The sequence below is a fragment of the Choloepus didactylus genome, chromosome X (assembly GCF_015220235.1).
Source record: "Choloepus didactylus isolate mChoDid1 chromosome X, mChoDid1.pri, whole genome shotgun sequence".
NCBI classification, from domain to species: domain Eukaryota; kingdom Metazoa; phylum Chordata; class Mammalia; order Pilosa; family Megalonychidae; genus Choloepus; species Choloepus didactylus.
In genome coordinates this window covers 53,677,721-53,749,809 of record NC_051334.1, presented here as the reverse complement: position 1 = coordinate 53,749,809, position 72,089 = coordinate 53,677,721, and the positions used below count along the sequence as shown (strand labels likewise).

At 39.3% G+C, this 72,089-nt stretch overlaps 1 protein-coding gene across 2 annotated transcripts; it reads right to left on the bottom strand.

The window, feature by feature from the left end:
• Positions 1-50,489: 50,489 nt before the first annotated feature.
• Positions 50,490-57,232, bottom strand: MAGED1 (MAGE family member D1). 2 transcript variants are annotated; one of them, XM_037822142.1, is made up of 13 exons: positions 57,039-57,232; positions 56,431-56,504; positions 55,026-55,748; positions 53,728-54,396; positions 53,553-53,616; positions 53,249-53,328; positions 52,988-53,079; positions 52,687-52,766; positions 52,551-52,593; positions 52,206-52,268; positions 51,508-51,622; positions 50,884-51,268; positions 50,490-50,698 (listed from the first exon to the last, which is right to left on the bottom strand). In XM_037822142.1, the coding sequence occupies exons 2-12, from the start codon at positions 56,473-56,475 to the stop codon at positions 50,891-50,893; spliced, it is 2,352 nt and encodes a 783-aa protein (XP_037678070.1). In that variant the 5' UTR covers positions 56,476-56,504; positions 57,039-57,232; the 3' UTR covers positions 50,490-50,698; positions 50,884-50,890. The 2 variants fall into 2 exon arrangements, with proteins under 2 accessions (XP_037678070.1, XP_037678072.1); XM_037822144.1 differs by having other exon boundaries at positions 55,581-55,748; positions 57,039-57,169.
• Between the last annotated feature and the right edge of the window lie 14,857 nt (positions 57,233-72,089).

The window sequence follows — 72,089 nt, the reverse complement described above, 5'->3', positions numbered from 1 at the left end:
ACAATGACATGGATGAAACTTGAGGACATTATGTTGAGTGAAATAAGCCAGAAACAAAAGGACATACTGTATGTTCTCACTAACATGAACTAACTATAATGAGCAAACTCTGGGAGTTAAATTTGAGAACATAGGTTATCAGGTGATAGAGGATAGAGAGTGGACAATTGATGCTTAAGAATTACAGAATATTTAATAAGTTTGATTCTAAAGGTTTGGAAATGAATAGCACAATATTGTGTGATCATAATCACAATACTGTAAAGGTAAGTAACAAGGCTGAGTGTGAGTATAGTTGAAAGAGGAAGGCTAGGGTCATGTATGTTACCAGAAGGAAAGCTAGAGGATAAAAACTGTGACTGTATAGTTCAGCGAAACCTAGAGTGGATGATGATGGTGGTTAATTGTACAAATATAAGAAGCTTCTTACATGAACTAACACAAATGTATGTCACTATTACAAGGTGTTAATAATTGGGTGACATATGGGAAAAATACAATTAATGCAAATTGGGGGCTCTAGTTAATGTAACATTGTAATATTCTTTCATTTATTGTAACAAAGGCATTATACCAAAACTAAATGTCAGTAATAGGGGGATATAAGGGGTATGGGATTTTTGTTTGTTTTTGTTTGGCTTTTTTTTCAGAAGAAATGGGAATGTTCTCATATTGACTGTGGTAGTGAATGCATAACTATGTGATTATATCAAGAAGCATTGATTGTACACTTAGGATGGATTGTACGGTGTGGGAAAAAAAGTGTTTAAATTAAAAATTATGCTAAGTGAAAGAAATCAGACTCAAGTACTATACATTACATTATTCCATTTATATAAAATATAAATAGATTTATAGAGACAGAATTAGATTATTGGTTATGTAGGGCCAAGAAAGGACAGAGGGATTGTTCGGTGACTGCTAAATGGTGTGGGGCTATTCTTTTTGGAGTAATGAAAATGTTCTAAGATTGATTATGGTGATAAATGCACAACTCTGTGACTATCCTAAAAGCCATTAATTGTACACTTTGGATGAATTGTATGGTATGTTACTAAATATCAATAAAACTGCTTTAAATTATTCCAACAAAAATAGCCAAGACAATCTTGGAAAAAAAGAATAAAGTTGGAGAGCTCAGACTTCTTGATTTTAAAACTTTCTGCAAAGCTAAAATAATCAAGACTGTGTAGTACTGGTATAAGGATAGACATATAGATCAATGCAATAGAATTGAGAATCCAGAAATAAAACTTCTTATTCATGTTCAGTTGATTTTTGACAAGGAAGCAAGACCATTTGATTGGGAAAAATCTTTTCAACAAAAGTTGCTGTGACAACTGGATAGCCACAAACAAAAGAATGAAATTGTACCCTTTCCTTATACCATACATAAAAATTTATTCAAAATGGATCAAAGACCTAATTGTAAGGGAAAAAACATAAAAGTCTTAGAAGAAAACATAAGGGTAATTCTTCATGAACTTAGGTTGCACTATGGTTTCTAGGATATGACACCAAAATTACAACAAACAAGAACAAAAGATAAATTTTAATGAAAATGAAAGGCTTTTACGCATCAAAAGGACACTATGGAGCAGGTGAAATCCAATCTACAGAACTGGAGAAAATATTTTCAAACCATCTATCCAATAAGGGACTAGTATCCAGAATAAATGAATAACAAAAAGATAATCCAATAACAACAAAAAGATAACCCAATTACAAAATAGGCCAATATTTTTTAATAGACATATCTCCTTAGATGATGGATGAATTGCCAATAAGCATATGAAATACACTTAATATCATTAGTCATTAGGGAAAAACAAAACAAAACCACAATGAGATGCCATTGCATACCCACTAGTAAGGCTATAATAAAAAATATGGACAATAACAAAATGTTGGTTGGGAGGTGGAGAAAATCGAATCCTCATTCATTGCAGGTGGAAATGTAAAATGATGCAGCTGCTTTGGAAAACAGGCAGTTTCTCAAAAATTAAACATAACTATATAACCTAGCAATTCCACTCCTAGGTAATTTATCCACATAAAAACATGTACCCAAATATTAATAGCAATATTATTCATAATAACCAATAAGTAGAAACAACCTAAATGTCCATCAAATGGTGAATGGATTAACAAAATGTGGTTCATCCACACAATGGAATATTATTTGGCCATCAAAAGGAATGGAGTACTGATACATGCTACAACATGGATGAACTTTGAAAACATTCTTCAATGTGAATGAGCTCAGTCAAGAAACAGCACATATTATATGATTCCACTTATATGCAATGTACAGGATAGGGAACTGCATAGAACATAAACTAGATTAGTGATTGCCAGGGTCTGAGGGAAGTGGGGAATGGGAAATAACTGCTAATGAGCATGAGGTTTCTTTCTGGCATGAAGAAAATGTTCTGAAATAGATAGTGGTGATGGTTAGACAGCTCTGTGGATATTTCAAAAACCACTGATTTGAACACTTAAAAAAAGGGTGAGAATTATGTTATGTGAATTATAACAGCCAAAATATCAAAGCCCATATTACCATATGACTCAACAATTGTACTCTTCAGCATTTATCCTAGGGAATTGGAAATTTACGTTCACACAAAAACCTGTACATGGTTGTTCATAGCATCTTGATTCATATTAGCTAAAAACCGGACATGATCCAGAAAATCTTCAACAGGTAGATGGATTAAAAAACTGGTACAACCAACAATAAAAAGAATTATTAATAAGCAACATATGGATGAATCTTAAAGGCTTTATGGTGAGTAAAAAGTCAATCTCTAAAGCTTACATACTGTGTAAGAATCTACAATTACCTCAGATTTAAAAGTTTGATTAAAAAATCCATGAACACGTCTTTGTATTCACTTGCAAAAAGGATAAATTAGTATGTGGATAGCTGAAAAGAAACATAGCTTGACAGAAATTAAGTTCACAACAATCAGCTTATGACATACATGTGATTCTTAATCAATGGTATTTAATTAAATTTATTAGACTATGATAAAATAAAGGGAAGTGAAACAAGAAAGAGGATATATTTGTGTAGGTATTTCTTTAAAATGGGAAATATTCATTCTTGGAAGAATCCTCTAAGTTAAAAAGAAAGAAACATTACTGGTTTGGACCCATTGTATAAGTATTTGTATGCTAGTGCTCAATGTTTCTTAAACTTACTTTGCACACAAATTCTGAACTTGGGCTGTAGAATCTTGTGAATATTTACACAGAATTTTTGCCCCTCTGATCATTAATTTATATATTTAGGCCAGCCTTGATAAACTTGTACCTCCTTCATCTTTGGATACAAACCAGGTGGTGTGAGTTTTTTCATTTTATTTTGTAAATTTTCATACTCTTTATAGTAGGATTTCTTGACCTTGACACTATTGAAATTTTGGGCTGGATAATCCTTTGTTGTAGGAGGCTGTCCTGTACAGCATAGGATGCTTAGAATCATCCCTAACCTCTGCCCACTAGATGACAGTAGTATCTCCCCTCCAGTTGTGACTGCCAAAATTACCTCCAGTCATTGTGAATTTTTCCTTAGATGGGTGGGAGATGCAAAATCTCTCTCACTTGAGAACCACTTCTTTATAGACCCACACTCCCCCCAGCCCAAATTCAAACAATCATCACTGTGTTCAACATCACTACACCATGTATTTTTTAGAATGTCATATAAATAGAATCATACATTATGTAACACTTTGATACTGGCATCTTTGCTTCAGTATAATGTTTTTGACATTCATCCAAGTTCATGGCCTATATCAGTAGTTCTTTTACTTTTACTGATGAAGAATATTCAATTGTATCACTGTATCCAAGATTTTAAAAATTTTTTATTGTAGTAACATATACATATAAATCAAAATATCCATTTTAACCAATTTCAAATGTACAATTCTGTTATGTTGATTACATTTGCAATATTGTACTACTATCAACAGTACCCATTTCTCCAACATTTTAATCACCTCAAACAGAAACTATGCACCCATTAAGCAATAACCACCACTCCTGCCCCCAGACCCTGGTAAACTATAATCCACTCTGTCTCTATGAAATTTGCTTGTTCTAGGTATTTCATATAAGTGAAATCACGAAATATTTGTATTTTTTGTCTGGCTTATTTCACACAAAATGATGCCTTAAAGGTTCATCCATGTTTTAGCATGCATAAAAACTTCATTCCTTTTTATGGCTGAGTAATATTCAACTGCATGTGTATACCATGTTTTGTTTATTCATTCATCTATTGATGGTTACTTGGGTTGCTTCCTCCTTTTGGCTATTGTGAATACTGCTGCTATAAATATTCTGTACAAATATCTGCCTGAGCACAAGCTTTTAATTCTTTTAGGTATATGCCAAGAAGTGGCATTGTGGATCATAAGGTAATTCAAGAACTTTCCAAGGAACCATCAAACTGATTTCACAGTGGCTGCACCATTTTACAATGCCATCAGTAATGTATAAGATTCATATTTTTCTGCACCCTTGTCAACACTTACTAATTTCTATTTTTAAATAATAGTCATCCCAGTAGGTGTGAAGTGGAATGTCATTGTTGTTTTGATTTGCATTTCCCTGATGACTAGTGATGTTGAGCATCTTTTCATGTGCTAATGGTATTTGAATATCTCCTTTGGGGAAATGTTTACAAGGGTCTTTTGCCCAAATTTTAATTGGTTTGTCTTTTTGTTGGTGATTTCTAGAAGTCTTTTATATATTCTGTATATTAAACCCTTATTAGATATTTGGTTAGCAATTATTTTCTGCCATTCTGTAGGTTATCACTTTATTTATTTAATTAGAGAAGTTGTAGATTTACAGAAAAATCATGCAGAAAGTGCAGGGTTCCCATATACTCCCCTCACACAAGCAATTTTCCTTACAATTAACAACTTGCATTAGGATGGTACCATTGTTACAATTGATTAAAATATTATTATAATTATACTGTTAACTAATACTGTATAGTTTACATTAAGGTTCACTCTTTGTATTGTATGGGTCTATGACTTAAAATTTTTTATTCTGATAACATATATACAACATTAAATTTCCATTATTGTCATATTCAAATATGCAATTCATTGGTATTAATTATGTTCACAAAGTTGTGCTACCACCACCACAATATTTTCATCACCAAAACAGAAAATCTGTACAAATTAGGCATTAATTCCCCACTCCCTACCTCACTCTCTCCTCTGGTAACCTGTATCCTAGTTTCTGACTATGAATTTTCATATTCTAATTATTTAATATGTGAGATCATAACAATACTTGTTTTGTGTCTTCCTTATTTCATTCAACATGATGTTTTCAAGATTCACACATGTCACATGTATCAGGGATTCATTCTTTTATATGCCTGAATGATATTCCATTGTATGTATATACCACATGTTGTTTATCAATTTTTCCATTGATGGACACTTGAGTTTCTTCCATCTTTTGTCAATTGTGAATAATGCCACTATAAACATCAGTGTACAAATATCTGAATGAGTCCCAGCTTTCAATTCTTTTGGGAATATAGCTAGAAGTAGTATTACTGGGTCACATGGTAATTCTGTACTTAGTTTTCATAGGAACAACAACTTTTCCACAGGAGCTTCACTATTTTACATTCCCACCAACAAAGAACATTCCCATTTCTCCACACCCTCTCCAGAACTTGTTGTTTAGAATTTTTTATTTTTTCTTTATTAAAGAAATTATGAGTTTACACAAGTCATGCATAAAATACAAGATTTCCATATACCACCCCACCACCAACATCATGCATTGGTGTGGAACATTTGTTACAATTGATGAAAGTACATTTTTATACTTGTATTATTAACTATAGTGCAAGATTTGCCTTAGTGTTCACTCTTTGTGAACTGTGTTTCCATGGATTTAAAAAAAGCTATTCTGTTACCATATATACAATCTAACATTTCCCCTTTTAGTCACATCGAGACATATATTTCAGTGCCAATCACATTCACATTGTGCTGCCATCACCATCATCCAGAACTAAAATATTTCCATCATTCCAAATTGGAGCCCTGTATATTTTAAGTCTCAACTTCTTTTTCCCCATTCCCACCCTGCCCCCAGGTAACCTATATTCTAGATTTTGACTCTATGAATTAGGTTTTTCTAATAGTCTCAAACCAGTGAGATAATACAATATTTATCCTTTTGTGTTTGGCTTATTTCACTCCATGTGATGTCTTCAAGATTCACCCATGTTGTTGCATATATCAGGATGTCATTCCTTTTTACAGCTAAATAATATTCCATCATATGTATATACCACATTTTATTTATCCATGAATTTATCCATGAATTGGTTGATGGACACTTGGGTTGCTCCCATTTTTTGGAAATTGTGAATAATGCTGCTATGAACATTGGTGTACAAATATCTATTCTAGCTCCTGCTTTCCATTCTTTGGGGTATATACCAAGAAGCAGGATTGCTGGGTCATATGGTTCTATACTTAGCTTTCTGAGGAAACACCAAACTGTCTTCCACAGCAGCTACACCATTTTAGGTTGCCATAAACTATGAACAAGGGTTCCTATTACTCAGCATCCTCTCCAACACTTGTTATTTTGTATTTTTTAAATAGCCATTCTAATGTGTGTGAAATGGTACATCATTGTGGTTTTGGTTTGCATTTATTTGCCTTGTGGCTAGTGATGTTGTACATCTTTTCATATGCTTTGTGGCCATTTGTACATATTCTTCAGAGAGATGTCTGTAAAAGACTTTAACCCATTTTTAAACTGGGTTTTTTTTATCTTTTTGTTGTTACATTGAAGGATTTCTTTATATATTCTGGATATTAAAACTTTATTGGATATGTAGTTTCCACATATTTTCTCCCATTGTCTAGGTTGTCATTTTCCTTTAAGATAAAGTCCCAAGGGGAATAAAGGTTTTTAATTTTGATGAGGTTGCATTTATCTATTTTTTCTTTTGTTGCATGGCTTTGGTGTAAAGTCTAAGAAACCATTGCATAACACAAGTTCATGAAGAGGCTCTCCATTTTCTTCTAGGAGTTTGATAGTTCTGGTTCTTAAATTTAGGTCTTTGATCCATTTTGAGTTCATTTTCATGTTTTGTGTGAAATTGGGATCCTCCTTACTTTGGCAAATGCAGATCCAGTTTTTCCAGTACCACTTGTTGAAGGGATTATTCTTTCCCCATTGAGTATTCTTTGCCCTCTTGTGAAAAATCAGTCACCACTGTTATTCAACATTGTCCTAGGAGTTCTATCTAGAGCAATTAGGGAAGGAAAAGAAATAAAAGGAATCCAAATAAGAAAGGAAGAAGTAAAACTGTCACTTATTTACAGATGATATGATCCTATATTTAGAAAATCCAGGAAAAACTGACAGCAAAGCTACCTGAGGTAACAAGTGAGTTGGGCAAAGTGGCAGGATAAAAGATCAACATGCAAAAGACAATGGTATTTCCTTACACTAGTAATGAGCTATCTGATGAGGTAATCAATAAAAAATTCCATTTCCAATAGCACCTAAAAGAATCAAATATCTGGGAGTAAACCTAATCAAGGATGCAAAAGAATTGTACACAGAAAACTACAAAACATTGCTAAAAGAAATCAAGGAGGACCCAAATAAATGGAAAGACATTCTATGTTCATGGATTGGAAGGCTAAATGTTAAGATGTCAATTCTACCCAACTTGATCTACAGATTCAGTAAAATACCAATCAAAATTCCAATAGACTACTTTGCAGAAATAGAAAAGCTAATTATCAGTTTTATTTGGAAGGGTAAGTGTCCTTGAATAGCCAAAAATATCTTGAAAAAGAAGAATGAAGTTGGAGGTATCATGCTTCCTGACTTTAAAATATATTATAAAGCTGCAGTGGTCAAAACAGCATGATAATGGCATAAAGATAGACATATTGATCAATGGAATTGAATGGACAGCCAGAAATAGAACCTCAGATATGTGGTCAATTGATTTCAGCAATCCCAAATCCACTCAAATAGGACAGAACAGTCTCTTCAATAAATGGTGCTGGGAGAACTGGATATCCATAACCAAAAGAATGAAAGAGGACCCTTATTTCACACCCTATTCAAAAATTAACTCAAAATGGATCAAAGATGTAAATATAAGAACCAGTACCATACAATTCCTGGAAGAAAATATAGGGAAACATCTTCAAGACCTAGTGATAGTTGGTAGTTTCTTAGACTTTACACCCAAAGCACAACCAATGAAAGAAAAAAATAGGTAGATGGGAACTCCTCAAAATCAAATACTTCAGTGCTTCAAAGGACTTTATCAAAAGGATGAAAAGGCAACTGTCTCAATGGGAGACAATATTTGGAAATCACATATCTGATAAGGGTTTGATAGCCAGTATATATAAAGAAATCCTACATTTCAACAATAAAAGACAAACAACCCAATTAATAAATGGGAAAAATACATGAATAGACATTTTTTCAAATAGGAAATACAGGTGGCTAAAAAGCACCTGAAAAGATGATCAGCTTCACTAGCCATTAGGGAAACAAAAATCAAAACTACAATGAGATATCATCTCACACCTACTAGAATGGCCACTACTAAACAAACAGGAAATTACAAATGTAGGAGAGGATGTGGAGAAATTGGAACATTTATTCACTGCTGGTGGGAATGTAAAATGGTACAGCCACTGTGGAGGATGGTTTGGCAGTACCTCAGGAAGCTAAGTACAGAGTTGCCTTACAACACAGCAATCCCACTACTCGGGATATACTCAGAAGATCTGAAAGGAGGGATGCAAACAGACATTTGCACACCAATGCTCATAGTGGCATTATTCACAATTGTCAAAAGTTGGAAACAACTCTATTGTGCTGGTTTGAATGTATTATGTCCCCCAGAAAAAGCCATATCCTTTGATGCAATCTTGTGGGGCAGACGTTTTAGTGCTGATTGGATTGGAATCCTTTGGGTGTTTCCATAGAAATGCACCCCACCCAACTGTAGGTGATAACTCTGATGAGATAATTTCCATGGAGGCATGACCCCACCCATTCAGGGTGGGCCTTGATCAGTGGAGCCATATAAATGAGCTGATGGGCAGAAGGAACTCAGTACAGCTGTGAGTGACATTTTGAAGAGGAACTACAGCCAAGAGGGACACTTTGAAGAAAGCACAGGAGCTGCAGATGAGAGACAGTCTGAAGACAGCCATTGAAAGCAGACTCTTGCTCTGGAGAAACTGAGAGAAGACAAATACCCCAAGTGCAACTAAGAGTGACATTTTTGAGGAACTGCAGCCTAGAGAGGAACATCCTCAGAGAAAGCCATTTTGAAACCAGAACTTTGAGCAGATGCCAGCCATGTGCCTTCCCAGCTAACAGAGGTTTTCTGGACACCATTGGCCATCCTCCAGTGAAGGTACCTGATTGTTGATGCCTTACCTTGGACACTTTATGGCCTTAAGACTGTAACTGTGTAACTAAATAAACCCCCTTTTATAAAAGCCAATCCATCTCTGGTGTTTTGCATTCCAGCAGCATTAGAAAACTAGATCACCTATGTTCATCAACAGGTGAATGGATAAAAAATATGTGACATATACGTACGATGGAATATTATTCAGCAGTAAGAAGGAATGAAGTCCTGAAGCACGTGGCAATACAGATAAACTTTGAGGACAATGTTAAGTGAAATATCAGGCACAAAAGGACAAATATCATATGATCTTACTTATATGAATTAATATAATATTTCTTAGACATAAAATATAGAATCAAGGTGAGCAGGATATGGAATGAGGCTAAAGAATGTGGAGAAGTTGATTAATATGTGCAGAATGTTTAAGTAGGTTGAACTTAAGTGTTTGGAAATGGGCAGATGTGATGGTAGCATGTTATTGTGAGAATAATTAACAGTTCCAAATGGTGTGTAAGTGTGGTGGAAGGGGAAAGTTTAGAGCCATGTTTACTACCAGAAGGAAAATTGAAGGTTAAAACATGGTTATGTATAACACAGTGAGTCTTGCTGTGGACAATTTCCATGATTAATTGTACAAATATAAAAAAAATTCTTTCATGAACTACAGCAAATATACAACACTTTTACAAGGAGTTAATACTAGAGGGGTATACGGGGAAAGTGTACCTATTACAAACCATGGACTACAGTTAACAGTAGTATTTTAATGCTCTTTTTCATCAACAGTAACAAATGTACCACACCAATATTATGGGTCAAATAATTGGAGGGGATAAAGGGTGGGACAATTTGTTTTTTTTTTAATTTCTATTTCTTTCCTAGAGTAATGAAACTGTTCTAAGTTTGATCATGGGGATATATGCACAATTATGTGATGATACTGTGAGCCAGTTATTATATACTTCAGACAGTTTCTGTGTATGTGAATATATCTCAATAAAATTGCAATTAAAATCAGATGGCCATAAATGTGAGAGTTGATTTCTGAGCTCTCAATTTGATTCCAATGTTCTATATGTCTGTCCTTGTACCAGTACCATACTGGTTTGATTACTGTGGCTTTGTAATAACATAAGATTGGAAACTGTGAGTCTTCCAATTTCATTCTTCTTTTTCAAGATGGCTTTAGCTATTTGGGGCCCTTATGCTTTGTATTAGAGTTCTCTAGGGAAACAATCAGCAAGAGATATCTATAAATATAAGATTTTATAAACATGTCTCACATAACTATGGATATGCATGAGTCCAAATTCAGAAGGGCAGACATCAAACTGGCAACTCCAATGAAGATGTTCAATGAACACCTCAGGAATGAACTGACAACTTTGATGGACTTCTCAGGAAATGCTTCACTGGTTAGCCAAAGAAGAAGTGAAGGTCCTCTATCTGCCTCACTTAAAAGTCTTCAACTGACTGGATTAAATCCAGCTGATTGCATTCTCTTGTTGTGGAAGACACACCCTTCATTGAATGTAATCAGTCACAGCTGCAGCCAATTGACTGCTTTAATAAACCAGCCGCAAATGTCCTTGCAGTAACAGTTAGGCCAGTGCATGCTTGACAGACACCTGGGCACCATCACATGGCCAAGTTGACACATGAACCTAATCATCACAGTCCACCCCTTGTCAACTTGGCAGTTATACATATCACCTTGAAACATATTTTATCTCTAAGTGGAGAACAATAATAGATCTATGTTTCACCTAACAATACTCCACTGTACTGTGTACATCTGGCAACACACCAAATCTCTCCAGAATAGGGTGTAAGTCCTTGGGTGACATTAATTCTTAAAATTGATTTCCTTTAACAGCCCAAATGTCCATCAAAGGACGAGTGGATAAACAAACTGTGGTATATACACATGATGGAATATTATGCAGCTGTAAGACAGAACAACGACATGGATCATGTAATAATGTGGATGAACCTTGAGGACACTATGGTGAGTGAAGTTAGCCAGAAACAAAAGGACAGATTCTGTATGGTCTCACTAATATGAACAGACATTAATGAACAAACTTTGGGAGTTAAAAGCTGACAACACAGGTGACTAGGAGATAGAAAGAGGGCAGAGACCAGCCATTTGATGCTGAAGGACTACAGAATGTTTAAGATTGATTGCATAGATCCAGAAATAGAGAGCATAATACTGTGTGATGGTAGCACAGTATTGTAAGTACACTGAACAAAGATGTCTGTGAGTAAAGCTGAAAGAGGTGGGATAGGAGAATGTATGACACCAGAGGTAAAGATAGATGATAAAGACTGGGACTGTATAACTTGGCAAAAACTGGAGTGGCCAATGACTGTTACTAAATATACAAATATAAAAATCTTTTTGCATGTGTGAAAGCAAATGAATGTCAACCATGTAGAGAGTTGAAAAAGGGATGGTATTCAGGAAAAAACATAATCAAAGCAAACTGGATTCTATGGTCAACAGTAACATTGTAATATACCTCCATTAAATGTAACAAAGGCAATATGCCAATGCTAAATGTATATGAGAGGGGGATATAGGGGAGGAATATGGGATTCTTGGTAGTGGTGTTATTTGCTGTCCTTACTATTGTATTGTATTGTATGACATTATTTTTCGTTTTATCATTTTTTTTCTTATTGCTAAAAAAAACACAATTTTTCTTGTAGTAATCAATATGTTCAAGTGCTGATGGTGGTGATAAATGTACAACTTTATGATGATACCATGAACAACTGATTGTACACTGTGGATAAATGTATGGTATGTGAATATAACTCTATAAAATTGTAGGAAAATATATATATAGGAGTAAAAGTGTTGGAGAAAACATGGTGAGAGGGATGATGACTCACCAATATGGACTAACTACAATGTGTAAACTCAGAATTGAATTATAGAACATAGCCTAATGTGGACATAATAATTGTAATAGTCCCTAGATTGTAAGCTCTTACAGCCATTAACTCTATCCCTGAATTGTAATGCCTGTCTCTAAACTTTGAGATGCTGATCCCTTAGCGTATAACCTGATTGGTCTCTGGAACAATGCATATCTCTGAGACACCTGAAACTCAGAGCTAGAGCTCGGCAGATATGAATGTCAGTATTAGTGCATACAGCCACTGTTAAAAAAAAAAAAAAGCTGAAAAAGAGCCCAGACTTCACTTAGTGATATGAATGAAGCAGGTCTGGTTAAGACCAGGGCAAGCCAGGCCAAAGGGTAAAGGTTGAAACTGACTGTGTTCTAAAACTTCAACTTCCATATGAGACCAAGGGAAGAGATATCTATTTGGTACAGGATCTAAATTTTCTAAACAGTGCAACTCTACAGTCGTTTTGTTGAAACACCACAATTGCATGGAACTTTGAATAGGAAGTGAGATACGGTAGGTTAGTATAGGCTGGAGTGAAATAGTGACAGATCCCAGAGTAATTTGGGAAGACAATAAAAAATATATTTACAGCCTCCCCCTCCCCAGCTCTGAGGATCTGGGGGAAGGTGCGGATGTGTTGGACTTCCTCACCTGGACTAGTGTTGATGTTGTCACAAACATTGGGACTGGCAGTTTGATGTGCTGAGCCCTCAATCATGGGACATGCCCTTATGAAGCCTGTTACAGCAAAGGAGAGGCTAAACTTGCATATAATTGTGCCTAAGAGTCTCCCACTGAGTACCTCTTTGTTGCTCAGATGTGGCCCTCTCTCTCTCTAACTGAGCCATCTCGACAGGTGAACTCGCTGCCCTCCCCCCTACGTGGGACCCGACTCCCAGGGTTGTAAATCTCCCTGGCAATGCAGAATATGACTCCAGGGGATGAATGTGGACCCGGCATCATGGGACTGAGAGTATCTTCTTGACCAAAAGGGGGATGCAAAATGAGATGAAATAGTTTCAGTGGCTGAGAGATTTCAAATGGAGTCGAGAGGTCAATCTGGTGGACATTCTTATGCACTATATAGATAACACCTCTTAGGTTTTAATGTATTGGAATAGCTAGAAGTAAATACCTGAAACTACCAAACTCCAACCCAGCAGTCTGGACTCCTGAAGACAATTATATAATAATGTAGATTACAAGGGGTGACAGTGTGATTGTGAAGACCTTATGGATCACACTCCCTTTATCTAGTGCATGGATGAGTAGAAAAAATGTGGATAAAAACTAAAGGACAAATGGGGTGGGATGGGGGGATGATTTGGGTGTTCTTTTTTCACTTTTATTTTTTATTTTTGTTCTGGTTCTTTCTGATGTAAAGAAAATGTTCAGAGATAGATTGTGGTGATGAACGCATAACTATGTTATCATACTGTGGGCAGTGGATTGTATACCATGGATGATTGTATGGTGTGTGAATGTATTTCAGTAAAACTGAATTTAATTTAAAAAATTGATTTCAACTTAAATACTGTGAAATGAACAATACAGCTTATGTCATATGATAAGGGGATAAGATAGAGAAGAAAACAAAGATATTTGCTTTACAGACAAATACAAACATACTCATAACAAAACAAGGAGGAAATATTCATGCCATCATAGTCCTCATTTCTGTAACTGGTCATGTGGTCTTAGTTCATATTTATCACTACCTTCTCCCACTACCCATTCCATGTTCTCTTTACTCTCAGCAAGCACTTCAGCTTTCTGTGGTTCTTTGCACAGTTGGGTGACCCAAACCTTCATTCCTGGAGTTTCTTGGCCTGCCTGGATTGGGATGTTGCAGTTTTCCAATGACTTTAATCACAGGGCATGGTAGTACTGAGATGTCTTAGGGGATCTCCTGTATTCCAGGAAAACTCTTCTTTACCTCCATTGAGTAGTTGCAAGCTATTTCCCATTGATAGTCAGGATCAACAACCCCAGTCAGTACAGTAATCCCCTTCCTTGCCTGTTGATTCAGAGGCATAAGAAGACCAAAGTAACCAGGCGGCAGTCTTAACTTCCAGTTCATTGGAATTATTGTTGTATTTCCTGGTGGAAGCACTCCTCCTTTTGGAACTAAGAGCTGTAAACCAGGATAACTTAAGCTTGCAGGGACAGGAAGCAAAAATTTTCCTAGTGGGTCACTAGGAGTGATAGTGAGTGGTGCCCCTCATGTTCCCACTCCTTGATTCCTGGACTTGTGAATCTTGGCTATGGGAGAAACAGCACCATAGAGTGGACGCTGATTCAGAGCATACACAGCTCCTGGAGTACACTGCCCCAGCCCTGCAAGATATTGCCACCTAGTTTGCCATAATTGAGTCTTTAACAGGCCATTTCCCTGTTCTATCAACCCAGCTGCCTCTGGATGATGGGAAACATGGTAAGACCGGAGAATTCCATGAGCATGTGCTCATTCCCTCACTTCATTTGCTGTGCAGCGGGTTCCTTGGTCAGAAGCAATGCTGTGTGGAATACCATGACAGTGGATAAGGCATTCTGTAAGTCCATGGATTGTAGTTTGGGCAGAAGCATTTTGTGCAGGGAAGGCAAACCCATATCCAGAGTATGTGTCTATTCCAGTAAAAACAAATTGCTGCCCCTTCCATGATAAATCCACTATAACATTTCAATCTCTCTAAGCCTTTGAATCCCCTCCTCTACAGTATGCCAGGGCAGTTCTGGCATTTCAACCTTAAGTAATATCAGCCACCTTTTGATCCATGTTTCAGCCAACCACACAAACAAACTGTTAACACCCTTTCTAACCCCTCAAGCTACAACACTGAATGCAGAATCTCTGCTTAGTGGGCCCATATCAGTAAATTCAGCCTGATCCAACTTTATATTCCTTCCACCATTATCCCACACCCTTAATATCCATTCCCACACATATTCCCCTGATTTCTGTCTGTATAAGTTGGAAAACTCATACAGTTCTTTTGGAGTATAGTGTACTTCCTCATGGCTCACACTTTGTACCTCATGCTTCAGGGCCTCTAGGGAGTTTAGTCTAGTTATAGGTCTTGAAGCAAATACTGGTGGTTGAAGCAAAGACTGGTGGTGGTGGTGGGTCATGAAAAGAATTAGAAGCATCTCTCAAGCCATTTACCTCAGGACATTCTGTTGCAGTTTCATCTCTTAAAACAGAATTAATCTCTCCAGACAGAGGAGTGAGGGCTGCTTCCTCAGGGGAGGTGATTACATGTTTAGTAGGCACAGAAGGGTTAATCTCTTTAGGTGAAGTTTGGATGGTAGGCTCCTCAGGGCAGACTGGAGGTGGGGGTGGGCTGTTTTCTCAGGACAAATCACTACAGGTATATCTAACAAAGACGCAGCAGAATCCAGGGTTCCAATGTCCTCACTGCTATTATCAGTCCATATGTCCCCATCCCAAGTTTCAGGATCCCATTCTTTTCCAATCAATGCCTTTACTTTAACAGCAGACTCACTGTGAGGTTGAGATTTCAGTTTACACTGTAAATCTGCTACTTGCATAATGCAACACTGGGTCTGATTTTCAGAAATCTCAAGTCTGCGCCACAGGAAATAAGATTTTCTTTCAGAGCACACATAGAAATTTTTACTTCTGTCATACAGCACTTAAGTTTCAAATTTGAAAGCTTTTGCTTGTCCCTTTCTCTTATAACTTTATCCAGAGTATCTAAAAGCAAATAGCCAACATCATTATACCTCTTAACTGCAAAACTCTGTTAAGGTATCAAAGAAACTGTCACCCAGAGCCTTGCTTCATACAAGAGTATGATTGGGAGAATCGAATGGTGATATTTTGCATATCTCCATTGCTAACTCATGCCATGGACTGTCAGTGCCATCTTGGTTATTGGAAATGGAGTCATTAGTGCCTTTGAATCTAATCAGAGTAGAAAACCAATTGTAAAAGCCCATTTTAAGATTCTGTTTCTCAAGAACCACTCCTGGTACAAAGTTATATTAGTTAGGGTTCTCTAGGGAAACAGAATCAACAAGAGATATCTATAAATATAAGATTTTATAAAAGTGTCTCATAGCTGTGGATATGCATGAGTCCAAATTCTGTAGGGCAGGCAGCAAATTGGCAACTCCAATGAAAATGTTCAATGAACTCCTCAGGAACGAACAGGCAACTTTGATAAACTGCTTAGGAAATGCTTCACCGGTTAACTGAAGAAGTGAAGGTCCTGTATCTCTCTTGCTTAAAAGTGTTCAACTGATTGCATTAAATCCAGCTGATTGCATTCTCTTGTTGTGGAAGACACACCCTTCATTGAGTGTAATCAGTCACAGCTGCAACCAATTGACTGATGATTTAATACACCAGACTTCCGGTTTATTAACCAACCACAAATGTCCTTGCAGTAATGGTTAGGCCAGTGCATGCTTGACAGACACCTGGGCACCATCACATGGCCAAGTTGACACACGAACCTAACCATCACAACCTTCCATATAAATTTGATAATTGGCTCTCCTATTTCTGCCAAGATGGTTGTTGGAATTTGAATGGGAATTGCATTGAATCTATAAATTGCTTTGAGTATTGTTGGCATCGGAATGATATTTAGTCTCGCAATCCATGAACACAGAATATTCTTCTGTTTATTTAGGTCTTCTTTGATTCATTTTAGCAATATTTTGTGGTTTTCTGTGTACATGTACTTTACATCCTTGTTTAGAATTATTCCTAGATATTTGATTCCATTACTTGCTATTGTGAATAGAATTCTTTTCTTGATTACTTCCAATTGTTTCTTGCTTGTGTTTACAGACACTACTGATTTTTTCATGTTGATCTTGTACTCTTCCACTTTGCTGAATTTTTTTATTAGCCATAGATTTGTGGATTTTTCAAGATTTTCTGTATATAGGATCTTATCATCTGCAAATAGGGAAAGTTTAACTTCTTTCTTTCCAATTTAGATGCCTTTTATTTCTTTTCCTTGCCTAACTGCTCTGACAGTTTTATTGACCTTTTCATAGAATCAACTTTTGATTTTTGTTGATACTCTATTGTTCTTATGGTCTCTATTTCATTTAGCTCCACTCTATTCTTCATTTCCTTTCCTTTGCTTTCTTTAGGTTCATTTGCTCATCTTTTTCTAATTCTTCAAATTTTGAAGTTAGATGTCTTAAGTCTTTCTTATTGCATAATGTAAACATTTAGATCTTTAAATTTCCCTCTCAGCACTTCCTCCACTGCATCCCATAAGTTTTGTTATGTTGCATTTTCATTTTCATTCCCCTAAAGATGTTTCCTAATTTTGCTTTTTATTTCCTATTTAATTTACTGGTTTTTTAAAAGTATTTTCTTTAATTTCCACTTATATGAATTTTCCATTTTTTCCTCTGTTATTGATTTCTACCTTCATTCCATTGTGGTTTGAGAATATAAATTGCATGATTTTAATAGTTTTTAATTTATTTGGGCTTGTTTTGTGACATAACACATGGTCTATCCTGGACAATATCCATGTGCACATCAGAAAAAATGTGTATTCTGTTTTTGTTGGATGAAGTGTTCTTTATATGTCTATTAGATCTGGTTGGTCTATAGAATCATTCAAGTCTTGTGTTTCAATATTGATCTTCTGACAAGATGTTCTACCCATTATCAAGAGTGTGTATTAAAATTTTCCACTATTAATATAGAGCTGTCAATTTCTCCATTCATATCTGTCAGTATTTGCTGCATATATTTTGGGGCTCTGCTGTTAGGTGCATATATATTTGCAGTTGTTACATCTTGTTGAACTCCCCTTTCAGCAGTATATAATGACCTTTGTCCCTTGTAACTGTTTGTAACTTAAAGTCTATTTTACCTGATATTAGCATAACTACCTTCACTCTCTTTTGGTTCCTATTTGGTATATACATATTTTTATCATTCTTTTACTTCCCCCCACTTGTATCTTTGAAATTATGTTGAGTCTTTTTCAGACTGCATATAGTTGGGTCAAGCTTTTATACCATATTGCCAATCTGTGCTTTATAACTAGAGAGTTCAATCTATTTATATTTAAAGTCACTACTGATAACACAGTACTTTTTGTGTCATTTTGCTATTTAGCCTTTGTATATGTCACATATTTTTTGTCCTTCAATTCCAATAATGACTACTTTTATATTTACTTAATTCTATTGTACCCCAATTGAGTGACTTTTCATTTCTATCTCAATATATTTCATCTATTTTCCCTATGGATATCAAGGAGTTAAAATTTAACATACTAAATATATAACAGTCATTTTTGGTTTTATAACAGCTTTACATTAATAGCATGCACATCTGTTTTCCCGATACATTTATGTCTCCCCACATCTTTTGTACTTGTCACCACTTATATCTTTGTGCATTGTATGTCCAAAAACATAGTGTTCCAGTTTGCTAATGCTGTCATTATTCAAAATACCAGAAATGAATTGACTTTCATAAAGGGGGTTTATTTGGTTACAAATTTACAGTCTGAAGGCCATGATAATGTCCAAATAAAGGCATCAGCATGAGTATACCTTCACTGAAGGAAGGCCAATGACATCCAGAAAACCTCTGTTCACTGGAAAGGCACATGGCTGGTGTCTGCTTATCCCAGGTTATGTTCCAGTTCCACTCTCAGCTCTGGTGCATTCTTCAAAATGTTGCTCTTGGAGCATTTGTCCTCTCTTACCTTCTCTGGAGCACAGTGTCAGCAAAAGTCTGTTTTCAAAAGCTGTCTCCAAAATATCTCTTTAAGCTGCTGCAACACTGAGCTCCTTCCATCTGAGCTCTTTTCTAGAACTCCAGTGAATTAATCAAGACCCATGCTGAATGGGTGGGACCACACCTCCATGGAAACAATCCAATCAAAGTTATTATCCACACACAGCATTTTGGGGGACATAAGACATCCAAACTGGCACACATAGATTTATCACTTTCTATGCATTTGCATTTTAGCACCTGGAGGATGTAAGTAGAGTTACATACCAAACAATGCACCTAACAGCAGAGCCCCAAAATACATGCAGCAAATACTGACAGATATGAATGGAGAAATTGACAGTTCTATATTAATAGCAGAAAATTTTAATACACCACTCTTGATAATGGGTAGAGCATCTTGTCAGAAGATCAATATTGAAATACAAGACTTGAATGATTCTATAGACCAACCAGATCTAATAGACATATAAAGAACACTTCATCCAACAAAAACAGAATACACATTTTTTTCTGATGTGCACATGGATATTGTCCAGGATAGACCATGTGTTATGTCACAAAACAAGTCCAAATTGATTCCAACCTAATCAACACTGACACATTTTCCCCCACAAGATTGCATCAAAGAACATGGCATTTTTTGGGAACATAATACATCCAAACTGGCACACATAGATTTATCATTTTTTATGCATTTGCATTTTAGCATCTGGAGGAAGTAAGTAGAGTTACATACCAAACAATGCACTACAATAATACTGGCATTTAAAATTATCCAAAGGTTACCTTTACCACAGGTCTTTATTTTTTTTATGCCACTTTGATCCACTGTCTAATGTCCTTTCCTTTCAGTCTGAAAAGCTCCCTTTAGCATTGCTTATAGGACAGGTCTAGTGGTGATGAGTTCCCTCAGCTTTTGTTTAACTGAGAATGTCTTAATCTCCCCCTCATTTTTGAAAGCAAATCTCACCATATATAAAATTCTTGGCTGGCAGTTGATTTCTTTAAGCATTTTACATATTTCTACCAAGTGCCTTATTGCATTCATGGCTTCTCATGAGAAATCTGCACTCAATCTATTTGGGACTCCCTTGTATGTAACACACTGTTTTTCTCTTGCAGTTTTCAGAACTCTCTCCTTGTCCTTTGCATTCAATATTGTGATCAACATATGACAGGTGTACTTTTCTTACTGTTTATTCTGTTAGTGTTCTCTGGACATCTTGTACATGTATATTCAGTTCTTTTTCTAAATTTGGGAAGTTTTATGTCAGTGTTTATTTGAATATTCCTTCTGCTTTTTTCCCTTTTACTTCTATTTCTGGGAATTCCTTAATGGGTATATTGGTATGCTTGATGGTGTCCCTGAGGTGTCTTAGGCTATTTTTGCTTTCAATAATTCTTTTTTCTTTCTGTTCCTCAGCCTGGCTCATTTAAAGTGTGTTATCTTCAAGTTCACTGATTTTTTCTTCTGCCAGCTCCAATCTGCTCTTAATGCCCTCCTGGATATTTTTCATTTCAGTTATTGTGGTCCTCACTTGCAGTAGTTCTGCTTGATTCCTTTTATATTTTTCTATTTTCTTAGATTCTCATATTTCTCATTCATTGTTTTCTTGATATCATTTAGTTCTTTCTCTGTAGTTTCCTTCCTGTCCTTGAGCATTTTTGAGATCTTTTCTCTAAAGACTTTGTTCAGTATGTCCATATTCTCATTTCTGGATTTTTCTGGATTTTTATCCTCTACCTTTGGATGGGTGAACATTTCCTGTTTCTTTGCTTGTCTTGTATTCTCATGTCACACACTGGATATTTCTTAATACCTTTTTTATTGTGAAATTTGACATATATACAGAACAGTGATAACTTCCAAAGTACAATTTAACAAGTGGGTAGGTAATTTCAAAGAATGTTATGGGTTACATTTCCACAGTTTCAGTTATTTCCTTATTGTGAAATATAAGATATATACAGAAAGGTGATAACTTTCAAAGTGCAATTTAATGAGTAGCTGTAGAGCACATTTCAAAGAATATTATGGGTTACTGTTCCATCATTTCAATTATTTCCCTCTAGCTATTCTAATACCCTAAGCATCTAAATATATATATATATAAATTTATATTTATATAAAGATTCAGTATTTGTAATCATTTGTTAAATCCTATCTTGTCTGTTGCTACCTCTTCCTCTCATTTAATCATTTTCTCGATCTTCAGGGGTGTCTAGGCATTGACCATCCTAACTTTTTCATATTGAAAAGGTGTGTCAACATTACAGGGAAGAGGGCTGCATTAGGTTGATGTTCTTAAAGAGGCTTTTGCCTCTGGGTTTTAGGTTTAGGACTTGACTGACATAGGAAAACTCTGGTGGATTTAAGTTTCTGAAAAATGTACTTAGTGAGTGAATCTTTTGTAGAGTCTCAGATAGGGGCTTAGGTATTTTGGGACTACTGTTGGTTAGGGCTTGGCATACTGTGGCCATTTGGGATATCTGGATGGAGCTTGCATAACAGTAGCCTCCAGGATAACCTTTGACTTTATTTGAACTCTCTTAGTCACTGAAACCTTGTTTTGTTACTTTTCTTTTCCCTGTTTTGGCCAAGAAGGCATTTTCAATCCCTTAATACCAAGACAAAGCTTATTCCTGGGAGTTGTGGCCCATGTTGCCAGGGAGATTCACTCCCCTGGGAGTCATGTCCCACATAAGGGAGAGGGTAATGAATTTATTAGCCAGATTGGGCTTAGAGAAAGAAAGGCCACATATGAGCAACATAAGAGGTCCTCTGGAGGTGCCTCTTAGGCATAATTATAGGAAGACGTAGCCTCCCTTTTAAAGCCTTAAGTTTCACAAGAGCAAGCTTCAAGATCCAGGGCTTAATTTATTAAGTAGGGGTTCCTAATTTCACATAGCATATATTCTGTCCAAAATAAACAATCTGTATTTCCTATTATTTTAACTTAGTTTTACAATCATCATCACTCTCAATTTTAAACAATTATCATAACACATAATATCCCAAATCTCTTATAAGCCCCTATTTATTCATACAGTGTGCATTTTAATATTTGAAAATGTTTACTTTTGGATTTATTCCCTGAGATGTCAGTTTCTTGATTTTTAAGTGGGTGGTGATAAAACAGAGCTTTTCTTGGGCTTCAGCCCTCTTATCAGGAAGGTCTGCCCAAGACAACTGAAGTGTGCAGAATTTTCCCTATCTTTCTGGGCCTGTTTCTCCTGGGATTTTGCTTCTTAGTTATTTTGGCATTCCCCTGTTTGCAGGATTTTGGTTGTCTCTTCTGTTTCTCAGGAGACAAACTTTCCTCTCCTGGGTATTTCAAGCTGGCAGGCCTTTGTCCCAGACTGTCTGCCTCTATAATGTTATACTCTTCATTGTCTCTAGCTACTTTTACCTGGATGGCAAATTCTGGGAGAAAGGTAACCCTGGAGAGGACTTTTCCAAGTCAGTCTTTCCCAGACAAAACAGGGCCAGAGACTCACGGAGTGGGCACAGACCAACTCCAAAATGCCTTATGAGAGGATCTGGAAGGGAGCCAAAATGTTCTCTGATGGCTTCCCAAAGTTGAACTTTCCAGGTCTGCCCAGCAAATGTAGCCCTTCAGCTAACTGTTCCTTGATACCCTGAGGAAGCACTGCAATTTTAAATCTCTACTGCATCTGCCCCTGTCTGGGAAGCATTGAAGCAATGGCTGCTGCTACCTTTGTCTGGGGTGTGGTTGAGAAAATGGTTGCTTCCATCTTTGTCCAGAGCATGTTGAAACAATAACTGCCCTCAGAGTCAGGCCCCCAGTGATTGAAATTAACTAAACAAAAGTCATGATCAGTGATTGGCTGTGCCTACTCCTGTTCTTAGGGAAGATGATTTTTTATATCTCCTTGTCAACATCAGCTAGCTAGGGACTAGACCCTAAGGCAGGCTGCCATAAGAATGGGGGATGGGCATGCAAAGAGAACAATTTACTCTTCTTTACCATAGTTTATCAGCCTTTTCCTACTGCTCTTCCCTGGAGGCTGTACAGTGTTCTTCTTCCTTCCAGAGTTTCAAAATAGTTGTTTCAGACTGTTCCTGCCTATTTAATAGTTGTTTTGGTGGAAGGACTGAGTCCTGAAGCTCCCTCCTCCACCATGTTCCCTGGAAGTCTTCTATATTTTATTCTCAACAGTAATATGCATATAATTATATATTTTAATGTGTCCTTTATTACATATGCTAAGTTGATGGAGGTTTAATATCTTATTTAACCAACTCATTACAGAATATTAATATAGCATTTGTGTTGAACTAGAGAAAGAAAGGTTGCCATTCAACAACCTTGAACTTGGATTTGGGTGCTATGATTGATAAGACTACAAGTTTGTCTGCCTTTGGGTACCAGTGAATGCATTTTTGTTTGTATGAAGAATAATTACATGCCATTTTTTTAAAGCGTGTAATGGCAAAAATTGCATGTAAATGTTGGGCAAATGGACTGTAGTGAATATCCATCTTGTTGCTATATATTCACCTTTGCTAATGCCACCCCAGTTCCTTTTAGGATAAAATAATTCCCCCTTTGTGATATATATACTTCTTGGATGACTCTCATAATCCCCACTCCCTGGTGTACACACACCTTCTCTCAGTTATTCAAGCAAACATCAATCTAGGTACTGTTGTCATGGGATTTTGCACATGTAATTAAGTCTCCAAAACAGATGACCTTAAAATAGGGTGATTATTCTTGTGAATCTGTGAATTGGGTGAATTGGGTGAGTCCTTACAAGAGATTGTGCTCTTCCTGGCGAGATGGATTTGAAGCATGAGAGGGGCATGATGCATGGAGATTCTCCGTTACTGGATTATAAGATAGAGTGTTCTAAGTGACTAATAATGTAGGCATCCTCAAGGAACTAAAATGAGGTCTCAAGCCAATAGCCAGCAAAGAAACAGGACCTCCTACATCTACAAAGACCTGAGTTCTGCCAATGATGAATGTTCTTGGAAGCATATTCTTCCCTGGAGGTTTCAGAAAGTAATACAGCCCTGCCAACACCTTGATTTAGGTCTTGCCTGAGCAGAAAACCCAGCCAAGCCATACCTGGACATCTGACCAACAGTAATTATGAGATAATAAATGGGTGTTGCTTTAGACACTCACTTTGTCATGTTTTGTAATGCAGTAATAGAAAAGTAATACATGGTCTTTCTTGGGTGATGTATATAAATGCTTGCCTCTCCCTATTGGGACAGAATAAGCCAGATTCTTTCTCTTTCTGCCCTGGTATTGCCAGGGGGCAAGCATGCAACCTACACTTAGTAGGCAAGTATGACACCAGAAGGAAAGATAGAAGATAGAAAGGGAGACTATATATCTTAGTAAAACCTAGAGTGAATAATGAAGGAGATTAAAGGTACAAATATGTGAAAGTTTTTCTATGAGGGAGAACAAATGAATGACACCATGGTAAGATGTTGAAAATGAGACAGTATGTGAAAAAATATAATCAGTGCAAACTAGGGTCTATAGTTAACAGTAACACTGTAATATTCTTCCATTAGTTGTAACAAAGGTAATTTACCAAAGCTAAATGTCAATAAGAATGGGATATAAGGGAGGTGTAAGGAATTCTTGTTTTTGTGTTGTTTCTCCTTTTTATTCTTGATTGTTTATTCTTTTTTCCTCTTCTTTTATTTGTGGAAGAAATGGAGATGTTCTCATATAGACTGTGGTGGTGAATGCATAACTATGTGATTATACTAGGAGCCATTGATTGTTCACTTAGGAAGGATTTGGGTGGAGTGTGAATAAAGCTGTTGAAAGAGAGATACAAGTGCTGGGGAAGATGTGGAAAGAGAGATATACCTATTAGCTGTTGGTAGGGAGGTAGAATGGTGCAGGCCCTTGGGACATGCACCAAGAGGCTGAATATAGGGTTGTCATGATCCTGCTCCTTCTTCATTTTTTATTTTTTATTTTTTGGAGTAATGAAAATTTTCTAAAATTGATTGTGGTGATGAATACACAACTATATGATGATATTGTGAGCCATTAATTTTATTCTTTGGATGGATTATATGGTGTGTGAATATATCTCAATAAAACTTCATTAAAAACATACAAAGGGTGGGACAAGATGGCGGACTAGTGAGCTGTATGTTTTAGTTACTCCTCCAGGAAAGTAGGTAGAAAGCCAGGAACTGCATGGACTGGACACCACAGAGCAATCTGACTTTGGGCATACTTCATACAACACTCATGAAAACGTGGAACTGCTGAGATCAGCGAAATCTGTAAGTTTTTTGTGGCCAGGGGACCTGCACCCCTCCCTGCCAGGCTCAGTCCCGTGGGAGGAGGGGCTGTCAGCTCCGGGAAGGAGAAGGAAGAACTGCAGTGGCAGCCCTTATCAGAAACTCATTCTACTGATCCAAACTCCAACCATAGATAGACTGAGACCAGACACCAGAGAATCTGAGAGCAGCCAGCCCAGCAGAGAGGAGACAGGCATAGAAAAAAACAACACGAAAAACTCCAAAATAAAAGCGGAGGATTTTGGAGTTCTGGTGAACATAGAAAGGGGAAGGGCAGAGCTCAGGCCCTGAGGCTCATATGCAAATCCCGAAGAAAAGCTGATCTCTCTGCCCTGTGGACCTTTCCTTAATGGCCCTAATTGCTTTGTCTCTTAGCATTTCAATAACCCATTAGATCTCTGAAGAGGGCCCTTTTTTTTAATCCTTTTTTCTTTTTCTAAAACAATTACTCTAAGAAGCCCAATACAGAAAGCTTCAAAGACTTGCAATTTGGGCAGGTCAAGACAAGAGCAGAACTAAGAGAGCTCTGAGACAAAAGGCAATAATCCAGTGGCTGAGAAAATTCACTAAACACCACAACTTCCCAAGAAAAGGGGGGTGTCGGCTCACAGCCATCATCCTGGTGGACAGGAAACACTCCTGCCCATCGCCAACCCCATAGCCCAGAGCTGCCCCAGACAACCAGTGTGATGGAAGTGCTTCAAATAACAGGCACACACCACAAAACTGGGCGTGGACATTAGCCTTCCCTGCAACCTCAGCTGATTGTCCCAGAGTTGGGAAGGTGGAGCAGTGTGAATTAACAAAGCCCCATTCAGCCATCATTTCAGCAGACTGGGAGCCTCCCTACACAGCCCAGCAGCCCAGAACAGCCCTGGGGGGACGGCACTCACCTGTGACATAGCACAGTCATCCCTCAACAGAGGACCAGGGGGTGCACGGCCTGGAAGAGGGACCCACTCGCAACTCTCAGGAGCCATACACCAATACAAAGGACTTGTGGGTCAGTGGCAGAGACAAACTGTGGCAGGACTGAACTGAAGGATTAGACTATTGCAGCAGCTTTAAAACTCTAGGATCACCAGGGAGATTTGATTGCTAGAGCCACCCCCCCCCTGACTGCCCAGAAACACGCCCCATATACAGGGTAGGCAACACCAACTACACACGCAAGCTTGGTACACCAATTGGACCCCACAAGACTCACTCCCACACTCACCAAAAAGGCTAAGCAGAGGAGAACTGGCTTGTGGAGAGCAGGTGGCTCGTGGATGCCACCTGCTGGTTAGTTAGAGAAAGTGTACTCCACGAAGCTGTAGATCTGATAAATTAGAGATAAGGACTTCAATTGGTCTACAAATCCTAAAAGAACCCTATCAAGTTCAGCAAATGCCAAGAGGCCAAAAACAACAGAAAATTATAAAGCATATGAAAAAACCAGACGATATGGATAACCCAAGCCCAAGCACCCAAATCAAAAGACCAGAAGAGACACAGCACCTAGAGCAGCTACTCAAAGAACTAAAGTTGAACAATGAGACCATAGTACGGGATACAAAGGATATCAAGAAGACCTTAGAAGAGCATAAAGAAGACATTGCAAGACTAAAAAAAAAATGGATGATCTTATGGAAATTAAAGAAACTGTTGACCAAATTAAAAAGATTCTTGACACTCATAGTACAAGACTAGAGGAAGTTGAATAACGAATCAGTGACCTGGAAGATGACAGAATGGAAAATGAAAGCATAAAAGAAAGAATGGGGAAAAAATTTGAAAAAATAGAAATGGACCTCAGGGATAGGAGAGATAATATGAAACGTCCGAATATAAGACTCACTGGTGTTCCAGAAGGGGAAGAAAAGGGTAAAGGTCTAGGAAGAGTATTCAAAGAAATTGTTGGGGAAAACTTCCCAAATCTTCTAAACAACATAAATACACAAATCATAAATGCTCAGCGAACTCCAAATAGAATAAATCCAAATAAACCCACTCCGAGACATATTCTGATCACACTGTCAAACACAGAAGAGAAGGAGCAAGTTCTGAAAGCAGCAAGAGAAAAGCAATTCACCACATACAAAGGAAACAGCATAAAACTAAGTAGTGACTACTCAGCAGCCACCATGGAGGCAAGAAGGCAGTGGCATGATATATTTAAAATTCTGAGTGAGAAAAATTTCCAGCCAAGAATACTTTACCCAGCAAAGCTCTCCTTCAATTGGAGGGAGAGCTTAAATTTTTCACAGACAAACAAATGCTGAGAGAATTTGCTAAAAAGAGACATACCCTACTGGAGATACTAAAGGGAGCCCTACAGACAGAGAAACAAAGAAAGGACAGAGAGACTTGGAGAAAGGTTCAGTACTAAAGAGATTCGGTATGGGTGCAATAAAGGATATTAAGAGAGAGAGGAAAAATATGACAAACATAAACCAAAGGATAAGATGGCTGATTCAAGAAATGCCTTCACGGGTATAACGTTGAATGTAAATGGATTAAACTCTCCAATTAAAAGATATAGATTCGCAGAATGGATCAAAAAAAATGAACCATCAATATGTTGCATACAAGAGACTCATCTTAGACACAGGGACACAAAGAAACTGAAAGTGAAAGGATGGAAAAAAATATTTCATGCAAGCTACAGCCAAAAGAAAGCAGGTGTAGCAATATTAATCTCAGATAAAATAGACTTTAAATGCAGGGATGTTTTGAGAGACAAAGAAGGCCACTACATACTAATAAAAGGGGGCAATTCAACAAGAAGAAATAACAATCATAAATGTCTATGCACCCAATCAAGGTGCCACAAAATACATCAGAGAAACACTGGCAAAACTAAAGGAAGCAATTGATGTTTCCACAATAATTGTGGGAGACTTCAACACATCACTCTCTCCTATAGATAGATCAACCAGACAGAAGACCAATAAGGAAACTGAAAACCTAAACAATCTGATAAATGAACTAGATTTAACAGACATATACAGGACATTACATCCCAAATCACCAGGATACACATACTTTTCTAGTGCTCATGGAACTTTCTCCAGAATAGATCATATGCTGGGACATAAAACAAGCCTCAATAAATTTAAAAAGATTGAAATTATTCAAAGCACATTCTCTGACCACAATGGAATACAATTAGAAGTCAATAACCATCAGAGACTTAGAAAATCCACAAATACCTGGAGGTTAAACAACACATTCCTAAACAATCAGTGGGTTAAAGAAGAAATAGCAAGAGAAATTGCTAAATATATAGAGACGAATGAAAGTGAGAACACAACATACCAAAACCTATGGGATGCAGCAAAAGCAGTGCTAAGGGGGAAATTTATAACACTGAACGCATATATTAAAAAGGAAGAAAGAGCCAAAATCAAAGAACTAATGGATCAACTGAAGAAGCTAGAAAATGAACAGCAAACCAATCCTAAACCAAGTAGAAGAAAAGAAATAACAAGGATTAAAGCAGAAATAAATGACATAGAGAACAAAAAAACAATAGAGAGGATAAATATCACCAAAAGTTGGTTCTTTGAGAAGATCAACAAGATTGACAAGCCCCTAGCTACACTGACAAAATCAAAAAGAGAGAAGACCCATATAAAGCAAATAATGAATGAAAAAGGTGACATAACTGCAGATCCTGAAGAAATTTAAAAAATGATAAGAGGATACTATGAACAACTGTATGCCAACAAACTGGATAATGTAGAGGAAATGGACAATTTCCTGGAAACATATGAACAACCTAGACTGACCAGAGAAGAAATAGAAGACCTCAACCAACCCATCACATGCAAAGAGATCCAATCAGTCATCAAAATCTTCCCACAAATAAATGCCCAGGGCCAGATGGCTTCACAGGGGAATTCTACCAAACTTTCCAGAAAGAACTGACACCAATCTTACTTACACTCTTTCAAAACATTGAAGAAAATGGAACACTACCTAACTCATTTTATGAAGCTAACATCAATCTAATACCAAAACCAGGCAAAGATGCTACAAAAAAGGAAAACTACCGGCCAATCTCCCTAATGAATATACATGCAAAAATCCTCAACAAAATATTTGCAAATCGAATCCAAAGACACATTAAAAAAATCATACACCATGACCAAGTGGGGTTCATTCCAGGCATGCAAGGATGGTTCAACATAAGAAAATCAATCAATGTATTACAACACATTAACAAGTCAAAAGGGAAAAATCAATTGATCATCTCAATAGATGCTGAAAAAGCATTTGACAAAATCCAACATCCCTTTTTGATAAAAACACTTCAAAAGCTAGGAATTGAAGGAAACTTCCTCAACATGATAAAGAGCATATATGAAAAACCCACAGCCAGCATAGTACTCAATGGTGAGAGACTTAAAGCCTTCCCTCTAAGATCAGGAACAAGACAAGGATGCCCGCTGTCACCACTGTTATTCAACATTGTGCTGGAAGTGCTAGCCAGGGCAATCCGGCAAGACAAAGAAATAAAAGGCATCCAAATTGGAAAAGAAGAAGTAAAACTGTCATTGTTTGCAGATGATATGATCTTATATGTAGAAAACCCTGAGAAATCGACGATACAGCTACTAGAGCTAATAAACAAATTTAGCAAAGTAGCAGGATACAAGGTTAATGCACATAAGTCAGTAATGTTTCTATATGCTAGAAATGAACAAACTGAAGAGACACTCAAGAAAAAGATACCATTTTCAATAGCAACTAAAAAAATCAAGTACCTAGGAATAAGCTTAACCAAAGATGTAAAAGACCTATACAAAGAAAACTACATAACTCTACTAAAAGAAATAGAAGGGGACCTTAAAAGATGGAAAAATATTCCATGTTCATGGATAGGAAGGCTAAATGTCATTAAGATGTCAATTCTACCCAAACTCATCTACAGATTCAATGCAATCCCAATCAAAATTCCAACAACTTACTTTGCAGACTTGGAAAAGCTAGTTATCAAATTTATTTGGAAAGGGAAGATGCCTCAAATTGCTAAAGACACTCTAAAAAAGAAAAACGAAGTGGGAGGACTTACACTCCCTGACTTTGAAGCTTATTATAAAGCCACAGTTGCCAAAACAGCATGGTACTGGCACAAAGATAGACATATAGATCAATGGAATCGAATTGAGAATTCAGAGATAGACCCTCAGATCTATGGCTGACTGAACTTTGATAAGGCCCCCAAAGTCACTGAACTGAGTCATAATGGTCTTTTCAACAAATGGGGCTGGGAGAGTTGGATATCCATATCCAAAAGAATGAAAGAGGACCCCTAGCTCACACCCTACACAAAAATTAACTCAAAATGGATGAAAGATCTCAATATAAAAGAAAGTACCATAAAACTCCTAGAAGATAATGTAAGAAAACATCTTCAAGACCTTGTATTAGGCGGCCACTTCCTAGACTTTACACCCAAAGCACAAGCAACAAAGGAAAAAATAGATAAATGGGAACTCCTCAAGCTTAGAAGTTTCAGCACCTCAAAGGAATTTCTCAAAAAGGTAAAGAGGCAGCCAACTCAATGGGAAAAAATTTTTGGAAACCATGTATCTGACAAAAGACTGATATCTTGCATATACAAAGAAATCCTACAACTCAATGACAATAGTACAGACAGCCCAATTATAAAATGGGCAAAAGGTATGAAAAGACAGTTCTCTGAAGAGGAAATACAAATGGCCAAGAAACACATGAAAAAATGTTCAGCTTCACTAGCTATTAGAGAGATGCAAATTAAGACCACAATGAGATACCATCTAACACCGGTTAGAATGGCTGCCATTAAACAAACAGGAAACTACAAATGCTGGAGGGGATGTGGAGAAATTGGAACTCTTATTCATTGTTGGTGGGACTGTATAATGGTTCAGCCACTCTGGAAGTCAGTCTGGCAGTTCCTTAGAAAACTAGATATAGAGTTACCATTCGATCCAGCGATTGCACTTCTCGGTATATACCCCGAAGATCGGAAAGCAGTGACACGAACAGATATCTGCATGCCAATGTTCATAGCAGCATTATTCACAATTGCCAAGAGATGGAAACAACCCAAATGTCCTTCAACAGATGAGTGGATAAATAAAATGTGGTATGTACACACGATGGAATACTACGCGGCAGTAAGAAGGAACGATCTGGTGAAACATATGACAACATGGATGAACCTTGAAGACATAATGCTGAGCGAAATAAGCCAGGCACAAAAAGAGAAATATTATATGCTACCACTAATGTGAACTTTGAAAAATGTAAAACAAATGGTTTATAATGTAGAATGTAGGGGAACTAGCAGTAGAGAGCAATTAAGGAAGGGGGAACAATAATCCAAGAAGAACAGATAAGCTATTTAACGTTCTGTGGATGCCCAGGAATGACTATGGTCTGTTAATTTCTGATGGATATAGTAGGAGCAAGTTCACAGAAATGTTGCTATATTAGGTAACTTTCTTGGGGTAAAGTAGGAACATGTTGGAAGTTAAGCAGTTATCTTAGGTTAGTTGTCTTTTTCTTACTCCCTTGTTATGGTCTCTTTGAAATGTTCTTTTATTGTATGTTTGTTTTCTTTTTAACTTTTTTTTCATACAGTTGATTTAAAAAAGAAGGGAAAGTTAAAAAAAAAAAAGAAAAACAAGGAAAAAAAGATGTAGTGCCCCCTTGAGGAGCCTGTGGAGAATGCAGGGGTATTCGCCTACCCCACCTCGATGGTTGCTAACATGACCACAGACATAGGGGTCTGGTGGTTTGATGGGTTGAGCCCTCTACCATAGGTTTTACCCTTGGGAAGATGGTTGCTGCAAAGGAGAGGCTAGGCCTCCCTATGGTTGTGCCTAAGAGCCTCCTCCCGAATGCCCCTTTGTTGCTCAGATGTGGCCCTCTCTCTCTGGCTAAGCCAACTTGAAAGGTGAAATCACTGCCCTCACCCCTACGTGGGATCAGACACCCAGGGGAGTGAATCTCCCTGGCAACGTGGAATATGACTCCCGGGGAGGAATGTAGACCTGGCATCGTGGGACGGAGAACATCTTCTTGACCAAAAGGGGGATGTGAAAGGAAATGAAATAAGCTTCAGTGGCAGAGAGATTCCAAAAGGAGCCGAGAGGTCACTCTGGTGGGCACTCTTACGCACACTTTAGACAACCCATTTTAGGTTCTAAAGAATTGGGGTAGCTGGTGGTGGATACCTGAAACTATCAAACTACAACCCAGAACCCATGAATCTCGAAGACAGTTGTATAAAAATGTAGCTTATGAGGGGTGACAGTGGGATTGGGAAAGCCATAAGGACCACACTGCACTTTGTCTAATTTATGGATGGATGAGTAGAAAAATAGGGGAAGGAAACAAACAGACAAAGGTACCCAGTGTTCTTTTTTACTTCAATTGCTCTTTTTCACTCTAATTATTATTCTTGTTATTTTTGTGTGTGTGCTAATGAAGGTGTCAGGGATTGATTTAGGTGATGAATGTACAACTATGTAATGGTACTGTGAACAATCGAAAGTACGATTTGTTTTGTATGACTGCGTGGTATGTGAATATATCTCAATAAAATGAAGATAAAAAAAACATACAAAGAAACAGGAAAGTATGGCCCCTTCAAAGAAAAAAAATTGACAGAAGCAGCACCTGAAGAAGTACAGGCATTGGACTAACTAGACCAAGTTTTAAAATCAGCTATTTTTCAACTTTGCAGATGGACTTGCTGCCCTCGGCCTACATGGGACATGACTCTCAGGGGTGTAAATCTCCCTGGCAACATGGGACATGATTACCAGGGATGAGTCTGGACTCAGCATCATGGGATCGAGAAAGCCTTCATGATGAAAATGAGGAAAAGAAATGAAAGAAAGTAAAGTTTCAGTGGCTGAGAAATTTCAAATGGAGTGAAGAGGTCATTCTGGAGGTTTTCTTATGCATTATATAGATATTCATTTTTAGTTTTTAGTGTACTGGAATAGCTAGAAGGAAATAACTGAAACTGTTGAACTTCAACCCAGTAGCCTTTTCTCTTGAAGACAAGTGTATAACTATATAGCTTATATTTTGTGACAGTGTGATTATAGAAAACCCTGTGGCTTGCACTCCTTTTATCCAGTGTATGGACAGATGAGTAGAAAAATGGGGACAAAAAGTAAATGAATAATAGGGGGGATGGGGAAGATGGGTTGTTTTGGGTGTTCTTTTTATTTTATTTTTATTCTCATTTTTATTTATTTTTTTATTATTCTTTGGAGTAATGAAAATGTTCAAAAATTGAATGTGGTGATGAATGCACAACTATATGATGATACTGTGAACAATTGTTTGTACACTTTGGGTGATTGTATGCTATGTGACTATATCTCAATAAAACTGCAAGAAGAAAAGAAATTTGTATATTAATTAAGGATTTATTTTTCCATTAGATGTGTATACGCTGTGACAAATTCCACAAATCAAAATAGGATACATTTTTTTCTCAATATTTTATAATGATGGATAGTAAAATTATCTAGATATATATCAGCTATTTTAAATATGCTCAAAAAGCTAAAGGAAACTATGGGCAAAGAACTAAAATGAATAAGAAAAATGATGTATGAACAATATGAGAATATCAATAAAGAAAGAGAAATTATATAAAGAAAACAAATAGAAATTCTGGAGCTGAAAAAGAAAATGACTAAAATGAACAATTCACTTGAAGAGTTCAACGGGATATTTGAGCAGGCAAGAATCAGTGTACTCGAAGATAAGACAATTTAAATCATCCAGTCTGAGGATCAGGAAACAAGAAAAAAAAAGAAACAAGAAAAGTAAACAGAACCTAAGGGATCTGTAGGGACACCAACAAGATGACTAACTTATACATTATGGGAGTCTGAGAGGGAGAAAAGAGAAAGTGATAGAAAGAATCTTTGAAGAAATAATTCCCCAAAACTTCCCAAAGCAGAAAAAACCCAAAGAAATCTACCCTGAAACACATTATAGTCAAGTTGTCAAAAGGAGAGAAACTTGAAAGCAGCAAGAGAGAAGACATTCATCACATACAAAGGACCCTCAATAAGATTAACAGCTGATTTTTCATCAGAAACCATAAAGGCCGGAAGGCAGTGGGATGACAGATTTAAAGTGCTGAAAGAAAATACCTGTCAATGAAAAATTCTAAATCCAACAAACTATCCATGAATGAAAGAAAAATTTATGGTCCCAGATAAACAAAAGCTAATGGAGTTAGTCACATAGTACACCTGCCCTATAAGAAATCCTAAAGGTAATCCTTCAGGCTGAAATGAAAGGACACTAGACTGCAACTTGAAGCCATATGAATAAATAAAGAAAATTGGTAACAGTAACTTAACAGGTAAATATAAAAGCCAGTATTACTGCATTTTTCTTGTGTAATTCCTCTTTTTAAATATATAATTTAAAAGAACACAATTGATAGAGATGGGATCTGTGGCAGTAACAATACAAAGAGTGGCAGATATATATAGAAACAGAGCGATTGTATGCTATTGAATCTATAGGTTAGTATTTTTCAAACTAAGTTGTTATGAATAAAAATAATCAGGAAAAGAGAAAGTGGGGAATCAAAATAGTATGCTACAAAAACTCAACTAAACACAAAATAGCAGTAATAAAGGAAGTGAGGAACAAAAAAGCATGTAAATCATACTGAAAACGAATAAACAGGAGAGTAACTCTTTCCATATAAGTAATTACTTTAACCATAAATAGATTAAACTAATTAAAAGGCAGAGATTGGCAGAAAGGATTAAAAAAAAAACATGATCCATCTATATGCCATCTACAAGAGACTCACTTTAGACACAAAGACAAAAAGAGGTTGAGAGTAAGAGGATGGAAAAAGATATTCTATGCAAATAATAAGTAGAAAAGAACTGATGTTGCTGTATTATTATGTGACAGAATAGAGTTAAGTCAAAAAGGTTTACAAGAGCCAAAGGAGAACATTATATACTGATGAATGGTTTAATCTCTGAGGAAGATATAACAATCAAGAACATATATGCACACAACAAAAGAGCTCCAAAATATATGATGTAAAAACTGACATAACTGAAGGGAGAAATTGACAGTTCTACAATAATCGTTAGAGACTTCACTAAATTCAGTAACTGATGGAACATCTAGACAGAAGATCTGTTCAGGAGGACTTGAACACTTCTACAAACCAAGCAGTCGTAACAGACTTATACGGTACACATCACCCAACATTAGCATAATACAAATATTCTCCAAAGGAGACCATGTGTTAGGGCACAAAACATGTTGTTTAAATACATTTTTTTTTTTTGAAAATCCAAGCTTCCTTCTTTTTTATTTACATGCTCTGAGATAATGATGTAAATGTTCCACCTTTTGGCAAAAAGATGAACATCTCTTACCCAAGAGATCATGTTTTAGTTTTTTTTTTTTTTTCTTTTTACTGAGATTGTTCACATACCATACAACTATCCAAAGATCCAAAGTATACAATCAATTGCTCATGGTACCACCATACAGCTGTGCATCCATCACCACAATTAATTTTTTTTCAATTTTTAGAACATTTTAATTACTCCAGAAAATAAATAAAGACAAAAAAAAGAAACTCAAATCCTCCCATACACCTAACCACCCCCCTCTCCATTATTGATTCAGAGTTTTGGTATAGTATATTTGCTACTGTTGATGAAAGAATGTTAAAATACTACTAACTGTAGTATATAGTTTGCAATAGGTATATATATATATATATATTTCCTATATGCCTCTTTATTATTAACTTTCTGTGAGAGAGATTTCTAATATTTGTACAGTAAATCATGGACACTGTCCACCACAAGATTCACTGCTTTATACATTGCCATCTTTTAACTACCAACTTTCCTTCTGGTAACATACGTGACTCTAAGCTTACCCTTTCCACCACCTTCACAAACCTTTCAGCACTGTTAGTTATTCTCACAACATGCTACCATCACCCCTGTCCATTTCCAAACGTTTAAGTTCACCCTAGTTGAACATTCTGCTCATAATAAGCAACCACTCCCCATTCTTTAGCTTCATTCTATACCCTGGTAACTTATATTTCATGTCTATGAGTTTATATATTATAATTAGTTCATATCAGTGAGACCCTGCAATATTTGTTCTTATGTGTCTGTCTTATTTCACTCAATATAGTGCTCTCAAGTTTTCTTCATCAACCCATTTTTTAGACGGTTTTGTTCACACACCATACATTCTGTCCTAAGTAAACAATCATTGGTTCCCTGTATAGTCATGTATTTATGTATTCAGCACCATCACCACTATCTATATAACAACATCTCCATTTCTTCCACAAAGAAGGAGAAAGAGTCAAAGATGGCATAGAGACAAAAGGAAAAGAAAAAAGAGAGAGAGAGAGAGAGAAAAAAAAAACCATGACAGCTAGAAAGCAACAAAAGGAAAGATAACATTAATGTAAAGTAAAATAGAGTCAGACAATATCACCAATGCCAGGAGTCCCATACCCTTCCCCTACCCTCCATGCATTTAGCTTTAGCATATTGCCTTTGTTGTATTAAAGGAAGCATAATACAATGTTTCCATTAATTATAGTCTCTAGTTTGCATTGAATGTATTTTCTCCCAATCCCACCCTATTTTTAACACCTTGCAATGTTGACATTCATTTGTTATATCACATGTAAAAACATATTTGTACCTTTTATTACAATTGTTGAGCACCCTAGTTTTCCCTGAGTTATACAGTTCCAGTCTTTACCTTTTGTCTTTTGTTCTGGTGTTCCACATGGTCCTAACCTTCCTCTTTCAACCATACTCACTTTGTTCAGTGTACTTACACTGCTGGGCTATTATCTCCCAAAATTGTTTTCCAAACCTCTCACTCCTGTCTTTTCCTTTCTGTCTGCAGTGCTTCCTTTAGTGTTTCCTGTACAGCAGGTATCTTCTTCACAAACTCTGTCATTGTCTGTTTGTCAGAGAATACTTTAAGCTCTTCCTCATATTTGAAGGACAGCTTTGCCAGATATAGGATTCTTGGTTGGTGCTTTTCTCTTTCAGTATCTTAAAGATATCACCCCACTTCCTTCTTGCCTCCATGGTTTCTGTTGAGAAATCCGCACATAGTCTTATCAAGCTTCCTTTGTATGTGATGGGTTGCTTTTCTCTTGCTGCTTTCAGGATTTTCTCTTTATCTTTGATGTTTGATAATCTGGTTCTTAAGTGTCTTTGTGTAGGCCTATTCAGATCTATTCTGTTTGGGGTATGCTGCACTTCTTGGATCTGTAATTTTATGTCTTTCATAAGAGATGGGAAAATTTCACTGATTATTTCCTGTATAACTGCTTCTGCCCCTTTTCCCTTCTCTTCTCCTCCTGGGACACCAATGACATGTACATTCCTCCTTTTCATTTTGTCCTTAAGTTCCCAGAGACATTGCTCATTTTTTTTTGTTCTTTTCTCTATCTGTTCTTTTGTGTGTAGGCTTTCAGGTGCCTTGTTCTCCAGTTCCTGAGTGTTTTCTCCTGCCTCTTGACATCTGCTGTTGTATGTTTCCATTGTGTCTTTAATCTCTTGTGTTGTGCCTTTCATTTCCATAGGTTCTGCCAGTTGGTTTTTTGAACTTTCAATTTCTACCTTATGTACGCCCAGTGTTTTCATTATATGGTTCATCTCTTTTGCCATATCTTCCCTAAGCTTTTTGAATTGATTTAATATTAGTTGTTTAAATTTCTGTATCTCAACTGAAGTGTAAATTTGTTCCTTTGATTGGTCCATAACTTCATTTTTCTTAGTGTAGATTGTAGTTTTCTGTCTCTAGGCATGGTTTCCTTGGTTACCCCAATCATGTTTTCCCAGACCAAAATGGGCTCAGGTCCCAGAAGGAAGAAATATTCAGTATCCAGTTTCCCTGAGGGTGTGTCTTGGAACATTGATACACCCTGAGAGGCCTCAAGTCACTGTGCTTTTCTGCCCAGCAGGAGGTGCCTGTCAGCCTGTAACTCCAGACTGGTGTGAGGAGGTGTGGCCTGTGGCTGTTTTCCCCCAGGCTCTGGGGTATGGTTCTGAATAGAAGGCAGGTAGTAGAGCTGGGTCCCACCTCTTAACTCTTAGGGAAGATACCCCCCCCCCGGGAGAGGTTATTAGCATTTGAATTGGGTCTGCCTGTGCTATCTCCACCCTTGTCTGGGTCAGAGTGCTGGGAACTGAAAATGGCTGAGGCTTTCTCCACTGAGCTGAAACAGGGACAGAAGCCCCATTCTGGGCCAGTCTGTGATCACCCTCTGGCTCTCCAAGGTCAGTTGTCACCCAAAGCCTCTGTCTGCTTGTTAGGGATTTATATCTTGTATCAATTAAAACCCCAGTTGGAGCTCAGCTGAGCTGTATTCACTTGCTCAGAGAGAGCTGCTCTCTAGTATCATGAGGCTTTGCAGCTCAGGCCATGGGGGCATGGGGCTCCTGGCTTGGATCTGCAGTTTTTACTTACAGATTTTATGCTGTGATCTTGGGCATTCCTCCCAATTCAGGTTGGTGTATGATGAGTGGGTGGTCACGTTTTTCCCCCCACAGGTATTCTGGATTATTTACTAGTTTTTCCTGGTTATTTATTAGTTGTTCCAGGGGGACTAACTAGCTTCCTCTCCTCTCTATGCTGCCATCTTAAAGCCTCCTTTAAATACATTTTTAAAAGATTGAAATCATACAAAATATCTTCTCTGACCACAATGGAATGTGTTCTGGTTTGCTAATGCTGCCATTATGCAAAATACCAGAAATGGATTGGTTTTTATAAAAGGGGCTTATTTGGTTATAAATTTACAGTCTGAAGGCCATGAAAATATCTAAATTAAGGCATCAACCCATGAATACCTTCACTGAAGGAAGGCCAACGGTGTCTGAACATCTGTTAGTTGGGAAGGCACACCACTTGTGTCTTTGATCCCAGGCTCTGTTCTAGCTCCTCTTTCAGCTCCTGTGCATTCTTCAAAATGTTGCTCTTGGGGTGTTTTGTCCTCTCTTAGCTTCTCCACAGCAAATACTGGGCTAGCATCTCTGAAGTGTCAGCAAAATCTGCTTTCAGCAGCTGCCTCCATAATGTCTCTCTCAGCTGCTCTGAGGTTCTTCTGTTTGTGAGCTCTTTTATAGGATTCCAGTGATTAAATCAAGACCCATTATGAATTGGCAGGGTCCATATCTCCATGGACATAATATAATCAAATATTTTGCCTGCAGTTGATTGAGTCATATCTCTATGGAAGTGCTTAATCAAAGGATTGCAAGCTAATCAATACTAATACATCTGCCCTCAGAAGACAGCATTACAGTATATGGCTTTTGGCAGGACATAATATATTCAAACTAGCATACTCCACTCCCTGGACTGCAAAAGAAGTATTTTTTCAAAATACAAAATACATTCACCCCATCACAATATCACAAAAACTTAAATCCTTTCAGTAACAATAGGTAAGTACAAGATCCCATGAAAATCAGTTACAGGCATCGTCTGTCCTAATGCAAAATTACCCTCTGTCTCTGTACCTGTGAAACTTAGAACAAGTTATCTGCTTCCAATATACATAGGAGGGACAGTCATAGGATAAATATTCCCATTGCCTAGGGAGAAACTGAAAGGAAAACAGAGTTCACAGGACTGAAACAGTTCCTAAAACCTGCAGGGCAAACTCCATTAGATTTCAAAGTCTGAGAGTCGTTTATTCAATGATATTTTACCCTTTGGGCTTGAGAGAGTGGCAGTCCCATACTTTCCAAGGGTTAAGCTGCAGCCATTTTCTCTCCAAATGCTGTGGAGAGTGTTCCAACATATCCACACATTGGGGAGATCACCTCCTTCTTGGCCTCACCATCCTCAAGCATCAGGGTGCTTCCTGGATTCTGCCTCTCTGGGGCAAATGCTCTCCCTTCTCTGAACAGTGGGGTGGCAGCCAGGCTCTCCCTAATCCTGGAGCAGCAGCACTCTTCCTGAGCAGCCAGGTGGAAGGCCCACCCTCTGTCTCCAGGGCAAACTCACCCTTTCCATGTGCACAGGTTGCTCTGCCCTCTTTGTCCAAGATTTCTTGACTCCAGACCTCAACTTCCATGATTCTTTCCTTGAAGAAATCTTTCTTTCAGTTTGTTCCTTCTCCATCCCCTCCAGTTCAGACTGGCAATGGTTCTGTCTATACAGATCTCACAAAATCTGCATGCAGTTTACAGGGGTCAAAACTGTCAGACAATAGGACTTTCTACAAATCCTTTCTGGATAACTCCATCTCCAATCCTGGCTTGTACTGAAATGGCAGTTGGGTTCCATGTTTGGTTCTATCTTCACATGGGACTGTAGCTTCTGGGGTCTTACTTTTTGGAAGCCCAGAATTTTCCAAACTATCAGTTTCTGGTTTCTTTGTACCCAAGAGTTCAATTCTCAGCTTATCTCTGTTCTGTCACATTTTACTACAAGCTGCAAGGAGAAGCCAGGCTACATCCTTCACATGTAGTCTAGAGATCTCCTCAGCTGAGTATCCCAGCTTGTCACTTTCAAATTCTGCCTTCCATCCAACACCAGGACACAATTTTGCCAAATTCTCTGCCACTTTGATACAAGGATCACCCTCCTTCCAGTTTGTAATGACACATTCAACATTTCTGTTCAAGTCCTCATCAGAGCTATTTTTAAAGTCTATATGTCTACCAACAGTCTCTTTAAAGCAGTCTAGGCCTTTTCTAAAGCTCCTCACAATTTTTCCAGCATCTTTCCCTTATCCATTTAAAAAGCCATTCCAACATTTGGTATTTGCAAACTCAGCAACACCCCACTTCTCTGTTACCAAAATCTGTTCCAGTTTGTTAATGCTGTCATTATGCAAAATATCAGAAATGGATTGGTTTTTATAAAGGGGGTTCATTTGGTTATAAACTTACAGTCTGAAGGCCATGAAAATGTCCAAATTAAGGCATCAGTATGCATGTACCTTCACCAAAGGAAGGCCAGTGGTGTCTGAACAACTTCTGTTAGTTGGGAAGGCATGTGGCTTGCATCTGCTGATTCTGGGTTGTGTTCCAGCTCCTCTCTCAGCTCCTGTACATTCTTAAAAATGTTGCTCTTGGGGCGTTTTGTCCTCTCTTAGCTTCTCCAGAGCAAACCCTGGGCTAGCATCTCCAAAGTGTCAGCAAAAGTTTGCTTTCAGTGGCCATCTCCAAAATGTCTCTCTCAGTTGCTCTGAGGTCCTTCTGTTTGTAAGTTCTTTTATAGGTCCCAGTGATTAAATCAAGACTCACCCTGAATGGGCAGAGTCCATATCTCCATGAACATAATTTAATCAAAACTTTCACCCACAGTTGATTGAGTTACATCTCCATTGAAACAATCAAAGGATTCCAACCTAATCAACACTAATACATCTGCCCCCACAAGATAGCATTAAAGAATACAGCTTTTGGCAGGACATTATATATCCAAAGTAACACAGAATGAAACTAGAAGTCACAAACAGAAGGTAAACTGGAACACTCATAAATATGTGAAAATTAAACAGATTCATACACAACCAAGGAGTCAAAGAATAAATCACAAGGGAAATTTCAAAATACCTTCAGATGAATGAACAGGCAAACACAGCATATCACAATTTGTAAGATGCAGCAAAAGCAGTGCTCAGAGGGAAATTTATAGCTGTAACTGTTACATTAAAAAGGCATAAGTATCTCAAATCAATAGCGTATCTGTAAACATTTAAAAACTAGAAAATGGAGAAAAAATCAAACCCAAACCTAGCAAAAAGAAGGAAATAATAAAGATAATAAAAGAGATAAATAAACTAAAGAACAGAAAAACAATAGAAAAGAATCCATGAAACCAAAACTTGGTTCTTTATAAAATATCAACAAAACTGACAAACCTTAACTTGTCTGACTAAGGAAATAAGAGAGAAAACTCAAATTAACAAATTAAATGCAGAAATGAAAGAGGGAACATTACTGTAACATAAGAGAATACTATGAAAGAATGGATGCTAATAAATAGGATAATCTAAATGAAATGAACAAATTTCCAGAAACACAAAATACAGAAACTTACCCAAGAAGAACTATAAAATTTGAAGAGACCTACAAGAAGTAAGGAGATTGAATTGCAATCAAAAACTTCCTAAGAAAGAAAAGCCTGGAAGTTTGGTTCCCTGGTGAACTCAACTAAACTGATAAGAGATGGAATACTTCCTAACTCATTCTATGAAGCCAGTATTACACTAATACTGAAGTCGGACAAAAACACTAAAAGAAAAAAAAAACTAAGACCAATATCCCTTGTGAAGACAGATGAAAGAATTCACAACAAAAGAATAGCAAACCAAATCCAACAGCACATTAAAAGGATTATATACCATGACCAAGTGGGGTTTAGCCTAGGAATGCAAGGTTGGTTCAACAAATGAAAGTTAATTGATGTAAGTATTTAATTTGATTGTACATTTACTAATGTAATTAATCATCACATTAATAAAATGAAGGGAAAAACATGATTACCTTAATTCAGGCAGAAAAAGGCATTTGGGAAAATCGAATACTTCACATGATAAAAACACCCTTAATAAACTGAGAATATAAGGTAAGTTTCTCAACATGACAAAGGCCATATATGCAAAACCCACAGCTAACATCACACTCAGTGGTGAAAGACTTAAAGCTCCCTCCCCCCAGGAACAAGACAAGGAGGCCTGCATTTGCCACTTATCATTAGCATAGTCCCGTAAGTTCTAGCTAGAGCAATTATGCAAGAAAAAAAAAGATATCAAATTGGAAATAAATAAATAAAACTATCTCTATTCACAGATGGCATGATAATCTATATAGAAAACTGTAAAGAATCTAAAAATAAATGCTAGCAATAATAAACAAAATCAGCAATTTTGCACAATACAAAATCAACATGTAAAAATCTGTTGTATTTCTATATACTAGCAATAAACAATCTGAAAAGTAAATTAAGAAAACAATTCTATTTAAATAGATGAAAAAGAATAGAATGCTTAGTAATAAATTTAACCAAGGAGACACAAAACTTATTCACTGGAAACTACAAAACATTGCTGAAAGAAATGAATGAAGATCTAAATAAATGGAAAGACATCTCATGGTTCATATATTGGAAGACTTACTATCATTAAGTTGACAATACCACTGAGAGTGATATACAGTTTTAATGCAATTCCTATAAAATTTAAAATGGCACTTTTTGCAGAAATGGAAAATCTCATCCTAAAATTCATACAGAATTTCAAGGGATCAAGAATAGCCACAACGATTTTGAAAAAGAACAAAACTGCAGGTCTCACACTTCCTGCTTTCAAAAGTTACTGCAAAACTACAGTAAACAAAACATTGTGGTACTGCATAAGGATGGACCTACAGACATATAGAATAGAATTAGAGAACAGGAATAAACCCTCACATCTGTGGTCAACTGATTTTCAACAAGAGTAGCAGGTTCATTTAATGGACAAAGAACAGTCTCTCAACAAACAGTGCTGGGAAAACAGGATATCCACATGAAAATAAATGAAGTTGGACCCTTTATCTTACGCCATGTAAAAATTAACTCAAAATGGATCAAAGACCTAAATTTAAGAGCTAAAACCATTAAGAGAAAACAGGGGCACGAATCTGCATGACCTTGGCAATGGTTTCTTAAATACAATACCCAAAGATAGGGAAACAAAAGGAAAAAAAATTTGGACTTCATTAAAATTAAAAACTTTTGTGCATCCAAGGATACTATCAAGAGAGTGAAAAGGCAATCCTCATGCTTGGATAAAATATTTGCAAATAATATCTGATAAGGGTTTAATATATAAAAAAATTCTCACATCTCAACTACAGGATAAACTCCCCACTTTAAAAATGGGCAAATAACTTCTATATATATTTCTCCAAAGAAGACATACAAATGGCCAGTAAGCACATGAAAATTGCTCGATGTGTTAGTCACTTATGGAAATAAAAATCAAAACCACAATGAGATACCACTTCATACCTCCTAGGATGGCTATAATAAAAAACATGAAAGATAAGAAGGTTTGGTTAGGATATGGAGAAATTGGAACCCTCGTACATCGCTGGTCAGAAAATAAAATGGTGTAGCCACTGTGGAAAACTGTTTGGCAGTTCCTCAAAAAATTAAACATAGAATTACCATGGCACAGCAATTCCACTCCTAGGTACATATCCAAAGAATTGAAAACAGAGACTCAGCTACTTGTATGCCAGTGTTCATAGCAGTATTATTCACAATAGCCAAATGGTGGAAACAACCCAAGTGTCAATCTACAGATGAATGGATATACAAAATATAGTATATACATACAACGGAATATTATTCAACCATAAAAAGGAATACAATTCTGATACATGCTACAAAATGATGATCCTTGGAAGTGAAAGAAGGCGAACACAAAAGGACAAATATTGTATAATTCTACTTATATGAAATAGTAATATAGGTGAATTCATAGAACCAGAAAGTAGAGTAGAGGTTACCAGGGGCTGGGGGAGGAGCAAATAGGGATTTATTCCTTAATGGGAACGGAATTTTTGTTTGGGGTGATAAAAGATTTTGGAACCAAAACAGCGGTGATGGTTGTACAATGTCATGAGCATAATTAATGCCACTGAATTGTACACTTAAAAACAGTTAAAATGGTAATATTATGTGTTTTTTTACCATAGTAAAAAAGAGTAAAATAAAACATGTAGGATAAATACCAAGCTTAGGGAAAAAAGGAATTACAAAACCAGATATTTACTTTACCTATAGCAATTCAATTAATCCTCACTACACCCAATAATATAGGTAGTAGTATCATCCCCTCTTCCCTGTAAAGGACATGAAGGCCAGAGAGGTTAAGAAATAATAAGCCCAAGGTCATTTAACATGAAAATGTTGGAGTTAGGATTTAAGCCCAGGAGGCCTTGCACAGGGCCAAAAAGCAATCTGCCTTACATTTATGACATTTTGAATGGCTTTGTACACTTTCCTAGATAATTCAGTCTTTCCAACATTTTAAATATGAAGTCAAAAGCAAGATGGCTCATCTTACAAATCATATATTTTCAATTAAGGTACCAATTATCAGAATTAAAAGGTACTGACAGACCTATTTCTTTGGTTAAAAGACTGCCCCTCAAGATCAGCAGGTTAGATAATTAACTTGAAATCAAGAGTAATATTCTAATTGTCATGCAAACAAACCTAGTTTATGTCTGTTAAGCTATTTAGGTAATTCATCTTACAGAAAGCAGAAATATTTAGCATGAGGAAAGGATTTCAAACATGGTAGGGCAGTGCTTTTGAGGGACTGAAAATTAGTGGTTGACAGTTATGCTTACAGTGGCACAAACTTCTACATACCTAATTAAGTACTTCTATAAAACCAGTGAAACAAAAGTCATGCAGGGCTGGATGCAACAAGGAGAGCATGGACTCTGGAGCTGAATGCCTGGAAGGGACATGTAAACACTACCACCAAACCTAACTGCCTCATTTTTTATAGAACTGGGGTGTTTCTTAAATGAAACTATGTAATTTTTTGGATCACATTGCGCAAAGAATCGAGATGATAGAACGGAAATGGTACAAAAACTTTATTTCTGTCTGAAGCAAAATGATTCTATCACTTACTAGTTGTGCAGTATCAGAAAATGATACCACTCTGAGCCCATTTTCTCACATGTAAAATAGGGAAGAGCAATATCTCAAAGGGTTGTTATGACAACAACACATCCAATATCTGGAAAGCACCTGAAACAGTACCTCACATATAGCATGCACTTGGTAAATACTGGATATTTTTAAATGGGACAAAACCATGGATTTACTTTTGACTGAGATTAAAAACTTCCATGTCAAGGGGTGACATCATCATGATGGCAGAGTGAGAAGCTCCACAGCTCTGTCCCCACCCCCCCCCCCCAAAACCTTAAGCAACAAGCAAAAACTGGCAGAACCATCTTTCTCAAAGCTCCAGAAAATAGTATAAGAGTTACAGTAATAGGGAAAGACTGAATCAAGAAAAAGGAAACTTGATAGGAAATTATCTTGGCACCCTGGCTGGCCCCTTCCCTATTCCCTTGTGTACATACTGGGTGCATGTCTGTCTGTGCCAGTCTGTCTGGTGATAACCTGAAGGACTGAACCAGGACAATCACATGACCTCTCCCTGGACTTTGAAACTTGAGTGATTGACACAAGGTTGAAAAAAAATGATTTATGTGATTTCATCTCCAGGTAAGCATCTTGATCAGACTATTCCTGTCTTTTTACTTCCTGCTTTCTATCCAGTTTTCAAATTTTTAACAAATTCTATTTTGTTTAAATTGACAAGAAAAATTTTTATTGCTTGTGACCAGTAGGATGCAGGGGCCTGCAGGCACTGGCTTGAGACACTGTATTTTATGCACTTCATCCCACCTTTGTTTTCAGCGAAATTGGTAGCTTGAAATTGGCCATGGTGGGAACTGGTTGTTAAGCACTTACCAGAACACCACTGCATGCAACAAAAATCGTAAGTGATGGGACAGGCGAGTTCTTGGAAAAGAGCTGGGCTACTCTGAGCTCTCAGAGCACAGAAGCAGCAGAATGTTTTGGAAAAAACTTGAATTTTGCCATCAGAGTGTCCTAACTCCTAATTCCATCTTTCCCCAGTGGTGTGAATTTGTTCACTCTTAGTTTACTCATCTATGAAAGTAGATAAGAAGAATGCAGCATTTTGGAAAAATGATTAGTACTTACTGAATTTCCATGCTGTCCCCTACATTTCCCAGCCACCTTTGCAGTTGTGTTGGGGTCTTGAGACTATGGCCAATGGATAGAAGTGATATGTGCACTTCCAGTACAAGACACCTAAGTGCCTATATCCTTTCAAAATAATGTGTGCCCAGCAGAGCCCTGGGGCAAGTTTCCTGGGTGGGTATTTGGATGTGCTGGTGGAGGCGAGACTGGCATTATTAGGATGAGAACAGGGATGGATTGGGATGCCTCTAAATCCAGGACCTGGCCACAGCTTTCTCTGTTTCTGCCAGAGCACTAAGTTGCAGAAAGGCTTAGATGCAGCAGGAGATTAATAAATTTAGCTGGGTTGGGAAAGGGGCAGGTGAAGGACATGGGCAGACTGGACTTGGGGGCCCAAAGAACAGAGGAACAACTATTGAGAAAAGTCCTCAAAAAATAGCCTGCATAGTGTAGACTCTCTCCTGGGTCATTAGGCAGTGTTTTGGTTTGCTAAAGGTGCCAAAATGCAATATACAAGAAATGGATTGGCTTCTACAATGAGGGTTTATTAGGTCACAAATTTAGTTTTAAGGCCATGAAAATGTCCCAATTAAGGCATCAATTGGATGATACCTTCTTTGAGAAAAGGCCGATGGCATCTGGGTTTCCTCTGTCCCATGGGAAGGTTTGGATAGAAGTGATATGTGCACTTCCAGTACACATATAGAGTCTGCTGGCCCGCTCCTGGGTTTAGCTTCTGGTTTCCATAGCTTTCTCCAAAATGTTTCTGGGCTTCCGTCTTGGCTTCTCTTGTGGGTCCTTCTTGCTTCTGCTGGGGCAAACTTGAGATTTCCTCTCTTAGCGACTCTCTTAGTTTCTCCCGGGGGCAAACTCTGGATTATATATCTTAGCTTCTCTCAGCTCTCTCCAAAGTGTCTCTGCCTTTTATCCTCTTACAGAGGACTCCAGCAAGGGGATTAAGACCATCTTGAATGGATGGGGTCACATCTCCATGAAAACAACCTAATGGAAAGGTCCCACCCACAATAGGTCTGCCCTCTCAAGATTGGATTAAGATAACACAGTCTTTTCTGGGATACATAACAGATTCAAACCAGCACAGGCAGCCATGCAAGTTTCATGAGCAGGGAAGGGAGAGAATCAAATCTTTTCTGGGGTATGAACAGGGCAGAATGGTGTACTGAAGCCTGGAGTAGGGTGCAACCCAAGGTAATGGAGTTTAAGAGGCTTCCACAGGAATTGGTCCTCTGGGCTCAATTGGGCCATCTCCCTCTTTCTTCTTTAGGCTCTCTAGAACTCCCTTGTGACCTTCCACAACTCTGATGGTGCCTTAACCACATTGTTCTGCAAATAAACTTTACTTGGAAGTGGTTGTCCCAAGGTAGTGGCCCTAGGTCTTCTACCACTTCAACGCTTAACATGTCTCACAGGATCCATAGAGTGCCATTAATAGCATATAGATTAGATTGCTATCACATAGACCACAAGGGTTGGGAGATCATCTCCTCTCATCTCCATCTCTGTTTACAAATAAGCAACTGAGGCTCAGGGGACTCAGAGACTGTCAGGGACAGAGCTGGGAGGACTGCCTGTCTGCTGCTTCTTGGGCCTGGGGTCTTTCTCACACACGACACAGCTAGTCTCTCTACAGAGCAGTCACAACCTGTACCCAGTGTGGAAACGGGGTGTAAGTGGTGATAGGGAGGGGGATGACACCTCAAGGAAGTCCTGTGCTTACTCAGGAACTTGCTGACGGGTTGTTCTTTTCTGAGGCTGCAAAGTGGAGTCCATCTACCTGAATGTAGTGGCAGTGAACACACACCGGGAGAAGCCTGAGGTAGGTGGGGGACTCTGTGGCCTAAGCTGGCTGTGGACAGAGCACATGGTGAAAGCCCCCTTCCCCAGAGAAAGTTACATACCCCCTGCCAGCCCCCAGAGTCTGGGTGTTCTCACCAACCAATAGAATAACCATCCAGAAATGCAGAAATCACAACTCAGACCTGAGATACTATAGAGAGGCAGGGCTCGAGTAGCACCTGCTAAGAAGTCCTCAGGCTGAGATTTCCTCCAGACCTACCTGAGCGAGGGTCTGGATCCAGCCTTGCTGAAAGAGGGGGACAGGGAAAGGACTGGGCTCTACATTGCTGTCTTCTTCCTTTTAGAATGTGGACATTACCCAGGAGCCTGAGGAAGCCTGAACACCGTCCCTACCCACTAATGAGCATTTCTTAGGATGCCAAACTGCCTTTGCTCTTACTTTCTTTTACCTTCAAGAGGTCCTGTCTCTGCCCTTGCCCACATGTCCCAGATAATTCTAAGCCCCTGAGGAAGTCAGGGCCTAGGCATAATTTCATCCTCATGTGGAGAGCTCTGCTTCTAGTGAAGACTTCAGTACTCAAATCAAATCCCTGTTCATAGTGAGTCAAAAGTCTGCCCAGCTTTGTTGTAATTTTTGTTCTCTAAGTAACAAAGGTTCCTCTTTCTCCCTGCATCTTTGTGGGGGGCTGGGAAGACCACTGTAAGGCATTCCTTCATTGATTGTCTCTGTGGTGAGACCCTGGTTTTGCTGGGGTGGGAGATTGTGAAGCCTTCCTAGGAGAGTTCCTGGGCTGCATTTCCAGATGAGGAGGAGGAATGCTCATAGACCCATCCCCTTATGGGTAACATAACTAAGTATGATATCTTACTCACACTGGAGAATTTGGCACCTAGCTCATAGTGCTCCTTTCCACTCCAACTCCTGCCACCACCCTAGGGTTATTTCACTTTTCACATTGTTAAATGCAACCAACACCCTGGTCTACCAGGTCTTTGACCTTTCAACCTCCAGGAAATGTCATCTTCTCTTCCCTGTCAACCACCCACTCCCTGGAACTTGTCATCACCCTGGAGTTCTACCTCTTCTGTCATCTTAAATATTAACTGACCACCTCCACCCTCCTTCATTATTCCACCTTTCTCAATGTCACTCCAGGATACCTTAGCAATATTCGTATCACATATTTGGCACTTAAGTGATATTTATTGAATAAATTATACTAGTTCTTGGATCTCAATGACACTTGCATTCATTGACCTCTCCTTTGTTTTTTGATCCATTAGCCTGCTTTCCCTACATTTTCTACCTGTTGAAAGCCAATTTGCCCGTTAGACTAGAACTGAGGTCGTATCTCTCCCAGATAGACATGTTGATCTCTCCCTAAAGATAGGAAAAAAATGAGCACATCTAATTCACTTTGCAATTTCAATGTTTATTTCTGATACCAAAACTTGACAGCACACAAGAAAAAAAAGCAATAGACAAAAAACAGCAAATAAATTTCATCTTGCATGCCACTTTCAGTCAACAAAGTGTGGCTCTCTAAATAGCTGTGTTTAGAAGGAATCTGAGGCTTCAGCCTCACTCAGGGGAAAGACCATTGCACCTGATTAGCAATATCTGTGAATATAAGAAAGAACAAATAAAAAGATCAATGATATATAGCAAAAAGGAATATAAATACCAAATAGTGCTTCCTCATACTTCACCATAGAAACCATGGGTTTTCTATGACTCCCAGCTCATGCACATAAATATACCCCCCCATGGACTGTATATGCCTCAATTCAAAGTGAGGTACCTACCCACATCTCACTCAACCCAGAAGAAACCAATGGCACCAAAGTTGGCAGCGAAGTTGGCACTGGCCGCACTACTAGGGCCAATAATGGGGCCAGCGAAGGTCTGGGGAAATCTAGAGCGGGCATTCTGGTGGTATCTGGCCCAGAAGGTAAATGGGATTCTGGACCAGGGATCTCCAAAATCTCCTTCCTCATCCCAGGTCAGCAGCTCAAATTCAATGTCATCCCAGCTCCAGGGCCCAGACACGGCCTCATCTCCAATCCCCATGCGGGTTCTGGCCTCAGCCCGGGCCTCAGCCTCAGCTGCAGCAGCATCCAGAGCATCCAAGGCCTCATCTGCAGCCTCCATGAACTGTGCAGTCCAGTCGCGAGGGTCTCTCTTCTGAACCTGAGATGAGGAATAGAAAACAAAACCCATACTAATATTACTTAATAAATATTAAGCACCAACTACATATTAAACACCCTATTTTGTGCTACTGTTTGCATAATAACAGTAACAAATATCACCCGAAATGAGGCACCTACCATGTGCCATACCCAGGTTCTTATCCCTGCCCTGGGCCTTTCCCAGTTAGTGATATCCCATCCTTTGATCTATCATGCCAGGTGCAATTCCTTTATTACCTCCGCAATGAACCTCAGCACTTTCATCTTGCTAGTTTCATGGTAGGAACGGAGGCCCCAGAGGAATTCGTACTCAGGAGGGTTGCTGTTGGGCACTCGTCTGTAGTCCAGGTACCTTAGAAAGAGAGAGAGAAAAATATTTGTATCTAGGTAGGCAGAATTGTAGTCTACTAATGCATAGTAACTCTAGATTCTAAAACCACAGATTTCAGGTAGCAACTCCCCCTCTGGACTCTTCCTAAACATAATCCATAGTAGTTACCCTCTAATAATCAGAACTTTGAATTCCTGTGCTATTTTTTCCTATACTGAATAGTCACTCAAGAGCAGCTTCTCTGGTTCTGGGTCATAGAAAGAACAAAACCTAATCTTACCCCCTCTGTCATAGTCCCAGCTTCAGGTTCTTATAATTTTGTCAATGAGTCACTGACTGGCCCATTAAACTGCACTGCAAATGCCTTGGCCTAGCCCAGCCTTGGAAAGGTCTACCCTGGGAAATGGGGGCCAGGCTTTACTTCTAAGACAACTACAATAGAAAAATTCAACCACAAGTATATTTAGTAAATACTCTTAGGTACACATGTGTTTCTATGTGTATATGTGCATGTATAGTTAGTGTAAGAAACAAGCTTTGGAAGGGCTTTCTGAGGTACACAGAGCTCATGAGAAAGAGACAAAGCCCCTTATGCATAACTTACTTCTGCTTTACAAACTCGTAAGTGAGAAGCTTCCTCAGATCTCCAAGGAGGGGATGTCTCACCCTAACAGTAAAAAATGAACACATAATCAGAGACTATGACAGTGCCCAGATGTGGGCACTGTCATTTCCAAGCATGGAAAAGTGCTTTCCAGCACAGACGTCAGAGATGAGAGAAGAGGCAGACAGCTCAGGACTGTTTCCCCATCTACCCAGGTCAGACCCCTAGGCCCTGTACCTCTCCCCTCCTCCCATACCAGACCTCCAGGCTGATGCAATCCTGAGACCATCCTCTGTTGCCAAAGGATAATACAAATAGGCAAGAAATGAGAGAGCCCAATCATACCCAGGGCGCAGTCCCATCTTGCGTAGTGCTTCCCAGAGGACAGCTACAATGGGAAGCAAGGGGAGATAAGGGATGAAAAATGAGCACATGGAAATCAAGCTGTGGCCAACACCCAGCTGCAGGTCTAGCCACTTACCCTCACTGGCACGGTTGCCATTCATGAAGATGACACCCAGAATCACTAAAAGGAGACCCAATTTGGGTGTGTCTTTAGTCCTAAAAGAGTGAAAAAGAATATTATTTTCAGCAGCCATTTGCATAAGACAGCCCCCTCACCCATCTAGCTTCCCCAATATTCCTTGGCTAGAGTAGAATTCTACTCTGGCTCTCTGCATGACCTACTATGTGACCCTGAACCCTGTATCCTAACCTACTTGAAATTCCAAGAAATAAAGCACCATCGAGAAAGGCAATGTTCCACTCCTTTCCCATCTTACATTCCCAGTATGCCAGCCAGGGACTCCGGGGTACTGATGAGAATATATAGGTGTTCTTCTTTGTCAATTTCCTTCAGCTGGATCCCAAATTTCTACAGGGGGAAGAAAACAGACTATGAAATTACAAAATCTAGTATAAGCAACCCACAGGCAGTCATTCCTCTCCCTGTGAGACTTGTCCTGAACTCCTAGTAGGAACATCATGAATCTTGAAATCAAGACTTTCCCCATCATTCCAGTCCCTCAGGGCTGCCTTCTCACCTTCTCCAGGACAAAGCATGCACGTTCAATGATTTCTGGATAAACATCAGTGTATTCACGGATGATATCCCTCAGCATTTCTGTAGGAGAGAGGAGGGAGCACCTGGGCTGAGCAAGGGCCACAAAGCTGTAGCCATTTGTAAGTGGCTGAGGGTAGCACAGCCAGGCTCCTTAATGGTGGAAAAGGAAGAACCAGCCATGGAAGGAGGGGATAGATGGGGAGTGTCACATAAGTAAAGGGATGCCCACAGAACATGGAATGAGGGGGAAGGGAGAGTTCAAGGAGAGGTCACTAGATGCCTACCTGAGCGCTTGATGGGCACCTTCGTGTAGTCTTTAAGCATCAGGTACTTGACCAGCTTATTTGCCTGGGAGGGAAAAATAAATCATTAAAGTTAGACATTTTCAAGAAAACTCAGTTGAATTATAGATGGAAGGATGAAAAGAGCAAGACGTCACTGGGGAGTTATAGCTCTTACTCTTTCCTGAAGAAGGGCCACATCTCGGGGCTGTGAGACACCCAGGTTCTGTGAGGCACGCAAGTTGGGGGAGGGGCGCAGGTTTGGTGAAGGTAGTAGGTTCTGCCAGTCAGGTGGAACTGGCCAGTCAGTAGGGATCCAGTCAGGTGGGAGTGGCCAGTCAGTGGGAAGCGGCCAGTCAGGTGGCAGTGTCCAGTCGGGTGGTAGCGGCCAATCAGGAGGGCCTTGCCAGTCTGGAGGGCCCTGCCAGCCCGGTGGGGTTTGCCATCCAGGTGGGGTCTGCCATCCATGTGGATTCTGCCAGGTCAGTGGGTTCGGCCAGACAACAGGGCCAGACCAGACAATGGGGTTCGGCCAGATCACTGGGTTCTGCCAGATTATCGGGTTTGGCCACATCACTGGGTTCTGCCAAGCAACTGGATTTTGCCAAGCTGGTGGGGTCTGCCTAAGTGAGTGGCTTTGACGTGCTGGTGGGGTCTGCCTGGCTGTCTGGTTCTGCCAGCCTGATGGGTTCTGCCAAGTCAATGGGGTCTGCCAGAGCACATTGGGTGGTGCGCCAGGTGGGTTCTGAGTGGTCACTGGAACTGGTGCAGACCTCCAGGTCCCTGTAGTAAGTTGGGCCCGCCTGTGATCCCCACTGCTGTTCTCTTCCATATTCAAGTTATTTATCTGCATCACCAGAGAGAAGGAAGGCCTAAGGTTACCAAATAGTTCTGTTTCCTTACCCTATCTCTGCCAGGAAGGCCCCCTAAACCGTCACCTGCAGTGATAGCCTGACCCACTAACCACTGGTCACCCTGAGTCCTGAGCTTCTCTTTCACTGTATTCCAGGGAGGAGTTTCATTTCCAACCAAGGCCAGGAGCAACCCAAGGATGCGGCCTGAGGTTTTTCCTCTTTCTACGTCCACCACTACTGACTCTGCTCATATCACCCTGGACAAGTCACTCCACCTCTTTGTGACTCAGTTTTCTTCTCTGTAAAACTAAGACTATGCTCTCTAGCTGGCAAGAGTTACCTTCAAGAGTTAATGAGATAAACTGCGAATGTGCCTAGCTCATCCACTATCAAAGTACAAAATGAATTACATCCAGATTGTAGGTGTTATGTGTGTCTGTGTATTATCTCTCTATCAGTCTATGGACACTCCGAGGGCAGCAACCATCATTTATCTCAATGACTCCTACAGCCTAGCTGAATATATATGCAGTTATATTTCTGTTTTGTTTTGTTTTGAATGAACAATGTCAGAGAAGAAAGGAGGGAGCCCAGAGCAAAGTGGAGCTGGCAGAGATCTCACCTTGCGGGTCCTCTTGCCCCGAATTATAGTCCGGGACTCCAGATTCTGAGCCTGGGAACCATCTGCTGATGCCTGTGCAGCTGCACCCTCAGGTTCAGAGATACCTGGGTTGGTCTCTATGTCAGACTGGGAAGTGGCCATTTTGGCCTGGCTAACATCCTGGGGCTGAGTATCAGCTTTTGGTACTTTGGTGGTACCATTCCAAGCCTTGAAGGCAGTCTTAGACTGAGTTTTGACTTTCTCACTGGCATTGAGAGACTGAGAGAAATTGTGGGTGGCATTTGGGCCCATTTTACTGGTGGCATTCTGGGCATTAAAGGCTATCTCAGACTTGTTGGCAGCTAATTCACTGGTAGTTGCTGCCTGGGAAAAGTCATAGGCAGCATTTGTGCCTTTTGTGGAGGCATTCTGTGATTTAAAGGCTGCCTTAGGCTGGGTGTCGGGCACCTCCTTGGCATCAAGGGCCTGAGAGAAATCATAGGCACTATTTGGGCCTTTTGTGGTGGCATTCTGGGCCTTAAAGGCTGTCTTAGGCCTAGCGGCAGCTGCTACAACCTGAATGTCAGCCATCTCATTGGCAGATGTGGGCTGTGAACTCTGGGGACTAGCATTCCGCCCGCTGGCAGCTGCTGTGGCCTGGCTGGTAGGTGGAGCCTCGGAGATCTGGATCGCCTCCATCAGGGTCTGCATAAGCAAAGCGCTGTCTTCCACAGAGGCCTCAGCCTGCAAATACAGGGGAAAAAATTAAATCTCTGGGCCACAGAAGCATAGCAGGATGGTGGGGGGAGCAGTCGGGAGGGCGAGTGGTGCAAAAAGAGAAGAGCTGAGGGAGAGAGACCTAAGGGGCCAGCAAGGAGTGAAGGAGGAGGGGCGGGAACACAACATGTGGTAGGAGTGGAGTGGGGCAGGAGCTAAAGGAGGAGTGGGGGGCACAGTGCAGCAGGAGGGCTAGAGCAGAGCAGGCTCAGCATATGATAGGAACTTGGGACTGGAAGTGGAATGAAGGTGGAGCAGGGAGTTGGGGAGAAAAGGTGGGTCGCAAAGCGTGGGGAATGCAGGAGACAAGAGTGTGGAATCCGGGGAATTGGGGGAGGGGGCGGCACACTGCTCTACACTCGTCAGGACTATGGAAAAAAAATGGTTCCTTACCCAACCCGCATTCTCTGGGCATATTGCCCTGACTATTAACAGGGTCTCCCTTATCTCTGGACAGGGACTGATGGCTGAAAAGGGACGCCCCTCCCCGCTCCCCCCCCCACCCCACTTCGCTAAAGGAAGACAATTTGAAAGACTACGGAAGCTAGGCACGGAAGAGGGCAAAATCGGATGCAGGCGTTTGGGCAGCCAAAGGCTCAGGGAGAACTGGCGGCTGGGGAAATGGTGGGATGGGGAGCAGAGATCTCACCTGGAAGCCGAGGAGGCCCGCACCACAGTCCATTTTCTGAGCCATGGCTCCTGTCCCTCTGGCAAGAGTGGAGCCTGGGGGTTATGGAAGAGGAGCTGGGGTTATATTACAGAGGGCAAATACGAAGGTCTGAATTGGCAGAGGGGTGGCTGGGGTTTGATTGTGGGGGCCAGTAAGGTGCCGAATGTGAGTAGATCGAGGCGGGAAAAGTGAATGGTGTCCAGACGGAGGTTATGAATCCCGAGAAGCAACTGATGGGGAGAAGCTTCAAATCAGAGTTCGGGGAGCAGATAAATAAGAGCTCTGAATCCGTGAAGATTGGATTGGCGTTCGCAACGGAATCTGGGAAGTTGAATGGAGGTTTCGGATCAGTAGAAATCGTGTAACAGATCAAGGTCGAAGAAACCTGGGGATTCCGAGCGATGGGAAGGATTGGACAGGGGTTCAGAGGGTAAACAGGGATTCTAAATCAGGGAGGATCGAGCCGGAGATGTGAATTGAGTTTCGGGGAGTGGAAGGGGGTTCAGAATCCGGGGTAAAGGGAACGGGATAAAAAATGGAGGGCCCGCACCAAGGGGCGGATGCCCTGTCTGGGGGCTGATTCTCACCTTGCCTCAGGCCCCAACCCCAACCCCCTCGTTGCCTCCCTTCTTCACGACTCAGAGGATCTCGATTGCAGTGTTCGGCTCTCAGCAGCCGCACCCTCTCCTCGTCCAGGAGAAAATGCCAGCGCGGCAGCTTAGAGGACCCCGCCTCTTCGCCTAATATACCACCCACCGCCTCAGATCTTTGCCCGCATGCGCAAGAACCAGGCGACCAAATAGAGTCCCGCCTGCTTTCCCAACAAAAGCTTAGTCCTGGAGATCACAATGCGCATGTGTACTGGAAAGCGGTCCCGCCCCTTTGCCAACACACCACCCCACCACCAACCAGGTCAACGGTATACAACGGTTCCTCCCTTTCCTTTACTTACCCTCCCCCAACAGATGCGCCCCACACACAGGCCCCCTATCTTTTCCGCAATGCGTCTCTGTTCTATCCCTCCCTTTTCAAGGCCCTTCTTTTCAGGTCAGCAAGCATCTCCACCCCCCTTGCTCAGCACCACTTAGGTCACTGTGTGAGGTCTCTAATTGCAACAAGTGCTAGGTCCCTGCTGAGCTCATCTACTTTGGGACCCTGGAAAGGGAATGGCTAGAGAGGATACGCTATCAGAGGTAGCAGTTAAGTTTGTGCCTGCCATGTGACTCTACGTGGACCCCTCAGTAGCTCCCAGACTAATACAGCACATCAGCTTCTTTTCTGCCTTTTGTGCAGCTCCAGAAATGGACTCATGCTGTGTTGGGGAAAGGTAGGGGCTGGGGAAGGAGGAGCACAGCTTGTAAATCACAGCAAGATCTGTGCTGGGGCTTGTCTTCCTCTCACAGCAGCCCTGGATGGTCGATAGCATTCCCATTTTACAGATCAAATAGCACAGACCCATTGCATGAATTAGACAGAACCAGGGAGCCAGTAAACAGATAATGCAAACTTGGGGTCTGGGAGTTTCTGATTCCAAAGCCCATGTTCCATTAGTGTGGCTTGGGGAACTGCGGTACCATCCTCTCCTCAGGCGGAGGCGACAGACAACCCTCCCCAACATCTGTCCTAAACAAGCAAAGTTTGTGTTCTCCAGGGCCCAAGCTCCTGTTCTTCAATCAAGGGGACAGCGGTTGAGACTCCCATTCTCACCTCCTGTCTGCTCTATGTGGGTCCATCCAGGTATGGGAATTGGTGTTGGGGCTACACTCTCTGATCCAACTGACAGGCCTCCTTGCTGAGTGGCAGAAACATGCTGACCCTGAGGCCTTCCTGTGCCCGCTGGAGCAAACTGGATAAATAGGCATTTGTGAGTCTGAGCCATGGTAAGCTCTGGTTCAGAGTCAATGTCTGCTTTAGTTCCTTCCAAGGCTGGAACCTGGGGCAGCTGTAGTCTTGCACAAAGAAGCTGGGCTGGGCTTCAAAATTCCTGGGATGGACTGCAGACCTGTCTGTTGCTAGCTGTTTGAGCCCACTCTGGTCACCCAACTTCTCTCAGCCCTAGTTTCTCAACATGCTCCCTGTGCTTCCCAGGGAAGCACAGGGAGCACTTACTAAGGTTCTACCCAAAGACACACATGCTGCTGTGCTTCCAGAATGACGGGAGAAACTAAAAAAAGGCAGAAAATGATACACAGATGTGATATGACTCAAATTGAACTGATAGTTTTGCCAAATCCAAGGCAGATGTTTGCACATTTCACATTTGTTCTGGCATCAGCTCCTGCCAAGAGCCTGAATATAAAATGAAGTTAATACTAGGAAGGGCCGCAGCATTTGGTCTACAAGAGCCAACATCAATTCTGCCTGGCTGGATGACTTTTCTCATCTGTTGCATAGCAACCTCACCTGTCAGCTACCCGTTTTTCCTCAGCACTCCCTCTGTAAAGTGTCTGCAGTAGGGCATGATCAGACTAAGGAAAGAAGATTTGAAACACTATTTTATATGCTATTAGCTTTCAAATATGTATCTTTAGTCCAGACTTGCTCTATGAATTCTAGATCCATAATCTAACTGCCTACATCACTTCTCCAATTGGCTATCTCTCTGTATTCTCAAAATTAACATGTCCCAAACTGATTCCTTTGTATATATCCTTCACTCCAGCAACACTTTGTGTGTCTCCTCTAGTCATCCACCCCTCTTCCCAATTAGAATCTCCCTTGAGGAGCTAACTAGAACTATGCCTGGAATATTTTACATACTCAATAGTATCTGTTGAGTGATTGAATTCCATCAGCCACCTCACTTGTTGCTCAAGCAAGAAACCTGACAGGCATTCTTTTTTCTTTCCCATTATGGATTCACTTTTCCCCCCATTATATAAATAATGTATATCCATCAGTAAAAAATCGAACATTACCTAAATATCTTAGAAAGTAAGTAAACATTACCACAATTCTGTCTTGAGATAATTGCTATTAAGATTTTGATGCTACCCTTTCATACATCGCTTTATGCATATACATATATATGTACTTATCTTCTTACGTAGATGGGATTATATTATAAATACCATAAATATTTTTAATTGTATTATTTATCATTATTTTAAATTGTATTATTTTACCTACTGTCTCCCATTCATTTCTTTCATCTCCACCCTCACCTGACAGTCATGCATTTCACAACCAATTTTATATTTTATCGTGGTCAAAAAGTTGTTTGTCTAGTTTTACAAAAATTAAGATGATACTATATATATTTTAATGTGCTTTATCTTACTTAAAATTAATCTAACTCTGACTCATTCTTTTAAACTGCTGTATAATATTCCACAATATGGATGTACCACAGTGTATTCAACCATTCCACCACTGATGGTCACTCATTTTAGTTTCAGTGATTGGTATTGTAAAACTTTTCCAATTTTTGCCAAACTGATGTATATTTATTGGTATCTCCTTGTTTTAATTTTACATTTCTGATAATTAATGTGGGAGAACACATTTTCATATATCAATGGACCTACTGGAATTCTTTTGTAATGTGCCTCTACAAGTCTTTTGCCCATTTTCCTTTTGGGTTGTTAGTCTCTGTCTTATCTGTAGGAGTTGTATACAGGTCTACAGATAGTTATTGGAAATCCTAGAGCCAGATGCATTTAAATTTTTTTTCACATTTTAGTAAGGTAATATAGTGCATACTCTACATTATGTAACAGTTCTGTGCTGGTTTGAATGTATTATGCCCCCCAGAAAAAGCCATATTCTTTGATGCAATCTTGTGGGGCAGACATGTTGGGGGTATTAAGTTGTAACAGTTGGATTAGGTTGTTTCCATGGAAATGCACCCCACCCAATTGTGGGTGATAACTCTGATTGGAAAATTTTCCATGGAGATGTGGCCCCACCCATTCAGCATGGGCTTTGATTAGTTTACTGGAACAATAATATAAGCTCAGGCAGAAGGAGCGAGCTTGCTACAGCCAAGAGGACACTTTGAAGAATGCGCAGGAGCTGAGAGACATTTTGGAGATGGCCTTTGAAAGCAGACTTTGCTCCAGAGAAGCTAAGCGAGGGCAAATGCCCCAAGAGCGACTGAGAGTGACATTTTGGAGAGAAGCTGAAGCTTAGAGAGGAACGTTCTGGGAGAAAGCCATTTTGAAACCAGAACTCCACAGTAGACGCCAGCCACATGCCTTCCCAGCTAAGAGAGGTTTTCCGGACACTATTGGCCATCCTCCAGTGAAGGTACTTGATTGTTGATGCATTACCTTGTTCACTTTATGGCCTTAAGACTGTAACTGTGTAACCAGATAAACCCCCCTTTATAAAAACCAATCCATTTCTGGTGTTTTGCATTCCAGCAGCATTAGCAAACTAGAACAAGTTCCAACTGCAAAATCTACAAAAGCCGGATAATTATTTCTTCACATCCTCCTGGCAGCTAAGAGAATGTGATCAGAAGTCCCCCAAACCACCCTCAGATTCGCTAGAAGGACTCAAAGAACTCAGAAATGCTGTTATACTTTACAGTTTTAGTATTAATAAATTTATTTATTGTTAATAAATACTTGTAAATAATATTAAATACTTAAAATTTACTTAAGTATTACTTAAAAATTAAATAATAAATAATAAATATTATATTAATAAATACATAAATAATATTAAATACTTAAAAATTAAATAATAAATATTAAATATTATATTAATAAATACATATTTACTATCAATAAATACGTAATTTGTTAAATATTAAAATTAAAAATTAAAAGTAAAATAAATAAATAAAAATTAAATAATAAAATAAAAATTAAATAATAAATATTAAATACTTATATATTAATATTTATTTACTATTAATAAATACTTACAGTATTTATTGCAGCAAAAGGATACAGATTAAAATCAGCAAAAGTAAAAGGTGCATAAAGCAGCATCCAAGATAGACCAGGTGCAAGCTTCCAGCTGTCCCTCTCCCAGTGGAACTGCATGAACAGCATTTAATTCTCTCATAAATGGTGTGTGACAACAGGTATGGAGTATTGTCAGCCGGGGAAACTCACCTGAGCCTTGGTGTCCAGGGTTTTTATTGCATGTTGGTTTCATAGGAATGGAGTGCCCACATGGCTGACCTTAGTTACTCAGTCTCCAACCCCTCCAAAGGTCAAACTGATACTGTATATCTCAAGGCCCCACCATAAATCTCATTGCTAACATAAATTATCTGGTATGGCACAAGACCTCAGATAAACAAAGACTTATCAGCCAGGATATTTCAAGGGCTGAGATGTTATTTCCCAGGAACCCATCAAGGCCAGACCTTTCTTTTGAATGTGCAGTTTTTGAACCCCCCATGCCTGCTGAGTTAACCTTTTACTGCTACCAGTCACAATTCCAATCTAAATTTTTGTGTGCAAAGAGTGATTCAAAGATACAAAGACAGGTGATTCATTGCCATGGTTGTGGTAGTGGAAGCCATGAGAAAAGCCAATTGCTAGGGACAGCAGTAGTAGCAGGACCAAGGGCAGCAGGCTGAGTCCAGTGTTCAGTAGTGGCAGAAGCAGTGTCCATTCAGGTAGTATTTATGGAATGATTTTTGAAATAGAGCTAATGGCTAGCTGCTCTTAGAAAATTCTTTTAATAAGTCTACTATTTCAGAAATGGTACCATCCTGGTTGGAAAAGGCCTGGGTGCCGAATTACCTCTCCTCATGTGGCCTCTACTGAGACCATGGTGGATGGGTGTCATCATTAGTGCCGAGTGGTGATAAACATTCTGACTCTTCACTAGGCCTCTTTGGATACCATCCTAGTGATTAGGAGATGGAGCATCTCATTACCACCAGTTAGGGGTGTTTGAGGTTGTGCACAAAGTCTCTACCATGGGAAGAAGACTTCATCATTGCCTCGGGGAGATAAATGTTCCCTCTCCTCACTTACCCTTCTCAGACACCACCCTGTTGGGGAATTGGAGACCTCATTACAGCTGGTGAGTGTGGACGTCTAGGGTCCTGTGCCGCTTTGAATGTATTGTGTCCGCCAAATGCCATTATCTTTGTAGTCTTGTGGGGGCAGATGTTTTGGTGCTGGTTAGATTTGCTTGGAATGTGCCCCACCCAGCTGTGGGTGATGATATTGATGAGATGTTCCCATGGAGGCGTGGCCCCACCCATTCGGGGTGGGCCTTGATCAGTGGAGCCATATAAATGAGCTGACTCAAAGAGAGGGCACTCACTGAATGCAGCTGGGAGTGATGTTTTGAAGAGGAGCAAGCTTGCTAGAGAGGAACGTCCTGGGAGAAAGCCGTTTTGAGGCCGGAGCTTTGGAGCAGACGCCAGCTGCCTTCCTAGCTAGCAGAGGTTTTCCGGACGCCATTGGCCATCCTCCGGTGAAGGTACCCAATTGCTGAGGTGTTACCTTGGATGCTTTGTGGCCTTAAGACTGTAACTGTGAAGTGAAATAAACCCCCGTTTTATAAAAGCCTATCCATCTCTGGTGTTTTGCATTCTGCAGCATTAGCAAACTAGGACAGATTTGGGTACCAGAGAAGTGGGGTGCTTTTGCTGCTGAGTTTGCAGATACCAAACATGTTGGAATGGCTTTTCAAATGGATAAGGGGAAGATTATGGAAGAATTATGAGGAGCTTGATAGAGAAGGCCTAAACTGCTTTGAAGAGACTGTTTGTAGAAATATGGACTCTAAAGATACTTCTGACAGGGCCTTGAACAAAAATGAGGAATGTGTTGTTGCAAACTGGAAGAAAGGTGATCCTTGTTTTAAAGTGGCAGAGAATTTGGCAAAATTGAGTCCTGGTGTCAGATGGAAGGAAGAATTTAAAAGTGACAACCTGGAATACTTAGCTGAGGAGATCTCCAGACTACCTGTGGAGGATATACCCTGGCTTCTTCTTGCAGCTTATAGTAAAATGCGAGTGGAGAGAGAGAAACTTAGAACTGAACTCTTGGGTTCAAAGAAACCAGAAGCTGATGGCTTAGAAAATTACGAGCTTCCAGGGGGTGGAATCCCAGAAACGACAGCCCAACATGAGGATGTAACCAAACATGGAACCCAGCCGCCATTTCAGTACAAGCCAAGATTGGAGATGGAATTATCCAGAAAGGATTTGTGGAAAGTCCTATTGTCTAATGGCTTTGATCCCTGTGTGCTTCATGCAAAGCCAACAGAATTTTTGTGAGATCTTTATAGACAGAGCCATTGCCGGTCTGGACTGGAGGAGACAGACAAGGAAAAAATTAAAGGAAAAATCTCTTCAAAGACAGAGCCATGGAGGTTGAGGTCTGGAGTCAAGAGGTTTGGGGCTGGGAGAGCGGAGCAGCCCACATGCATGGAAAGGGTGAGTTTGCCCTGGAGGCCGAGGGCGGGCTTTCCGCCTCGATGCTCTGGAAAAGTTTTGCCACCTCAGGTCCGAAAGAGGGTGGAGCACATTTCCAGGGAATTGGGGAGAGCCTGGCTGCCACCCCACTGTTCTGAAGGGGTTGAGCGTGTGCCCCGGAGATGGAAGGGAATCCGGGAGCTGCCCCGAGGTTTGAGGAGGGTGGGGCCGAGAAGGTGGTCTCCCCAATGTGTGGATATGTTGGAGCACTCACCTAAGCATTTGGAAAGGAAAGGGCTGCCGAAAAGGCCCTTAAGAAGGGTTAGGTTCCCGCTCTCTCAAGCCCCACAGATGCAACATTGTTCTGTAAATGACTCTCAGACTTTGAAATCTAATGGAGTTTGTCCTGCGGGTTTTAGGAACTGTTTTGCTCCTGTTAACCCTGTTTTCCTTACTGTTTCTCCTTATGGCAATGGAAATGTTTATCCTATGAATGTCTCTCCTTTGTGTATTGGAAGCACATAACTTGCTCTAAGTTCAGAAATCCACAGCTAGAGGGGAATTATGCCTTAGGACTGACCACGCCTAAATTGATTTTGATGGGATTTTGTACTTAACTTTTGTTACTGAAATGGTTTAAGTTTTTGTGATATTGTGATGAAATGAATGTATTTTGTATTTGGAAAGATAATGTCATTTTGGGGTCCAGGGGGTGGAATGTGCCGGTTTGAATGTATTGTGTTCCCCAAATGCCATTATCTTTGTAGTCTTGGGGGTGCAGATGTTTTGGTGCTGGTTAGATTTGCTTGGAATGTGCCCCACCCAGCTGTGGGTGATGATTTTGATGAGATGTTCCCATGGAGGCGTGGCCCCACCCATTCGGGGTGGGCCTTGATCAGTGGAGCCATATAAATGAGCTGACTCAAAGAGAGGGCACTCACTGAATGCAGCTGGGAGTGATGTTTTGAAGAGGAGCAAGCTTGCTAGAAAGGAACGTCCTGGGAGAAAGCCGTTTTGAGGCTGGAGCTTTGGAGCAGATGCCAGCTGCCTTCCTAGCTAACAGAGGTTTTCCGGACGCCATTGGCCATCCTCCGGTGAAGGTACCCAATTGCTGAGGTGTTACCTTGGATGCTTTGTGGCCTTAAGACTGTAACTGTGAAGTGAAATAAACCCCCGTTTTATAAAAGCCTATCCATCTCTGGTGTTTTGCATTCTGCAGCATTAGCAAACTAGGACAGGTCCCTACTTGGTCTTTGCTGGCAAGGGTGGAGCTGCAGACTTTCCTCTGGTGATTTACAAGAATACAGTGGCTGTCTTCTAAAAATTTTCTGTCTTGCTAGGCTGTCTTTTTCCTTGGGCTAGGGAGAGCAGGGTTTTGTTGTTGTTTGTCTGTGACAATGGAGCTTACACTTAGCCAAATTCTCCAGCAGCTTGTATGGGATATATGCAACAAAAAGAAAATGCAGGGAACTCTCTGCCATGTTGTTCTTTGGGTTCCAAGGGCCTTAGATGATTTGCTGCCTTTTCTCCAATTTTTAGGGTCTTCTTATGTTAGTTTTATATATAGTATCTAGGGCTTTACCTATTTTTAGTGGGAAGAATAGGGAAAAGTATGTCTACTCCATCCTTCTGGAAGTAAAAATCCCCCAATTCTAGTGCTTTCCAACTTTTTTATTCTATTGGCATTTCTTTATGTATAATCATAGCATAAGAAAAGGAAATCATTTGACCACTTCTTTTATGGTATGTTTAGCACTTATTTTGTTTTGTTGTCCTTGGAACCTTAAGAATAACATTGTGTAATGATGGGATAATTAACATCCCTTTCTTTTTCCTGGAATGCCTTTACTATTTTATTATTTAGAATGATAGTTTGTTTTTTATAAGTAGATTTAAAAAAATTATATTTGGTAGTTTCTTTTTCTTCTTATTTTACTTGGAGTTATTCATAATACCTTCCTCTTCCTTATTCCCCAAATTTATCACCTATTCCTGTTGATCAACCATTTTAAATACATACTGATTCCATTCTATTCTCGTTTTCTCACTTTTCACCATCCTATTGTTAGAAGGGAGCATTGAGAGAGGCAGAAATGAAGAAAGAGATGCCAGGAGAATAGAGAGAAGTTGAAGAGGAAGAGATGGAGGAAAAAAGGACAAAGAAAAAATAGGGATGGTGGAAGGATGAATGAAAATAGCAGTTGGAAGGGAAGAAAATGGAATTCAGAAATAAGAGAGTGGAGAAAGAATGGAGACTATGTTGAAATAGAAAAAATAAGAGGAAAGAGAATAAATAGAATTTAGAGGGGAGAAGAGATGTAGGGGGAGGAGGGACGATATAGAGTGCTAAAGGAGGAGATAAAGAGGTAAGGGAAATAAGCAAGGAGAGGGGAGAGAAAGAAAAGGGAGTAGAGGAAATAAATAGGGATAAAAGAGAAGTATTTAAAGAGGGATAGGGACAGGAAAAAGAAGAAGAATGAAGTGGAATCAGACCTCACCAATTACAGATTTCATTTTGCAGAGAATAATGTTGAACATTAGAAGTTCCACTTTTCTCTCCTCAAATACTCAGTTGCCTTTATATTTGGTACCCACCAAAATACCAGATGTCATTTTTCCCATGATGTCACTCTGGCCACAGAGTAAGACCATTGTAATTTTCAGCTTGTAAGATCCATGCACCCCACGGTTTCAGTAGATGAATTTGTTAGGGATACTCAGCATTTATCAACATATTTTCTGCTATTCGTTGTTCAGCAGGTATGGATATTCTACAAACTCAGGTGTGCAGGAAATGTAACTTTTCTTTTCCTCTGCTGCTCAAATTAAATTCTATGTCAATTTCTCATTCTGTTGGGTGGTGAAAACTTAATTCACAGCAGTTCAAAGTCACTTCCCACCCCTTTTCTTGGAGTTTGGACCATATTCTGGGGATCTTAAATAGTGTCAAAACATCAGGATGGGGAGATGTTTGCACATTGAAGATCATATTTCTGTGCTGGCATACATGTCATGTTTAGCTCACCAATGTCTGTCCAGGCAGGTAGGTGTTGAGTTGAGCTTCATTCTTTACTGCAAAGCCCCTTTGGGTCTGACTTTCTCTGTGAGTGTTGTATGCCACTTATGTACACGGGAAGCATTCTGCTGCTGCTATCATATGGTGGGGCTTGTTCCTGTCGATTTCTATGAGGCTCTCTTCCACCCCACATATTCTTCTTATACTCTCATGACAACCTGGACTGAGAGGAACTCTGTGAGGAGGAATGCATCTCAGAATGCCTATGAGATCACACAGCCAATTCTACTTTGTAGTGTTGTCTTCTCTTGGCCCTACCTGAGAAGTGATGCATAAAGCCATGTTGATTAAGGATCTGACAAACTTATCTAGAGTTTCTTCCCATCCCTGAAAGACAGGGCCTGGGGTTCTTCTTCTTTGCAGGAACCCACAATATTTACTAACTCATTGCTCCTTCTCTGCTTTTCCTCTCCACAAAATCATTGGGAGGCTGGAGGTATAGCCTTGTAAAGAAGTTCCAACAAGCAAAAGCTGGACAAACTGAAAATCAATGACTGTTTTTTGCTGGGCAAATCACCACCCTGAAATCTTGAGGGACAGGTGAATCCAGAGAGTCACAACCGAGATCTACTTACCTGGAACAAAAAGTACTGGAGCCATAAAATGGTAGAAATATTTTAATAATTTTGACAAATTGCTGGAGGCTAAGTGTGGACTAGTGCTGGAGTGAGACACTCTTGTAGGGGGCAGGCATAGAGAGGCCCCCATGCTTTCATGGGCTTTACTGCCAGGAATCCCATCAGGTTCTCACAATGAAGATCCAGGAAAGATTCCCTCATGGCTCTGGCAGGGGGAGGGGAAAAGTAATTTTTGTGAAATACTTCCACAACCTTCTCCATAATAATGGACTACTTTCCAGAGGAAACACTTTATCAAAGTCTTGCCTCAAAGCCCTTTCTGGCTTTCATGTCTCACCTACAAGAGCATGTGATCTCTACAAGAAGAAAAACTTGTGAAGGCCACAGGCCAGAGATACAGGCTCACAAAAGGCTGATATTTAATTGGAACATTATAGAACACTCCCTTTCCCCCATGCCATATCACCACACCAACAGGGCTCTAATATAATACTGGATTATAGCTGGAAGAGCTGCAAGACACAGACTATCTCTAAGGAGGAGTACTTAGGGGAGCACAAAGTCAAGAGGGAGGCAAATAAAAGGACACTAGAGTGACTAGAAGCCGCTGGATCCTATAGCTACAGCAAACTAAACAAAACCCAACTCTGGGCCTGATTAACATCAATGTTCATACCAGGGACTCATTTACCTCAATCCTTATTACCCAATACAACATGTCCAGATTTCAACAACAACAAAAAGTTACAAAGTACACCAAAAGGCAAGAAAAACTACACTCTGAAGAGACAAAATGAGCATTAGAACCTGACTCAGATATGATGTTGGAGTTATCAAACAGAGAATTTAACATAACTATAATATGTCAAAGGCTCTAATCAAAAAAACAGACAATATTCAAGAATAGAGGAGTACTGTAAGTAAAGATTGAGGTTCTACAAAAGAAAAGGAAATACTAGAAATAAAAACACACTGTAACAGAAATGATGAATGCCTTTGATGGACTCATCAGTAGATTGTACATGGCAGAGGAAAGAATCAGTGAGCTTACAGATAGCTCAATAGAAACTTCCCATACTGAAATGTGTTGCAAAAAAAAATATAAACAAAAACAGAACATTCAAGACTTGTGGGACAATTTCAAAAGATTATGAATAATCTTTTGTTATGAATAATTGGAATGCTAGAAGAAGAAAGACAGAATGGAGCAGAAGAAATGCGAGAAATAATAATGGCTGAACAATTTTCAAAATTAATGACAGATACCAAACCACAGTCCACAGATAAAGGAGGCTCAGAGAATCAAGCAGGATAAATACCCCCAATTCTACACCTAGGCATATCATACTTAAACAGAAGAAAGCAAAGAGAGAAAAAACCTTGAGAAAAAGTCAAAGGAAAAAAACACCTTATTTATAGAGAAACAAACTGCAGGCTTCTCAGCAGTATCCATGCAAGCAAGAAGAGAGTGGAGTGAAATATTTAAAGAATTAAAAGTAAAAGAATCCCATCAACATAGAACTCTGAAGAGAGCAAAAGTATTCTTCAAAAGTTAAAGAAAAAATAAAGGCTTTCCCAGACAAACAAAAGCTGAGGTAATTCAGACCTGTTCTACAAGAAATGTTTTAAGATTTTCTTCAGGCAGAAGGAAAATGATATAGGGTAGATGCCTGGATCTGCCCAAAGAAAAGAAGAGCATTAGAGAGTGAATAAATGAAGTTTTCTGTCAAAGAGGAAATTGAAACTTCAATTACAGAATATTTTGAGATGTTGTAATCAATGAAAATTTTTGCAATACATTTTTTCCATTATTAATACAATGCATTTGTATTGACAAGAAATGCAATTGACTACATGCAATTGACAAGAAATATATCTCAAGCATAAGGTACAGCATTAGGGAAAATAAAAGTATGGATTAAGTTATGACATGGAAATAATAATCAAAAGAAGCAGATGTATTACCATCAGACACAGTTAGCTTTAAATCTAAAGATACTATTTTAGATAAAAAGTTCATTTTATCATGTAAAGAGAAAAATATGTAAATCAAAATTTAACAAATGTGCAAGAAATAATAAAACCATAATCATGGTGGGAGATTATAGCACACCTTTCTAAGTAAATATGAGAATAGTCAGACAAAATAATTGATACTTCTTGAAATCTCTACATTTATAATATTCAGTGAGGCCCAAACATCAAGTATTATTATGCCTCAAAATTAACACTTCAAAATTCTTAAATCTCTCTTCCATTGTTTTCTGAACTGAAGCCAACTTGACTGTATCTCCTTTATTGATCTACATATAAGAATTGCTTTCCTTCATATTTCCATCTGTAATAATTAAAGGGAATTTTAAGATTGGTACTCTTTTTATTATTTTTGTTTTGAAACACATACATCCAAGTATATATTAATTAAACTAGTAAAGCTCTCCCAGTTAAAATTTGCTTGGTTTTTCTGGTACATCTTTTCAACTGAAATCACTTTTATGTGAAGAATAATTTCTGACTCTACAAAATCTATCATTCTTTCAGACATGTTATTCACCCTTTTGTCCTTTCTATTTGCATTTTTAGAAACTTAAATAAAAATTTCCTCACTATATATTAAAAAGAAGCTACAGAATGGCAAGGTCCAAAAGAATATTCTTTGATGATGGAAGTGTTCTTTATCTGTGTTGTCCAGTAGAGTAGCCACTAGACAGCACCATGTGGCTATGGAGAACTCGAAATGTGTGACTAGTGTGAATACAGGACTGAATTTTTAGTTTTATTTAATTTTAATTAATTTAAATTTAAACAGTTACATGTGGCAAGTGGCTATAATATTGGATAGCGCAGTTCTAGAGGGCACAGAAGTGGAAAGCAGGAAACACAGCAATCATATCATAGACAGAAAGTTAGTCAGAGTGTCCCTGGCCCAAATCCATGAATGCCCTCTTAATTTTCCCTCCATCTTGGCATCATTGTTAAATATCCATAGTTCCAGAGGCAAGCAAAAGTACTGTTTCCCTCTGGTATCCTTAGAGAAAGATGAGCATCTGGAATTGCCCTTACACTCAACAGGAGAGAGGTAGTTTACAAAAGGAAGATGGAGTTCTTTTGAAAAGGAGAATGCATGCTGGGCATTAAAAAAAAAGTTGACTAGAGTCTCTCTCTTGGATGCCCAATATTTACACAATTGCTTATTGTGATGGTTGGGTTCATGTGTCAACTTGGCCAGGTGTCTGGTCAAGCAAGCACTGGCCTAACCATTACTGCAAGGACATTTGTGGCTGGTTAATAAACCAGAAGGCTGGTTTATTAAATCATCAGTCAATTGCTGCAACTGTGACTGGTTACATCCACGAAGGGCGTATCTTTCACAATGAGAGAATGCAGTCAGCTGGATTTAATCCAATCTGTTGAAGATTTTAAGCTAGACAGATAGAGGACCTTCACTTCTTTGACTAACCAGTGAAGCATTTCCTGAGGAGTTCATTGAAATTGCCAGTTCACTGCCTGAGGAGTTCATCGAACATCTTCATTGGAGTTGCCAGTTTGCTGCCTGCCCTACGGAATTTGGACTCATGCATACCCACAGTTACGTGAGACACTTTTATAAAATCTTATATTTATAGATATCTCTTGTTGATTCTGTTTCCCTAGAGAATCCTAACTAATACACTTATTTTAATAATTGCTTCCACCTTATATAATGTTACTATCACTCAAATAATATTTGACTCTTCCCTCCAGCAACTCAAAGTCTCATCAATTACTGCATTAAGCTTTAAGTCTAGGATCTCTGGGTAATGATCACTCTTCCTCTGCTTCTGTCAAAATCTCCTTCAACATTCTACAACTCATGGGCTGAATGGTACATTTTAACCACAAACTCTGCATAATGGAAGAGGAAAGGGAGAGAAAATAGAAGAGAAATTAATTTAAATATGTTGACATAAACATGAAATAAAAAGGAAAGAAATACAAGTAGATGAGACTGTCTTCATTTATGCAGCTGGTCAGAGTTAGAATGGAATATGCATTGCACAACATCTTTAACTTCAGGCAGTACCTCAGCTGGTTGGGATTCTTTACTTGGTGGAATGATGTAAACTTTCATTTCCAAGGGGTATAAATCTTGGTATTCCTGACTTCATGGGGTTTATCTAGTCTTCCATTAACTTTTATTCCTGGATATAGGAATATAAAGAGGTATCCCAAAGAATGCCCTGGGTTCCAGACATAGTCTTCCCTGCCCTCATTTTGTGGAAGCAGTCCTATTTCCCTTTGATAGGACCAATCACTCCAATCAATAAAGTAATGCACTATTTTTTTTGCCTGTTTAATGGGAGCCTCCTATTGTGTCCTGGTGGACACATTCCTCCCTTAGATACAAAATCTTCTAATCTAACAGAATCTAGACACGGGGATGGAAAGGAAAGATTTTACAAGTCCATCATTAGGTCACTTTCCACTTCCACCCTTACGTCCCAGGCCAGAATCCAGAATACACACACACACACACACACACACACACACACACACACACACACACAGGTTTCTGGTTCACAGGATATACTACAACTAGTAGATAAACACCCCAATGTTGCAATATTTTTTTTTTCAATAGGCCATTCCACCATTTGATAAGGTCCAC

Bases quoted from the DNA above. Each gene is read 5' to 3' on its own strand.
- MAGED1 (XM_037822142.1), bottom strand. From the start codon at position 56,475: ATGGCTCAGAAAATGGACTGTGGTGCGGGCCTCCTCGGCTTCCAG. The intron at 53,617-53,727 runs GTAAGAGCTATA...TTTCCCTCCCAG, and splicing joins TGGCCCTTCTTCAGGAAAGA to GCAAATAAGCTGGTCAAGTA. The intron at 53,329-53,552 runs GTAGGCATCTAG...TCTCTCCTACAG, and splicing joins GGTGCCCATCAAGCGCTCAG to AAATGCTGAGGGATATCATC.